Raw genomic sequence first — 72,089 nt, 5'->3', positions numbered from 1 at the left:
AGAGAAGTGAGAAAGTGAATAGGAAGAGAGAGAAAGATTGAGAAAAAATTAAGGGTATTATGTGATATAGTAGTAATGGAAAGAGTTGTTTAATAGTATAATATGTCAATTCAGTGTACAAAGACCCAAAAACCAACAAATTTAATAGGTATAAAAATAATAGAGATGGATAGAATGGTGATTTTCATATGTATAGATTTTTTTATATGGTAGATATTTATAACACTATATAATCACTAAAAGATATTATAATTAAATATTTTATAAATTATTAAATAATAATATAATTTATAATTTTTGGCTTAATTGCACTTTTGGTCCCCTAATTTGAGTTTTTTAAAGTTTTAGTCCCCCTATTTAAAAAGCCAACTTTTTTGCCCCTAAGCTTGACCTCACTTGAGATTTTGTTAGTCCCCCTCCAATTTTGCTTACGTGGCATGGATGACTAGGATAAAAAATTTATTTTTAATTTGGATAAAAAATTACACGTGTCAATCATAACGGGGATAATTTATTAATTAATCTTTTTTACTTAATAAATAATTGTTTTTATATTTATTTATTTATTTTATTGAAATTTATTTAGAAATATTTTAAGAAATTATTTAAGACAAATTTTAAAAAATCACTTGTCTCCTATAGGTTTAGACCCATTCAAGTAGATCAATCATTAAATCGCACAAATAGATAGTGGTTTTACCTAATGTGTGCTATATAAACATTTAAAATTACTTCAACCCAGGCAATGTGGGACTGTTTCCTCAATCTTGAAGCCTGCACCATCATCTTTCTCAATTTCTTTTCCTTTCTGCACCATCATCTTGAACATTGTTGTACCATCATCTTCCTCAATCTCTTTTGATACTCTGATTAGTTTCCAACTTGTTTGGCGTACGAAATTGTCTTTAGGAAAGCTAAATGATTAAACATTTTGTTAATTGATGTTAATCCTCAATCTCTAGCTAATAAAAATGGCTGAGTTTTTTTTTTGCTTTTTTGACAATGGTCTTATACCCAAATCTTCCTCATTAGTTTGATCCAACTTGGAGTTGTTTTTTATCTCCTTGAATTTTTTTGTAAATAAGCTTAAACTCTCAACTCTCATTTTCAACTCTTTACTTCTAAACAAGTTTCAATTCTGAGTACATTTCTAAACAAGCTTCAATTGTCAGTTCATTTTTAAACAACCTTCAACTTTCAGTATGCTGTCATTCTCCAGATGCATTAATTGGAAGAGACTGATATGAAATTTACAACACTTGTGGAGCCATCAATTCATTTGGAAAGGAATCAAGGTGATCATATAGTCTCACCCAATTCACCACCACCTAGTATAGATTGTTCTTTTCTTGATCCCAATTAAAAATTCTTAATGTGGACAATGAGTTCTTCTTTTGATCACAAGTAAGTATCATTACTTAAGTTAAATGTATATATTTAGTATAGACATACCATAGACAACCTTAATGTTGGTATTCTAATTCAAAAGGTAGGAACTTTGGCTCATGTGATGTTGATGCAGTATCTAAAACTTTTTCTTTGTCCCACATCGATAGTTTAGCTAATATTGTAGGTTTTTATAAGACTTTTACTACATAGCAGATTACCAATTGGGCGTGAGCTGGTGCTTCAGTGAAATTTACTTAGGCCCAAAATAATAAGTTCTAATTTTTATTTAATTAAATTAAAAAAACTCAATTAAGAATATAAAATATTAATTCTTTAAAAAGAGCATATTAATTAATAATTATTTCCACCTAATTAAAAATAATTTTTTATCCTAATCATCCATGCCTCGTAAGCAAAATTGAAAGGGGACCAACAAAATCTCGAGTGAGGTAAAGTTTAGGGGCAAAAAAGTTGACTTTTAAAATGGGAGGACTAAAACTTAAAAAAACTCAAATTAGGGGATCAAAAGTGCATTTAAGCCATAATTTTTTTTATAATAATATACTTTTTAAAGATAAACTAGTGAAATGTTTGAATCTACAACCTTACCTATGATATCCCTTGCACCTCATGGTAGATTTAAATTATATAACATATATATCCAATTCCATAGAGATTAGATTTTATTTATTTTTAATTTTATAAAATGGATTCGAATAAATAAAAAATAAGTAATTTGATTTGGTTTGATTTATGTTAGCAATATATATATATATATATATATATATATATATATATATATATATATATATATATATATATATATATATATATATATATATATATCAATTAAAACTAAATAGATGAAAAAATTTGATTTTAGTTGATTTAATAGGATTGATATTTTATAAAATTTAAGAAATATATAGTAAAAAATCGGCTTTGACTAATATGCATAAGGATTTACTTATGCACCATGCATAAGCCTACATAAGTCATTGGATCATATTTTTAATACAGTATTGAGTATTGAGTGGTGAGTATTGAGTATTGAGTGGTGAATATTGAGTATTGATTAATAACAATTGATGTCTAGAATTTGATCAAAGAGTCCATAATAATCTATGCATATTGCATAGATATTTATCTATGCACGGTAACTGCACCCTAAAAAATCTAAATAAATATTCCAGAAACAATACATATAACATAAAAGTATCACAAGAGTTAGGATAAAAATATATATAATCACTAAAAGATATTATAGTTAAATATTTGTTCAAATTACAGGAATTAAAAGTAATAATAAAATATATAAAATTTTCATGGTATAACATATTTATCCAATACGATAGAGATTGGATTTATTCATTCATATATAATTTTTTATAGTCTAGATTTTTTTTTTAATAAAATGACATCTAATTTATTTAGGTTTATTTGATTGATTTAGTTAGATTTAGTCCGAAAATAAATGATAGTTAAAAAAAACTGTTTTATGAGTTTGATTTGATTTAACAAAAAAAACAACTTTTTCTATCATTACGCGGTTCTAAGTTCTAACCTCTTATATATATATAAACTAAACCTAAACCTATGTCAAGAGAACTCATAATGGCTTCTACCACCTCCAAGTTGAGAATGAGACTTCTCATTGACACAAAAACAGAGAAAGTGATCTTTGCTGTTGCTTCAAAACAAGTTGTAGATTTTCTTTTCTATATCCTATGTTTGCCTATAGGTAGTGTAATAAAGCTTCTAGGCAACAACGGCATGGCCGGTAGTATTGAAAATGTGCATCAAAGTGCTCAAGAGCTCAATGAGGTTTACATGCATTCTAAACAATCTAAAAGTTTTCTATTAAATCCAATTGCATCTATCTCTTCATATGATTTCTGTAATCTTCTTCCTACAAATGATGAGGATGACATGCCTTCGTCTTATTCATCCGGGCTATCTGACTTTCTTCCTGAGGACAAGTCAAACGAGGATGATGAAGAAGATAAAGACTCTGACAAAGAAAAGAACAATGATAATGAAGAAGAGGAGAGTGAGGTTCACGACTATTACTACGAAGATGGTGATGACTATTACTATTATTATCACAAGGAACAGGCTAAAGACAATGAAGATGGTAACGATGGTGTCTACTATGACGAGGAAGAAGGATATGGCTACGAAGATGGTGAAAACGGTGATGAATATGATTCTGAAGAACAGGCCTATTACAATGAAGATGGTGACAATGACATCTATTATGACGAGGAAGAAGCCTATGGTTACGAAGATGGTGAAAACGGTGATGAATATGACTATGGAGAACAGTCCAACGAAGATGGTGATGATGGTGTCTATTACGACGAAGAAGAAGGATATGGCTACGAAGATGGTGAAAAGGATGATGAATATGACTATGAAGAACAAACCTATCACAATGAAGATTGTGACGACGGTGTCTATTTCGATGAGGAAGAAGGCTATGATTACGAAGATGGTGAAAACGGTGAAGATCAAGCCAATTACAATGAAGATTGTGACGATGGTGTGTATTTTGACAAGGAAGAAGGCTATGGCTCTGAAGAGAATATTTCAATTAATAATGGATTTGTGAAAGAGAAAGTAACTTTCATGGTTATGGATGATTTAGTTATTCAACCTTTTACTTTTACTTCAATGATTGAAGTTGTTAACAAGTTTAATATTAAAGAGATTAGAGAGATGATTGTTGAGTTGGGAATGAATGAGGTAAGTTTACCTAATCACTTAATATCTTGTGTTTCACAATTTTTTATCTAAACTTTAATTATAAAATTCTAACTACTGTTTAATTTGATTTTTCTAATAGGGTATCAAATTGCTTAAAGCTTCCTTGGAGTCGAAGATGGTTTTGACCAGTATTTTTGTCAACAAGGAATATTGATATGGGATCATTTGCTGTATTTTTTTATAGATTAAAAGTTTTGATGTGTTTGACATTTGTTTTGTTCAAGATGATTTGTGTTCTATTTTTAATGAATAGTTTTGATGAATTATGTTTAGTATATCATACACTTTGGGTTTACTGTGATTTTCAAATGGGATGTCACTGACCTTAGAATTTGGTAAATTATTTGTTGAATTCTTAATGGAAAGTTTTGTTTTTATTTTTTAACTTCTATCTCAATGTTTTGACTCCATTATATTGTCCCTATATTTTAGTAACGATTTAGCATTCCACTTAATTATTCAAAAATTTAAAATCGTCATTTTCCTCTCATATAGAGAAAGTTTGTTAGAAATTATTGACGTTCTTCCATTGTTAACTAATATTCCTTTAATCACTCCATAACTATCATTTCCTAGATAATTTTTTATTTAGGAGATAATTTTTTTAAAATGATTCTTAAATATGGACAAGAATGATAGTAGCATTCCATGCTAACTGTTGTGTACTCTCATTAAAAAAAAACTCAGTTTTGCGAGGTGAAAGACTTATTAAAAAATAAGAAAATTTCTCGCAATACTAAATTTTTCAAGGGGCTGCAACACTTTTATTTACCGGTATTTTCAATAAACAATGATAAATTTTAATTCATTTGCAGGATCAAACTTAAAAATATTTAAACTTAAAAATATTTAAAGGACACTTTGTAAAAAATATTTGAAAAAAATATATTAATGCTAGAAAGGTTTTATCTTTGATTTCAGAGCAATTGGATAAAAGTTTAAAGAAAGTAAATGCAGAAATACTTAGAGGTGTAAAGTAAATAAAGAACAATGGTAAAGCAATTGGATAAAAATGCTTGAATTAAAAGTGAGACACAAGTTCATACATTTCTCACAAATTTTATATTTTTGTGACTCAGATGTGTGAATTCTAAAGAAAACATAATGAAAATATGAATTCTCATTACAGAAACGAAATCTACTTATATATATATATATATATATATATATATATATATATATATATATATATATATATATATATATATATATATATATATTAGATGCATCAATAACTATCAACAATAGTTAACTTTCCGGACTTCGACACGTATCTTGCGACGTGGGTCTTTGTCTTCTGATGTGTTTTCACGGGTCTTTGGTTTTTAAACAACTTCAAATTGTTCCTGCTATGAAATGCGTCTTCAAGTTGACTAATCATATTTATCAAAAAAATATATTTGTCGAATTTATGAAAATTCACCTTGTTGTCAAAATCAAGACTTAACTATATGCACTTAGCATTTATATGTATCTCATATCTCATATTCATGTCGAAACGCCGAGCAAAAACCTCAAGTTAACAAATGCCCTCAAAAATACCATTTTTTATCATATTGGCAATATGGTAGAGAAATGACGTATTTTAGTAACTCTCTCAGCACTATTCATACCATTTTGCATATGTCATCATCATCATGACTACCTCTACCTAGCAGTCACATCTGTAATCGTGCAAGTGTCTGCCATCATGGCTTCTATTTTCAAGGTCATTGAGGACCACAGAAATTAATTATATTAAATAAAAGATAAATGATTAATTAGTAATGATTTAAATCAAAAAATCAAAATGCCGATGTTTTAATTTCAGAGGGAAAATCGAAGATCCTCTCATTTTAACAGCTATATAACTTCTTCTCTTCTTCATTCCCTTTCACAACGTCACTTTTCTATGAATCCTAAATTTTTCATTTTCTGTAACATCAGTCTCCACCTTTTATTCTCTTAAGTTCTAGAAAAACGCCTTCCTCTTGCGTTTCAGAACCATTAGTGAAGAAAAAAATCCATCATTTTGAACTTCCTAGGTATTGATTCTGTTCTCTATTACTGGTATGACTCAGGGATTTCTAGGTCCTTTACCCAAATCATCTATGAAGACTAATAAATGATAAGAATTTTTCCATTGTTTAACCATTCGTAAACTTCACGCATTTGAGGACAAAAGCTTTGAGTTGAAGTTCATGAAACAACCCTGCGCATACAAAAAATACTTAGGCCAACTTATGAGCCTGAAATTTGAGATTGGAGCTATGGCAAGGAAACTGATGTATGCCATAAATCCAGGTTGGCCTAAGCATCATCCCTACTTAGAGGTGGCATGCTAGCCGGAGTAATCTCTCGAATCCCACTCCAGAGCCTTGTTCTTCCTAGTCTACTTGATGATTACAACAACATGAAGAGACTTTTAGGACTGTTATGCAAGGAGTTATGCTTCATAAAAGCAACGACGAGGGTTATGATTTCCACCATTAATAGGGGTTTCCATGGGTCGCTTCTTGATGAGGTTAGGTAACTAGCACAGAGGTATAAGTAACAGATCCTACCTGAGGGGTAAGCAAAACATTCATTCTTGAGTTCACGCATACCACTATCGTGCAACTCAAATCCATTGAGCAATCCATATACCCACTCAGATTTTACATGGCAGTTGACACCTTACTAGATTAACTTCCCGATCCAAATCGAAAGGTAGTGGCTTAGAGGAAACGAAAAAGCGGAGGGGAGAAGGAAGAAGCCATTATGGAGGAGGTTGGAAAACTATTTAGCACATGGTTCATCCAAGAGATAAAATACCCCACTTGGTTGTCCAACATCAAGAAGAAAACGGGGAAATGAATTATGCGCGTGGATTTCATGGATCTTAACAAAGTATTGTCCTAAAGACTATTATCATTTACCACACATTGATAGACTCATCAACAGCTCGTCGGGATTCTGGTTACTCAACTTCATGGATGCATACTCAAGGTATAACAAGATACGTATGAGCCCTTTGGAAGCTCCCAAGACGGCCTTCATGAATGAGAGCTCTTAGAGGTCAAGTTTTTTCAATAGTTAGTTTTATTCAATTGATTTAAAATGTTGTGAGTTTTGTCAGTTGTATTTCCTCTTATTTTAGTGGTCTTTGATCTGGCGCTGGTGATACAGAAGGCTTGAAATCTAATTTGATTATTATTTGAGTGGAGCTCTTAGAGGCCAGTTTTTTATTCTAACCTTGTAAAACTTGTTTCATTTTGGCTCGGTAGCTTTTCCTTTATCCGTTTAACTTTTCTTAGTTTTTCTGTTGTAACTTTTAGAACATATTGTGCCAATAGCGTTTGTGAATTTATTGTCACTATGATGGTTTTAAATTGCGGACCACATCAGGTGATGCAGCCGCAATATTGCGGTTGCGGTATTGTCCACATCTGCATAACGCCGTAATTGCGGTGTGATTAAAATTAACAATAAAAATTGCATCATGACGCCTCAACGGTCACCTCATAAGACCGCAACAGGCGCACCATGTAACACCCTTCTAAAACCCCGTGGATTAATCAAATAAAGATCAGAGTAAAACATAAAAGAAAGGTATTACAACTTCCGAAATACTTAAAACCATAACAATGTCATGCATTAGGGAACATCAACACATATTATTCAGTAATTATGTTAACACAGCGGAAATTATCTCAAACAACATCGGAATTCGCATCCAAATTCACCGATTCAAACCAACCAAAACATTATTCCAACATAAGAAAAATCCATAAAATCAAGAACGAAAATAAACGTTCCCCCAGTGTTACAAGACTAGAGCATGACACCGACACAACCGAACTAACGAAGTAACTCTACGAGTTATCCTCACCCAGGACAAGCCGCTAATCCTTAATCTGAAAATTAATCAACAGTAAGGGTGAGTCTCATTCGCAATTAAACAATGTTATCAGTTCATAAACGATAAAACATCAACAGTATAATATTCACCTAACATCGACATATATTCAGGCTATACACACCTACATCAAACACACAACATTATAACATTTGACAACTTCCATTCATGTTACAATGAATCAAACACCTAATGCAATGTAACTACATGCATGTGGTACAAATCATGGGTTTAACCCATCTCATCGATCCACCACCATCAAGGATACGGCTACTTCTCTCACTAATTCCACACAATGGGAATTAGCTACCACTGATCCCTCTCCATCTGGATACAGTCAACATATGAATCAAACAAATGCACGTGTCATTTATTACATGCAAATCATCAATTTAATCATATGCACAACATTGTCATAACTCAACTCATCGCACAACATAATGACAATCACACAATCCACAATCGAGTACCAAGTACAACAACCAACACAACAACAACAAGGAGTTACGTCATCACCATATCACGTAAGCACACATCCACCACAATTCACCATCTCCACAAAATATACCGGGTTTTTAAAAATAAAATGAGTTACTGCTTTTTAAGTTATTTCAATAGATAGAAAATGAAATTATCGACTCAACGCCGAAAACGGCACCCAAAACGGATTTACGATTCAAAAGATATGAATTTTTTGAAGATAATTATTTTTCACAAAAGCTACAACGTAACGGGTTACAGAAAAAGCGTAACGGGTTACGAAAAACAATTTTTCAAAAACAGCTTCAGCCGTAACCGGTTACAAGGAAACCGCAACTGGTTACGCTTGACGTAACTCTATTCGCTATTATTTTTGCTTGACCGTAACCGGTTACGAACTCGTAACCAGCCCAAAAACCCCATTTTTCACAGCCGTAACCGGTTACAAGCCCGACCGTAACCGGTTACATCACCTGTAACAGCAAAAAAAGTACTTTTGACATCAACTTATTTCCATCCAACACAAACCAAATCGAATCATTTCGACCATACACAAAAAACAGAATCTAATTCACAATTATCCCATGTTATTTCATGCTTCAACAACACCTCCAAACATAATCAAACATCACAAACATGCATTTACAGATAATTTATCAAATTGAATCTAATGTCAAAACCCCAACCTAGAACATACTTCTCTATTGAATCAATACCATACAAATCTTAATCCTATCATCTACAACCCGATAATAGAGGTTAATCGGAAGAGTCACCCCTTACATCGAAGGTTGATTTGAGATTCTTCCTCCTTTCCTTGCTCTTCGCACTTTCACGTACTCTTCTTTCTCCCAAAATGTTCTTCCTTTTTTTCAGAATTCCTTATTTTATGAAAATGCCACATAACTTTAGTAACAAGGCCTTAGCTCTTGCACCGTCCCTCTTACTAACTACAACACTGGCCCATTACTACATATTCCAATTTTATTATTTTAATCATCGCATAATTACATAAATCCAATTAATTAAATTAAAATTCAATTAAATTAATTTACGAAATTACGGGTGTTACACCATTCACATCATAACACCGCAACAACTACATCAGCCTGCAAGAGATTATGCGATGCTCTTAAAAATTATTTGGTCTCCCTTCCTTTCTATTTATATTATAGATTTAAGGTATTTTTTTAAAGGAATTAGTGATATTCAAAATGATGGTGATTTGTTAACGATATATATATATATATATATATATATATATATATATATATATATATATATATATATATATGAAAATTTAGAGTGGAAAACGAAGAGACGTTTGAAATCTAAAATAAATAATAAAATATAAGAATTTATGTTCATAACAATTTGCTTTGCAACAACTACAAGTGCATCCGCAATTTAAAACCACGGTAACCATAAAGACAAAATTGTGCCTTAGGTGGATGTGTGTTTTTTATTTTGCAATCAAATTATGGCAAAAAAAAAAAACAAAAAGAGATGGAAAAAATAACAAATAATTGTATCACTAAATCATTTCTTGAAAGCAAGGTCGTCGTTTAGAGGCCTAAGGTAAAATTAAAATGATCTTATATATATATATATATATATATATATATATATATATATATATATATATATATATATATATATATATATATATATATATATATATATATATATATATATATATATATATATATATATATATATATTGATAAAACTTGTATTTTTTTCTTAAAATTATAATTTTTTCAATCAAACTTTTAAATAATATAAAATTAATTAATAAAGGGTTCACCTTACTCCAAGAGTAATTTTTTTTAACTTTCTCTAAATCATAGCCTTTAAAATAGATTTAATCGAATGGTTAATATTTTTTTTATAGAAAGATATATTATAGGTAGTACAAAGGGTACTCCAAACCGATTACAAAAACGTACGAGAAAAACGCACAAAACAAAAGAGAAATTACAAAACCAAATGTGTTCTATGAGAAATAAAACATAGGTCTTTTGTTGAACTCATAAAAGTTGCATTTGGGAGACGTAATTCCGCCGATAAAAGACCAACTCCACACCGTCATATCTTCCCCACAATATCCAAAATGTTCCAACCTAAGATAATACTGTTCCTTAACAACCACATATTCCATCAAACCTGCCAACCAAGTACAACCTTGTTTCCCGACCTTGACGTTCTTAAACATGCAGAATCGATACCAAAGAAGAAAATGGCTCTTGAAACAATCTCCCTTGTGATCCTTTAAACCGATCTATTCTGCAATCTCCTTTCAAGCTAAACCAGAAATGTGACCAAATAAGATGGAATGAGCTAAATTGTCAGGGTGAAGCACACAGGAAACATAACCTGCATTAGCAGGCTGCGCCATTATGCCTTTAATACGAAGTTGCTCTTTTGTCGGAACTCTATTCAAGAAGCATCTCCACCCGAACGCTTTTACTTTGAGAGGGACATTAACTTTCCACACAATACCAAAATATATATCAGACCAAAATAAAGGACCCCACATCAAATTTCCAGCAACCACAACCTCGTAAGAAGATCAAACGGTAAAGTTTCTGCTGCTGATACCACCCTTCCAAGAAATTGTTGCTTGAATAAAAAATGAAGAAGGAAAATTCTGCAGGGAACATCGGAGCTACTGCAGCTCTTCGGCCAGTAATGCTGAAGCAACAACACTGAGACCAAAATCTCCCACACCCAAGTGTTATCCCTCAATCCGCCCATGCACACAATGACAATCTTCAACGCAGAAGTAGAAAAAGCATTGAGAAACATGCTTTAAGCACCCTGTTTCCGCTCCAATTAATGTGCCAGAATGCTACCGAAAAACCAGTCCCGACGTTAAACCTACAATTTTCAATAAAAGGATCCAACTGAAACTTGTTGCACTAACATAGAAGATCAGCCCACAAAAATGATATTGATTCCTTGCAGCTCAATAAATACTTCGAAGTTGACATCTTCATTTGAATATCCTCGTATATCGCCTTAAGAACACGATACCAAAGAGCCTCTGATCCTTCGACAATTCTCCATCTCCACTTTAGAAGTAGCGCCGTATTAAAAACATCAAGATTTTTAAAACCCAACTTTCCTCTACCAAACAGAGAACACAACTCCCTCCAATCCACCCAATGAACTTTCCTGCGACTCTCCGAATCTCCCCACAGAAAACCACTCTGTAACTCGATTATTTCACTATGAATTTTCACCGGAACTTTGTAGAACGATAGCATGAAAATAGATAAGCTATAAAGGACGTATATGACAAGAGTAATCCTCCCTCAGAAGCTAAGAAAACGGCCTGTCTAATTTCTAAGTTGTTTCCTAAGTTTTGTCAGTAAAGGGAACCCAAAAGGAATCCTTCTCGAGTTAGAACCGATCTGGATGCCTAAAAGAGTGAACAATTTATCTTCCATCCTACAAATAAATTAGCAGTCTCCTCCAATCGAAAAGAACTAACGTTAATATCGATGAGCTTACTCTTATGAAAGTTGATATCGAGACCCGACACAATCTCGAGCCCTCACAACACCGATTTTACAGCCCAAATGTGCCTCCAACTAGCATTGCCCACCAAAATAGTATACTCCGTGAATTGAAGAATATCAATGCCGCAATTTTTTGTTAATGTTGATCCCTACAAAATCTCTAAACTCCATAGACCTCTTAACAAGAATAGGCAATGCTTCCGCCATAATAATGAAAAGAAAAGGAGATAACATATCTCCTTGTCTCAACCCTTTCTCAACCAAAAACTCCTTGGTAGGACTACCGTTTACCAAAATCGACATGTTGTTCCACTTCATCCATAAATCCCCGAAATCAAATTTGTGAAGCATGATTCTTAACAAATTCCAACTAAAATTGTCATAAGCCTTCTCAAAATCCACCTTAAAGAGTAAACATTCCTTCTTTTCCTTAGTTGTGAAATCCACAAGTTCTTTGGCAACTAAAACATCATCTAGAAATTGTCTACCCGACACAAACGCGCTTTAGCAAGGAGACACAATGGCGTCCAACACGACCTTCAACCTAGAAGTAAGTAATTTAGACAATGCCTTGTAAAGACACCTAACAATACAAATATGCCTATAATCCTCCAAGCCAAAAGGATTGGAAAATTTTGGGATGAGTGACAAAAATGATGAAGTGATAAATTTCGAAAGTAAAGCCCCTCCATGAAAGTCTCTAAAAAAACGCTTGAAATCTTCCTTAAGAAATGACCAAAATTTCTCAATGAACATAAAGTAGAAGCCATTCGGACCTGGACTTTTCGTACCTTCACATCCCCAAACTGCCTCCTTAATATCCGTATCCGAAAAGGGATCCTCAAGAAAATCTCTATCTAAATGAGATAGCCTACCACCAAAATTTCCTTCTAAAATAGGTCTTTACGAATCTGATTCTCTAAACTTAGATTCAAAGTGATTAAAAACCTCCTTTTTCACTTCTGCCACTGAATCCAAAATGCCCTTATTAGAATTAATCGACCCTATAAAATTACGTCTCCTTCTATCCTTCATGACAATGTGAAAAAACCCACGATTCGTATCCCCATCGTTCAGCCATTACAACCTCGATTTTTGAATAAGCATGTTCTCCTTGATTCTAAAATTCAACCAAAATCTAGCAGTATCCTCCCTTCTCTTATCCATAATACCCTCACTATCCAACAACAAATCATTCTCTAACAAAGTGTCCTCTTCGATTAAATCTAATTTAAAGGCTATAATTTGAAGTAAGTTAAAAAAACTTACTGTTGAAGTAGGTTGATCCCACTCATTATTAAAATATATTAATTATATTAATTTAATCCTTAATTAAAATTAAATTTACTAATTTTATGTACTTCTTTACTTATTATATTTGTATAATTTAAAAACTATATTAAAAAATGAGTATTATTTTAGAAATTTAATTTAAAATTATTTATTCAAAATATTTATTTTTATTCATGTATCAACAATAATAAAAAATTTATGACCAAACAAAAATAGGTAAGATATTAAAAATCTAAATTACATATAATTTTCTCAAATAAAAATATATAAAGTTAAGTCATACTTAAATTTTAAAAATATTTTAAAATTTTTATTAATTATTCTATTTTTATTAGATGATAATATAAAATTATTTTACACTATCGAACTTCCAACCTTTGGGATATTGGGACATTGCATTGACGCTAGACTAGCAAACATCATACAATCAAATTTTTCTTTTGCTGAAATATATATGTTCACCAATTTATTTTGAGGCCTGGTTTATGGAAAAAAAAAAAAGTGAGACTCAACGCAATAGCCTTGCTTGCTTTGCTCTTGGGTGTTGTGTGCTTGAAAGTTAATATGAATTACTCCTTTTTTTTTTTTATAAGTGACTTTGTATTAAATAGCACAAAGGGTGTTAATCCAATAAAAAATTTTTGATTACAAACGGTTACACCCCACTAAATCCAACGGCTTCGTAAACCAAACGTCTATGTCAACGTCTAATGACTTACAAATAAATATTAGGTCATGAGAAATGTTAAAAAACCTATTACAATATCACAATCTAATGACTAATATAGTTAAAAAACAAATAAAGAGAAACAAAAAGAGAGTATTACTCCTTTGCTCCACCTACTAAAAGAGGAACTTCCAGAAGTAGAAGGATCAATATCAGACTTAAGTAATTCACTAATTTGATACTTAATTTGTTTATCAGGACTAAACAAACCAAAATGTCTTTCAGTTGCAGCTGGCCCTTTCTGATTTTCATCAAACATGGCAAATAAATAAGTCTCTAATGGTTGATTAGGTCTAGCAGGATTCCCTTTAGACACATGCTTAATCAAATTCTCATAATAGGTTTGTGCATTCTCAACTGATGCAGCAACACCACCATCTGAAGGCCATCCACTTTCTGATACCACTACTTCCAAATTAGCACCACCAACTTTCTTAAGTGCTGCATAAATTGCCCCTAATGTTGCATCGAATAGATTTTGATACTCAATACTTCCATCTCTTAGAACAGTTTGAGAAGTGAATAAAGCGTATGATATGTCGATACTAGTTGGATCGCTTATGTAGCTGAAATAAGTGTACACATTTGCAAGAAGTGGTGCTTTGGTATCCACAAGAAATTTAACTATAGGAGTTATATAAGGAGTTGCAGATTTATCAAATGCTCCTGAAGATGGAGGATAGGAACTTCCCAGCAAGTTCAATTGTATCGCGGTTGAAACCTTGATTTTATTCTGTAGGTTTGAAGATGTGAGTGCTGTAAAAATATTCTGCATTGCAAGAAGAACGTAATTTGATGTCTCGTCGTTAATAGGATCTATCTCGTTCCCGACCACAATGTATCTGAATTTGACATCTTGAGAGTACTTTAGTATATTGATTTGAATCCATTCAGTAGCGACGGAAACGCTCTTGGCGATCGATTTAATGTCTTCGTTACGGGTACCAATGACAAGTTCTATGTTGGAGGCTCTTAGGGCTTGCAAAGTTGCATGATCAGGATCATATATTCTCATTCTTCCAATACCACTTGATTGGAAAAGATCTATTACTTCATCTGCAGGTGGTAAATTGTTAGCCACTCTTCCATAACATACTCCAATTGAATGTGCTGCCATTGATAATTAAAAATAATAACATTAGTTCATGTTTACAATTTTTAAGTCATAAAGTATTATTAAACAAGAGTTGATGGAAAACTTAATAGAAATCAAGAAGCATATACCTGTTGCGGTTGTCTCCAAACCAATAAGCATGAGAAACACAAACCAGAAAACCATGGTAAGTGTAGCCTTAAAAAGATGAAAGAAACATAATCAGGAAAAAAATACGTATTTAACCTAATAAAAATAGGACATTGTACCATCAAATTCAAAATAAAATAATAGAACCATCAAATTCAAAATAAAATAATAGAATGGAGTTTGAGTTTGAGATGAAAAAAATTGACTAGATGATATGAACAATATTTTGAGATGTATTAAGAAGAACATACCTCAATTCACTTAAAAGAAATAATATGATTTTCACCAAATTTCTCTTTCTTTTTCTAGGTTAAAAGCAATCTATTTATATATTCCAAAAAATATAGAATATTGATTACTCATTAAAAGCAATCTATTTATATATTCCAAAAAATATAGAATATATTACTCATTAAAAATATATCCAAAAAATAGAATATTGATTACTCATTCATTGGATTAATTAGATTTTAGAGTGCACTGTTTCCTTTCAACTTCTTTTCTGTTTTTGTTTTTTCAGTTTTTAAATTGAAAAAATAAACAAGCTTTTATGTTTTGAAGATGGTGGGACGAATGGTACTCAATTCTTTCTATTATTTATTTGCATTTTGGTTCTTTTTTTGTTGGGCTATAAATGTTTTTTGATACTAGTACTAGTGTCTTACCCGTGCGTTTGCACGGGTACCTGTCGTTTTCGCGCATTGTGATTGAGGAAAATAAAAAATAATAGAGAAAGTGTTATTTTGTTTAATATAGATATTATTGTAGAAGTAAATATCCTAAAAACAAATATGTAAAATATATAAATTTCTTTTCAATAGGTTGGGCCAAAGTTTGGGATATATTGATTAATAAACATTATTTTCCCCTTAATATTCAATATTTCGATCAGTAACTTCGTGTTCCCGTTAATATTTAATATATTGATCAGTAACTCACGTTCTCGTTAATATTGAATATTTTATTCAGTAACTTCATGTTCCCGTTAATAGTCAATATTTTGATCAGTAACTTAATGTTCCCGCTAATATTCATTATTTTGATCAGTAACTCCGTATTCCCGTTAATATTCCAAATTTGTTCCCGTTAATATTTAATATTTTGATCAGTAACTTCATGTTCCCGTTAATATTCATTATTTTAATCAGTAAGTCCGTGTTCCCGTTAATATTAATTATTTTGATCAATAATTTCGTGTTCCCGTTAATATTTCAAATTTATTCCCGTTAATATTCAAAAAATTTATCAGTAAAATGTATCAGTAAAAGATTAAATTTGGGTTAAAATTGAAAAAGTTATAAAAATACTAATATTAAAAAATTGAATATTGAAAATAAAAAGTAATTAAGAAAAATAAAGTTTATATGTTGTTTTATTAGTATGCAATAAAAATTGGAAAGATCAATTTTTCGACTTAAATTATTAATGTTTTACCAATAGTAGAACAAAATGTGACCTGCATAAAGAACAGACAACACAATGTCGATTGTCCAATGCAATAAACTTATTCACATTTACTTTTAACTTACTAATATTGGTTCCCATTAATATTGAATATTTTAATTAATAACTTCATGTTTCCGTTAATATTGAATATTTTAATTAATAACTCCATGTTCCCGTTAATATTCAATAGTTTGATCAATATCTTCATGTTCTGGTTAATATACAATATTTTGATCAGTAACTTCATGTTCCCGTTAATGTTGAATATTTTGATCAATAAACATCATTTTCCCGTTAATAATCAATATTTCGATAAGTAACTTTATGTTCCCGTTAATATTCAATATTTTGATCACTAATTCAGATTATCGTTAATATTCAATATTTTATTCAATAACTTCATGTTCTCCTTAATATTCAATATTTTGATCAGTAAGTTCATGTTCCCGCTAATATTCATTTGATCAGTAACTTTGTATTCCCGTTAATATTCCAAATTTGTTCTTGTTAATATTCAATATTTTGATTAGTAACTTCATGTTCCTGTTAATATTTATTAGTTTGATCAGTAACTCCGTGTTCCCGTTAATATTCATTCCTACTAATTCTCCCTTAACAACTCTTAATATGTCCATATACTTAATGACATCTTGCCACTTAGTAGCCGTTAGATCTTATTACTTATTCTCATGCTTAGAGAAATATGGATGTTACATGAATCAACAGTATAATTATTCCTATATATAAATATTTTTGTTTTGGAATTATTTATAATTTTTTTAAATCAATAGTAAACTTATTCGCATTATTATTCAATATTTAATTAAACGTTAATATCATTACCATATGCGCGTACCATATCAGTACTCGTGTGTTCGCACAAGTGATAATTTTTGTTTTGGAATTGTTTATAATAATATTTAAATCAATAGTAAACTTGTTCTAGTTATTAATTAATATTTAAATCAATAGCTTAATATTAGTATTATATCCGCGTACTATATCAATACCAGTGTATTCGCATGGGTACTGGTATGGTATGTTAAGTTCTCGTGAATTATTTACAAATTTGAAAAAATAAGGCATTATGATGAAATAAAGAAAAATTAAATAATATATTAATTATTCATAATCAAAATAGTTTATTATTTTTAAAAGAGATAATATTTGAATCAATAAAAAATTTGTTTCCATTTACAAAAAGAAAGAAAGTAAGATTCTCGTATTTGGATCACTCTTATTTTTTCACACAGATATTTATTCAATTATTATTGTAGTTGTATACATAAAATTCAATGATTAGCCTATATTTTTTTTTTTGTATTTAGCTTAAATTTTAATATTTCAATTATTTTATTTATATATAGATAAATATGTATTAATCATTGATGAGGTTGTTCCTGTTAAAATTTTAAATTTTATAAATGACAAAAAAATTGTATGATTAATAAAAAATATCATACAATTTTGATACTATTTATTCATACATTACTTATGTTTCATTCAATTAGTATTTATATTGAAGTTCATTTCATTCATTTAGATTATATGCTTATTTTGTACCCAAAAAATATGCGATTTTACTATCAACTTATAGACTGAAAACTCTGTACACTATTTTATGTATAGTAATAAACTATCTTGTTCCCGTTCATAAATATATAATTATTTGTTATGCGATTCTCATATTTAATATTTCATTGTCCTTCCATTGTGAAAATATCTTTCTTCTTGATTTAAACCAAGTCATAATCTCATATAAAATTAAAATAAAATTATAGGCTATATTAAAACTGGAAACTAATATATTTGATTAAGATTTATTGAATTATTTAAAATTATTTAAAAAAAATTATTCTATATTTATATTTTTAAATAAAAGGATATATTGTTGAAGTAATTGATTCAACTAATGACATGTATATTTTTCTGTTTTTTGTTTTTTCACAGTATCAGTAAAATGTTTTCACCCATAATATCGTAATTTTTTTTATTAATTTATAAGTCACATAAAATATTATCGTATTTAAATTGATGACTGACACACACACACACACACACACACACACATATATATATATATATATATATATATATATATATATATATATATATATATATATAAATTTTCATTAATATACATTATGACGGTATATTTTAATTTATTTGCATTAGTTATACAAAATATAGATGTTATTGCAATTAATGGTATATTTTTACAATCATTGATTTAGTTATTTGTACGACTAATATATAGTGTAGAAACTAACCTAAAGAGCATTATTTGTTAACATAATTGTAACGTAACACTAATTTTTGAAATTTAATTAAAAACTTCAAATAGAAAAATTGAATTGTTTATATTTATTTGGCTTATTCTATTTAATACTTAATTACATATAGACAATAAGAGTTATGTGATGCATGTTAAAAATAAAAAGTTACTTAACTTTATAATAAATAAATTATTAATTTTAGTATTTTTTACAAATAAAACTATTATTTTAAAATAAATATTATTTTAAATGCATCACTTATTTTTTTTTACATAATTTAAAAAAGTAAGTATCAATAAATTTATTATATTTATGTTATTTATTGATATTTTAAAATATAATTAGTTTATTAAAAATTTTATATTTTAAGAATAAATTAATAGTATTAAAAATCTAAAGTTGAGGATTTATTTATACTATTATGTCATTAAATAACATAAATTACATTTAAATTAATTTTTTAATCAATATTCATAAAGTATAAGATTTGAGTGTACTCTTCAGTCATAAATTAGCATAAATTATATTAAAAACTCTAATTAATATTAAATTTACCAAACAATATAGGTACTTCTAAAGATAAAAGAGCCAAAAGGCCACAAAAAGGAAAATGTTTTCTGTGCTTTTACTTGAGTTACAGATTAATATTAAATTTAACAAACAATATATGCATTTCTAAAGATAAAAGAGCCAAAAGGCCACAAAAAGAAAAATGATTTCTGTTTCTTCCACTGCTTCTACTTGAGTTACAATTACCATAAAGAAGAGTTAGTCTTGAAACACTTCCACTGCTTCTACTTGAGTTACAATTACCATAAAGAAGAGTTACTCCTGAAACATACACAAAGAAAAGTTTAGTAAAAACTTATCTAGTTGTTCTGCGATCAATGTATGAAACTTTAACTAATATACTAATAAGACAAAACATCAACACTGATAAAGCTATACTGATAAAAATAATTCAATTCCATTCAAACCATTCCATTCAACACAAAAAAAATTCAATCCAAACCATTTAATTCACAATAATCGAAACTTGAAAAGATGATTAAATCCTATAAGACTATCAACCTTGCACCATCTTTTGAAGGACTTCCACCTAAGAGTTTGGTCACACGTTGGGTGTGAGGATTATCAAACAAAATCGCGGCACCTATTGATGGAAAATAAACCACAACGCAACAGTAAAAGAAAAAAAAACAAACAATAACATTAAAAAAAGAAGAGATAAATCGAATGTGTCTAAAGAACAAACTTTCTTCATTTTCGAGAAACATGATGTGTCGGTGTCGTGTTTTTGGTGTCCTTAGTATGTAATTTTAAAATTGAAAATGCTACTAACCTGAAATAGCTCTGAAGCAGCATTAACATTCCCTTCTTTGAGCTTAGCCATTGCCAAATCATGATAACCATTCCTTTTCCTAAAACAACCAAATTCACACAAACATCAAAAAAATTGATTCAAATCCTAAAACTTGAAATGAAAAATTTAAAAAAACTGAAATAAAACAAATACTTGTTCCTCTCTTTCTCAGTTGCTGATTTGCAAGGAACATTACCACCATCAAAAACAACAATCGATGTTACTTTATAGTACCGAAGTAGATTCACTCTATGCATAAAGTATTCAATGTAACGCAATTCTTTTCACTTTCAGAATCAAAACAAAGTTCCATAAGGCATAAATAAGCTAAAACCAAAACAAAAACAAATAAAAAAATCAATACAATGAATGAGTGAATTTCAAAACTGGATAAAAAACATATTTTTACTCACCTCCTTTATGAAGCAATGAATATGCATCAATACCCAACTGCAGATTTTGCAATGTGAATGAGAATAAGCTATGAGAATGAAAAATTGAACACAGCCCAGATAAAATTTTGAGGAAAAATCAAAACTTTGTCAAAAAAATATTAAATCTAACAAACCATTAACCATGAAGCAGTAAAACATTTCATTCAGAGCACGGTCATCGTCGGATCGCCGGTAAAACACAACAACCATTTCGAATTCGACATCCACCACACTCATCGCTAGAAATCTGTTGTCGTTGCCACAGATCTACCACCGCAATAAAAAAAATCCAATAAAAAACAAACATCAGAACACCAAATCAATTAAAAGAGAAAACTTTCAAATTTCATAGTATGAGTTATACCATTCAACAACTATATAACATCACATATTTTGAGTAGTTTAGCAAATTTAAAAAATCAATTCAAATTAAAAGAAAATTTAAAACAGACAGTAAATCTGCTGCGGAATTATATGAATGGTTGTTACCTTTGTTTCTAGATTTCACTGGTGAAACGGCGACGGAGCATCATCAACCTTCAAACACAACAAAAAAATAATAAGCGATTCGAATTAGAAAAAATGATTCAGGAATTGGTTCAGATAAAAATTCACTGTTTTAATTGTTGGTTTGTGGTTCTTGAATCAATGGTTCTGTAATGTAATCGATTGATTTTGTTTCTGTACCCATTGTTATGGGTTTGGGGTGAATTGAGATTCTCAATGGGAAGTTAGGGATTTGGATGCATCCCTTTTAGGCACATGGTGAAATTCCAATCAGGTCATATATATATATTTTTTTTGATAAAATTTGATTTTTTTTAGAGGTGCATCTACGGAAGCATTTTAAATCAGTGAACGTTGGAAAAATTCAAATTAATTCAGTTCAGGAATTTTTTCGTAGGTACATCTACGGAACAGTTTGGTGCCAGAATATTCCGTAGATGTACTTAACCTTGGATGTTCACATGTTTTGGTAGGACTGCAACTAACCTTGGTTTTGGTGTGGTAATAGGAAGATCGAATAATGGATCGGAAAAAAGGAACGCTTTCGTAACAATATTGTGCGAAAGAAGCGGGAAATACCATACTCCTCTAAGGAAGTTTAAAAGAGACGACATGAATACTAGCAAATACAAGTGTCCATTTAAAATCCGTGGTTATATGTTGGCTAGCAAGAAGTGGAAATTCAGTGTTATTTGTGATTTGCATAAGCATGATTTATGCTCAAAGTTACAAGGTCATCCTAGTGTATGCCGTCTCAAACTGGAAGAGAAGACATGTATTAGTGACATATCCTTGAATCTTGTCCAATCGAAAAATATACTTACCACATTAAAACGGAAGGAACCCGACAACGTATCAAATATAAGTCAAGTGTATAACATTTGATACCACAATAATAAGGCGATTAGGAGAGATAGAAGTGAGATGAAACAACTGTTGAACTTGTTGGATGATTACAAATACGTGTCACGGTACAGAACTTGCGACATTGGAGTTACAACATGAGATATTTTTTGGACTCATCCTGATTCGATAAAGTTTTTCAACACGTTTCAATAGTGCTTATTCTCTATTCTTCCTACAAGACCAACAAGTATAGAATTATGTTATTTGAGATGGTCAGCGTTACATCCACCGAGAAGACATGCGCGGTTGGTTTTGCTTTTTGGGAGTGCGAAAAAGAGGATAATTTTACATGGGCATTAGATGTGTGTCAGCCACTTTTGAAGAAACAAGTTGAGATGTCTAAGGCAATTGTTACGGACCGCGATACTGCGTTGATGAATGCGGTGGCAAAGGTATTTCCTTCTTCCAATGCATTACTTTGCTGATATCACATAACATATAATGTGAGAAGTAAGGTTAAACCCGCCGTAGGGACGAAACAAGAAGAAGCCGAAGGTGGAAAATCAGTGAAGCCCGGTGTGATTGTTGAACAAATAATGGATGCATGGATTTGTATTATAAATTCTTCGACAAAAGAATTATACGCCGATTCCGTCATTTAATTTGGGAAAGTATGTGAAAAGTATCCAAATTTAGTGAAATATGTTGAAAGCACCATTCTTGATAAGGTGAAGGAGAAGTTTGTCTGTGCGTGAACTGATATTGTCTGACACCTTGGGAATACAACCACCAAAAGAGTTGAGTCGGCACATGCTAGTTTAAAAAATTGGTTGGCTAATAGCAAGGGTGACTTACACACCAGTGTTAAAATGGATGAGATTCCCGGAAATAGGACATCTTATTGCATGCGCATATGATATGGTGTGCATTGACTTGATGTGATACGGGTTTTTGGAAACCTTTTTCCCACTCTGCACCTACTATAAATCCAAATGATTGCATCATGTGTATTAGATGGCTTGCAAAATCGAATCGCTTTGTGCAAGTTTACTTGAAACCGGGATGCCCCATACCACATACGTCGCCAGAATGGAGATGCCGAGACGTGGCCAGATCTTTTTGTTGATAGGATGCACGAATTCAGAAGATTGAACACCATCGAAAAGGAAAAGTCAAAATTGGAACCAACAATAGATTTAGCCGACGACAGTTCTTTTGATGTGTTTTGTATTTTGGAAGTGTAATATATGCACTCTTTAACATTGCAATATAACTATTTTTTGTCAATTATAAATTCTAATATGGAAGGTTAAGTATGTGTTTATGTGTTTATAAATTCTCGAAATAGCACGATGCGAGAAGTGAAGTGCTCAGGGACGGACAACTGGAGGTGAACTACGGAAGATGATATCATTTTAGAAAGCGTGAATAATGAAATTAGGGGTGAAGAGTCGAATAAGAGGAAAGAGGATTCATCGGAATCATCTAATCAAACACATATATTGAAGGATTTGAATGAGATAGATGATAAATGTAAGCATCAAATTAAAGAACCCAGGCAAGGGGAATTGGAAAAGTTATAGTTCGACAATATCGGTGGCAATCAGATCCCTTCCAATGGCATAACAAGCGAATTTTCAGCACCAGCTGTGGTGGACGGGGAAATAGAAATAGAAATTCATATGAAAATGTGTTAACCAAAATGAAATATTGGGAATCTATTTTGATTATGTATGTGTTAGGGGTGATCTCACTATGAATGCAGTGAAGCAATATATGGTGAAATTCTGGACATTCATTGAGCTCCCTGATTTGTACTACAACAGTGATGGATGCTTCAACTAGCGGTTCAAATCTTTCCAAGATAGTGATATTGCGTTGAAGAAAGGTCCATGTACAATATAACATGACGATGTTTCTGCATATATGGAGACCTGATTTCTCTCTGAAACATGATATGATGAGAAAAGTGCCTATTTGGGAAAAGCTTCTAAAATTGTCGTTACATCTATGAGGAGCCAAAAGTTTAGGTAAAATTGACAGTGCTCTTAGAATGCCTCTCTTTACTGATGAATGTAATACTAATAAGTTGCCTGTATCATATGCTCGAATTCTAGTCGAGATAGACATCACTCAAAAGCTACCAGACTTTGTGAACATTAAAGATGTTGAGGAGAAAAGGCTCAAACAACCAGTGGAATATGAATGGAAACCCCTATTTTGTGAAAACTGTAAGGTGAATGGGCTTCAATGTAAGGCGAAACTAATCATAGGTCCTAAATGTTTCCGATAGGCACTTATGTGTATCAGTACCAAATTACACTATATGTAATATATATCTAGATGTATATTATGTGTGGGTGTAAGAATAGGTTTATTCAACCTTCCCCCTTCTAGACCTCTTTGTTTCCATATTCTCATGCACAAATGTAAGTATAGAGTGAAACCTAAGAGAGAGGGGGGATAAATTAGGTTTTACAAAATTGGGGTTTCCAGAATAAAGTGATAAACTAATGAATGACAGTGCATAAAAATAAAAGTGAAGAAATGTAAAAGCAACTTAGTGATTATACTAGTTCTCCTTATGAACTAGTGGTACGTCTAGTCCCTCCATATCCCGTGAAAGATTTCCACTATTTTAGATCTTTTCATATCCTCACACAAAAATCTCTTACGATCTTCTAACATAAACCAACACAAGACATCAATACCACTTTCTTTTACAACAAACACCAAAACTATGGTTGACTTTAAATATCCTAGAATCAAATAACCTTTTACAACAATCACCAACAGCTTGTGATGATCACACCAAAGCACAATGGTGAAAAACCAACACAATCTTGTATAGAATTTTGAGTAATAGTTAACTTGGTTTGAATTCCACGATAATCAATTTGATCTTTTCTTTTTCTTGATCACAATACAATCATACATATACTTAAGTGCTCAAAATAATATAATAAAACTCTTTTTCAATGACATGAAAGTCATGTACAAAGTTTCATTTTAATGGATATATGAACACTTGAAAAAACTTGCTTGAATTATATGAAAAATGATGTATGAAAAAGGTAATTAATAAACTGATGTATTTTAACTTAATTACATCTCATTATGCCTATTGATTTCATGCTATGTTTTGGAAAAGTTTTATTATCATTGGCAATGCTTTGGAATCACAATAGTTCATGTTATTCAAAATAGTATGCTGTTTCACAAAAACCTTACAAATTACGGTGGTTTCAAACTGCCACTGTTTACGAACCATGGTGATGTTTTAAGAAACATATCAATTATGGTTGTTTCAAACAACCACAATTTATGTGTCAGTGTGTTGTTTCCAATAACTGTAAAATTGCAATGGTTTCAAATCACCATAATTTACAAAAATCAGTTTTTCAAACAGAGAGCACATTAATCGATTGATGTAAAGGGTAAATCATTTGACTCCCTTAAAATTTTAAATTTTGTCTTTTAAAAGTTGTACTTAAGATAACAATCATGCATGAACGTCTAAGAAACATAAAATGGTTTAGATGAAAAGATTTCGACACTACTACAAAAAGTATATATTATCACGGTTGGGCGAAGTATTCCACCATGGATGATGAACCATAGTGATAGTAAGTGCGCTACTTTCCATCACTCAATAAAATTATTAAACATTAAATCACAACAACAACAAACACAATTACTAACTCTTGAATCTGAACAACAACAATAAAATCAACAACTAGAAAAACAAAATCAATAAAATTTGTAAACATTATATCTAAAAAATAACATTAAACATTTTACCTAATACATACTACAACAAATAACGCTTTTCATGACGAAGCTTTCACGTAATAAAAAAAACCAAATTTTTATTCTAAGGTGCGCCATATATATATATATATATATATATATATATATATATATATATATATATATATATATATATATATATATATATATATATATATATATATATATATATATATATATATATATATATATATATATATATATATATATATATATATATATATTTGGTTTCTTTGGATTACGTGAAAGCTTCGTCATGAGAAATATATATATATATATATATATATATATATATATATATATATATATATATATATATATATATATATATATATATATATATATATGCTTCGAATCCAACTAATGCACTTTATGTTTTTATTTGTTAACAACTATAAAGTAAATGAGTTATACATCCCGATCATATTATTTGATAAACTGAGGGATAAAATGATCATATTTTACTATAAAAGACTCGCTGAACAGATTTTACCCTAATACTATCTTATTTGTAGTCGCCCCACTTTCGAATACATCATTTTTTAGGATGAATTGCAAAACTGAAAAAAAAAATGTTCTTCTAGCTTGAACAAAATATTTTTCATCTTTTGCAATCCATCTCAAACAATTATCTTTATGTTGTTGTCGTTGTTGTTTAAGATTTTGAACAACTATTATTTATTCCTAAAAATATTTACTGGTGGATTGTAAGTGCTGAAAAATATTTTCCTTTTTAGGATGCACACACTTGATTAGAAGTTAGATGCATTCCAAGCATGCATCAACAATCTTGGTGAAGGCAAGTCTGACATTCAAGACGAATTTCTATCACCTTGTATGGGACCTGGACATGCTGCACTTTTCATATTCTAGATAAACAATCTTGATATTCTGCAAAGATTTGTTGCATACAATATATTTTTGATATTCTGGTTAAATAATATAACCATTTTAAAAAAAATACTCTAACCCTTCGGTTTTGGTTTAAAACCGAGGGGTTAGAAAATAATATTTTTTCTCAAAAAATGGTTACATTGCTTACCTAGAATATTGAAAATACATTCTATTTAATAAATATTGTGTGCGACCTGCTCATGCTATAATTTTAATATTATGAGTAAATAATTTGATATTTTGCGAAGATTTGTTTCATACAATGTATTTTTAATATTCTGAGTAAACAATGTAATCTTTTTTGGAAGAAAAATTTATTCTACTCTAACCCCTCGGTTTTACTGAAAACTGAGATGATAGTTAAGTGTTTCTTTCACTATTTTCATTCAACGGCCTTAAACAAATCTTTGTTGTCCATATAAAGGTTATCAATGCTCAAGAATCAACCCTTAGTGATCTGCGTGAAACCTAATGGACGTCCATTATATAAGTTCTCTTACGAGATTGAAAATCTAAATGAAACGATTGAAACATAAGGAAACTTTGAAAAGTTCTCTTCGGTGGATTGCAAGAGCATAAAATCAACTAGGTTCAAGGTTTGTTCTATTAAACTTTTATTTATACCGAAAATATTTTTGATTATTGATATTAATTATCTTACCCATTTTTCTACCAGAAACAAATTCATGCAAGATCTGTACATAATATATATCCTTTAACAAACTCTTTTGTTTTTTTTTTTTGAGAAAAGAGGTTCCGAGTATTTGATCATGCCCAGAATATAAAGGAATAAAAGATCCAACAGACGATCTTCATGGAAAATTAATATAATATTCTCTGTAAACACTATAACGAGTTATATTTAAAAAAAAACTAATGACCTCTCGGTTTTTATGATAAACGAGATAAAAAAGACGCTAATTTTTGTAAATAATAAAAGTGTAGAAACTGGGGTTCGAAATCATGCCATGATAAACTTTTACCTTAAGAGTTTTTAAAATCAAGGTGTTAAGTCATTCATTTTCATTCTGCCCGTTGTTACCTCGATTCTTTTGCCAAGATAAAATGCATTTCGTATATGACATTAGAAGCGCTCTTTATAGCAACGACAACAATAAGAATTAACATTGCTAACTCAAATTCATGTTTTCCTTGCCTTGTTCAATTTAGAGAGTAAATGATGGAGTTCCGAAACTTGTTAATGAATGAAATAATATTTTTTTTCACGGTAGATAAAAAGTTGCTTAAAATAAATAAATAAAAAGTCAAAACTATTGGTACTAAAATTTGAACCCATAATCAGACGCAATTTTTCACCATAGTTATAATTCTAACTGTGATAAAAAGTGGCTTAAAAATAAATATAAAAGGTAGGCGCAACTTTTCACCACGGTTAGAATTCTAACCATGACCTTAAAGCTAACAAAACGGGTTGTCCGTGTTGAGCTCGGGTCTTTAGTGGGCTGGGCTAAAAAGTCTGGAAATTAAACAGGCTACAATTTAGTTTGTTCAAGGCCGGCCTTTTACGGATTACAATTATTCGAGTCAATGTGAATTATATTTAATATTTATTTTTTTCACTTAGGAAATTGATTTTAAAAATAATTAATAGATAATAATCTAAAAACTAAATGAATATTTAGTAATAAAATGATAATTAACTCACTGTTATCACCAAGTAAATAACTCTCCATCAGGGTTTTAAAAAACGGTCCGCAACCGCAAAAATAGCCGCGACAAAACGGTTTTGGAAGTGCCGATACCGATACGTTATCACCGTTTTTTAAATTAAAGAACAAATTATGGTTAGCTCATACCGCGACGACCGCAATCACACCTATACCGACTGAAATTGCAAAAATCTTTACGCAACCGCGACGCGACTGTTATCGTTTTTTAAAACCCTGCTCTCCATGATCCAAGTTAACTCGTAGCAGAGGTACTTTCCAATCATAGAAGCTAAAAGGGAGGGGCTGTCACTAGTCCGCAAATGATATTAGACAAAATCAATTTTGATGTTTTCCAAAGTTAAATGTAACACAAACCAAAATACAAAGAGGGGATTAAACAATATATGATCTTTCATTTATTTAAATCATTATATAAATAGGAACATGCAAACATAATATCATGTGCACACACACTGGCATAATTTATTCAACACATTACGTATTTCTTTGAATTATTTGTTTAATTAATTGAAACTTATTTGATACTTAGGTGATTTGTCAGGGTTAAAGAGACCAAAATGTTGCTCAGTTGATGCACCATTCTTCAGATTTTCATCAAACATGGCAAACAAGTAAGTCTCAATAGCTGTACCAGGCTTCAACGGAGTCCCATTCCCACTCTTTACGTGATTAATCAAATTTTTATAATATGTAGAAGCATTGTCGACAGTTGTGGCTCCATCTCCACCAGCAGACGGCCATCCACTCTCAGACACAACTATCTGCAAACTGGATCCTCCAACTTGCCCAAGTGCAACATATACTGAATCTAACTGCGCATCAAAGAGATTTTGGTAACCAGCGTCATTGTTTCCTTGTTGGTTAAAAAGAGCATAGTCAAGATGAATGTTTTGTTCATTTCCGATATAAGCAAAGTACGGATACACATTTGCAAGAAGTGGTGATCCATTGCTCACTAGGAAGTTGATGATTGGTTGTATATATGACTTTGCTTGGTCAGTAAAAACACCATCCTTGGGAGGATAGGAATTACCGATCAAAGTCATGTCTATTGCTATTGAGACCTTGATTTGGCCTTGTAAATTGGCTGATGAAATTGCTTTTTGAATGTTTTGTAAAGCAGTGAGAACGTATTGGGCCTCATTGTAATCAGGGTGAAAAAATAATATGGTAAGCCTTATAATTACCAGACATGCTTGTTGACCAACTACAACTATTGCACCTTTTGCTATTGTTCTTGAGGATCTTACTAAAACGATTCTTCTTGATAACTTCAAGCAATGCCATCGATACACTTGTAGTTGCGGCAGTACAATCCCAAACATCACCGTTATCTTTTGACAATAGTTTGGATACTTTTGAACTGTTATATTGATCCAGAGAAATATAAATTAAAAAAACATATCTATAATATGTTAATCAAGAAATAGAATCCATAACATACATAAAAAAAGCATCAACATAAAACAAAAACAAATCACCAACACAAGACTCCAACTCCAACGGAGTATGCGTCATAATGTCATGAAAAAATGCAGTGATATAGATGCGAGCATACAGGCACGAGCAACTTCAGGAGAATGTCTACTACTCAATTTTCTGCATGATGAATAATGAGGAAGGCTAAGATCCAAAAATTTTGAAATGATAAATTGCGGTAGACACGATCATTGCCAAATATATGGTTAATATTTGAGAAAAATAATTTTAAGGAAATCAAATACTTGTATACAACCATAAGCCATGGTACCGGTGAATATGGCGAAATCACCTTAAAACAGAATCAATAACAACTATGAAGAACGAAATATGTTTGGAATCACAATGAATATGGAGAAATGACGCAAAATCATATCTAAACCAAACATTTTGCAATCATCGTCCATTTCATCTTACTTACCTACTGCAACAAAAGTCTCAGCTGTATAGAATCCTATAATTGAATAAGATATTTTAGTATGCAATAATATCATTTTAGCCATCATTATACAATGAGCATCGGGCAGAGGTTACTGTGCTTAATCGCTGGCCCATTCTGCTGATTTTTGGCCAACAAAGCCAGTAGTTCTTTCCCATGTAAATGCTGCTTTGCCTGCATACGTCGATGTCCAGAACCTCCAAAGCAACACTCACAATTACGACAACCTGCAAAAACTTACATTGTTTAACAATCAACTATATAGTACAAAATGTTACATAGTATTTATACGACACTAACACCCCTAGGCAAACCAGCATTGCTATAGCGCGGTTATGATAATATTCAAAGTGTAAATTAAACATGTTCGCGTTTTATGTATGTAGGATTATCGAAATAAAATAAAATCCAACTGTATCAACTTCAAACGATAACCATAATAAAATAAAATTCAAATCATAATAGGATTATCCAAATGACCAGTGAGAACAATCAATGTCATAAAATACCAAACCTCTAAAATAAAGCGAAATAGTCAGACCATGGAACGCAGCAACGACGACCATTGTGCCATTCATGCTTTTCATCAAACACGTGGAGGGAAAACTCAGATATGCCTTAAATCAGTATGTGGAAACACGAAAGTTATAGTCAGCTAAGATAGATCACTGTGATTGCAACAGTGTGGCCATAGATTATGCATAGATCATTATAACACGCACCAACTGTCTTACACGTTTGAGCTCTTGCTCCAGCTGTATCAACTTCAAACAACATGCTCCACCCCGTAGGACATGCTCTCTTTATCGACATTAACAGATTAATCATCAATGTCCTGCATATAAAAATCTCTAATTAATCATCAACGACATTCTCCCCTTGTTTCCGTTGATGCGTGTGCGTTTATGATGCTCCGAGTTGCTTGGGCTGTCAAAAGATATTAGGTAAAATTACAAGAAGGTAAGTTTATAACAAATTACAATTATAAAGCTGGTAAGTTTCCACATTCACAACCAAACTCTGCTAATGAACCTGTTGAAGAATCTATTATAACCTAGAAGATCAATAGAAATATCAAACATAATAACATATGGATATGGTCAATGCAATTAAATAGCTGCATTACTAACCACGCTTCATTACTAACCCGTTGTCGAACCACTTCAGAATCCTAATTTCTACATAAATACAATTAATTCTGAAACCTTTTTCCACATTTTGTACATAAATATTCTTGCACATTGTTTTTGCTCTCCAATTCATCTTTGGCCTCAACAACTCTATCTCTGTCATTGAAATAAAAAAATAGGGATTAGGGTTTATCAATTTCAGCTATATAAATTAAAAGGGAAAAAATTAAAACCATACATAAACAATCTCCTTCTCTGTCTACCCTTTTCATACAACGCTAAAGCCACAAATAGAAAGTCATTTTTTTCACCATAGAAATTTCAATCCGATTCAGTTTTCCAACATTTTCCCCCTTTCGAGTGAGCCAAGACAACCAAACTTGAAACAAAAAAACACTAAATCAGAAGAAATAAAAAAAAAATAGATGAAATCCTTAAATCACAATCCAACTTATTCGTACGCCGTAAACCGATTCACACAGCATTGTTGTTTCGGTGTATTACGAATATACCAAAAGAGGGAGAAAATGATGGTGATGATGTTGTTACAAAATGAAGGTTGAGAAAGAGGAAAAAGAAGATGAGGGAGAAGGTTGAGGGAGAGGAATAAGAATAGGACCTTCTGTAAGCACGCTTGGGAGAGAGAGAGAGAGAGAGAGAGAGAGAGAGAGAGAGAGAGAGAGAGAGAGAGAAGTGAGAAAGTGAATAGGAAGAGAGAGAAAGATTGAGAAAAAATTAAGGGTATTATGTGATATAGTAGTAATGGAAAGAGTTGTTTAATAGTATAATATGTCAATTCAGTGTACAAAGACTCAAAAACCAACAAATTTAATAGGTATAAAAATAATAGAGATGGATAGAATGGTGATTTTCATATGTATAGATTTTTTTTATATGGTAGATATTTATAACACTATATAATCACTAAAAGATATTATAATTAAATATTTTATAAATTATTAAATAATAATATAATTTATAATTTTTGGCTTAATTGCACTTTTGGTCCCCTAATTTGAGTTTTTTAAAGTTTTAGTCCCCCTATTTAAAAAGCCAACTTTTTTGCCCCTAAACTTGACCTCACTTGAGATTTTGTTAGTCCCCCTCCAATTTTGCTTACGTGGCATGGATGACTAGGATAAAAAATTTATTTTTAATTAGGTGGAAATGATGACTTAGGATAATTTATTTTTAATTTGGATAAAAAATTACACGTGTCAATCATAACGGGGATAATTTATTAATTAATCTTTTTTACTTAATAAATAATTGTTTTTATATTTATTTATTTATTTTAATTGAAATTTATTTAGAAATATTTTAAGAAATTATTTAAGACAAATTTTAAAAAATCACTTGTCTCCTATAGGTTTAGACCCATTTAAGTAGATCAATCATTAAATCGCACAAATAGATAGTGGTTTTACCTAATGTGTGCTATATAAACATTTAAAATTACTTCAACCCAGGCAATGTGGGACTGTTTCCTCAATCTTGAAGCCTGCACTATCATCTTTCTCAATTTCTTTTCCTTTTTGCACCATCATCTTGAACATTGTTGTACCATCATCTTCCTCAATCTCTTTTGATACTCTGATTAGTTTCCAACTTGTTTGGCGTACGAAATTGTCTTTAGGAAAGCTAAATGATTAAACATTTTGTTAATTGATGTTAATCCTCAATCTCTAATAAAAATGGCTGATTTTTTTTTTTTTTTGCTTTTTTGACAATGGTCTTATACCCAAATCTTCCTCATTAGTTTGAGGAAATTTCTTTGGCCACCTCCCAACCTTCTAGCTCACCTCTGGTGAAAAACCCAGAATACCCCTGACTTCAGAAATGAACTTCCGAAATGGTGGAAAAAGGTGTTTTCGGAGATGCATCTCCGAAAGCGCCTTTTTTTTTAAAAAAATTGACTTATTTCGGAAATGCACTTCCGAAAACACCATTTCGGAAGTTCATTTCCGAAATACTGCGCGTTTTGCAGATTAAGCAAAACAGCCCCCTCCCCCTAATCATTTACCCTAATCTTCTTCCAAACTCACACCCCAAGAGATTTTTGTGCAAACCAGTTCCAAGCTACCTCAAAGGCTCCAACTACTTGCTCTATTACATTCAAAAGTCCTCAAATCCATTCAATCGGTAAGCATTTTGATTTTAAGATCTATGATTAAAATGTATATTAGGGTGTTTACAAATAGCAAAAAATGTATTAGGTTAGGTTTATACTGATATTTAGGATGTTTAGAATGTGATGACATAGGTTTGATGTTTGGTTTTGGGGTCTGCCATGGGAGTTGCAGAAAACTCCATCGCAGGGGTGTTTCGGAAGTTCATTTCCGAAAACACCTCCATCCCAGTTTTCGGAAATGAACTTCCGAACTGTATCAGAATTTCAATTATTTTTGTTTCTTCTTTTGTCTCGCATATTAATCGATTTCAATTGTTTACAGGAACATGTCAGGCAACCAACCAGCACGCATCAGACAGGGGAGAGAGTCTCAAACTGCGTCGGCTAGAAGCGAGCGGGCGGCGGCGCAGCAGGCGTCGACCCAGAGACGGGGGCAGGGCCGGGGACGCCGTGTGCGAGTTCCCGTGGACGTGGGAGAGGGTACATCTGCTTCAGGATCTAGGAGTCGGCTGGCTCGGGTATCTTCTTCCCGCCAGCGAGAGGAGGACGAGGAGGAGGAGGAGGTGCCAGTGCCATACTACGAGCCGGAGGGTGTACCGGATGTTGACCCTCCAGCCGGGGAGGAGGATGAGCAGGAGGATGGCTATCCGGGAGGGCCCTTTGACACTTCCGTGCTGATTCACTACCACGATCACGTCGCTCGGCGGATCTGGGAGGGAGAGGTATTTTTTTAATTTAACCGTTTATTTGTCACCATTTTTTATAATCTAACCGTTTATTTGTCGCTTATTTAATATATGTCCGCTTATTTAATATATGTCGCTTATTTGTTTTTTTTGTAACAGGAGAGAGAGCCGCTGAAAATGGTTAACCACGCCCGCAAGATTTTCGGTCTGTTTAAACCAGCAGCTGAGTGGTTTAACGACCATGTGCGAGGTTCAGGGCTCAGCGGGCTCTGCATGACGGGGTACACCACGATCAGCACCGGCATGCAGGGGGCATTTGTGGAGCGCTGGCACAAGGAGACGTCCTCTTTCCACTTGCCGGTTAGGGAGATGACGATCACCTTGCACGACGTGCAGTGTCTTCTCCACTTGCCGATTAGGGGGCCGCTGTTGACCCACTCCAAGATCCAGAGGGTGGAGGCCATTGAGTGGATGATGCTCTACTTGGGCATGGAGCACGAGGTTGCTCACTATGAGTGCGCCACGACTTCTGGGCCTCATGTCCGGTTCACCACACTGAGCACTTATTTTGAGCATCATCTGGACGCGGCTGCCGAGGCTGAGGGCGCGGGTAACGAGCTGTTCACAGAGTATCACCGCGGCTGCGCTCTCCGGTGCTGGTACATGCATGTGGTAGGCGTTGCATGCTTTGTGGACAAGAGTGCCAGGTACGTCGATGTGACCTACCTCCGCTACTTCATGGACCTGGATACCGTTCACCAGTGGAACTGGGGGGCAGCTACTCTGGCATACCTCTACCAGAAGCTGAATGAGGCCTCCAACTGGAGGACGAGGCAGTTGGTCGGATCCTGCACACTGATTACGGTACGTTTTATTTTAATACATTATCGTATTTATTTATTTATTTATGTTTCGTATTTATTTTTAATACATTATCGTGTTTCTGTTTCAGAGCTGGATCATCTCCTACTTCTCCCGCATCCACGGCTTTCACATCGATCCTGTGTACGTGGACGCCATGCCCAGGGCCACCAGATACGCTCTCCAGAGGGGGAACGATGCGGTGGGACCATACCGTCTGTACTTGGACCGCACGATGCACGACGACGTCACCTGGAGGCCGTTCGTCGGCTACGCTCAGATTGTCCCCTTTAACGGCATTGCTCTATATTCAGGCTGGTTGGCATGCGGGACCGACATCATGGTCCGGTATCTCCCAGAGCGGTGCATGCGTCAGTTTGGATTCGTGCAGCGGATACCCAGGTCACCGTTTGAGGCTGCTCCCGACACAGTGACCCGAGTGCAGCTCACTGCCATATGGGCGGAGTGGCAGCAGCATGTGGTACCGCAAGAGTACCGTTTCACTCGGGTCACACAGGACTGGCACAGTGAGGAGGGGTACGTCACATGGTTCTACCGGGTGTCCCATCCTCTACTGAGACCCGACGTTCCCGACGCTCCTAGGCCAGCACATGAGGAGATCCTGGAGAACCAGCAGGCCGAGGATGACCACGCCATTGATCTCCTGCCGATCTGCCAGCGGATAGAGATGCTTGGGCGGGACGCCTTAGATCGGGGTGTCGTTCTTCAGGGCGGTCCAGACGCAGTCGCCGTGATGGAGGCGATCGTCACTGATGCGGGCCGTGCGGCGGGGTACAGGCGGCAGAGGAGGGCTCAGGGTGAGAGGGTTAGGCACACCCAGTAGTGGTCGGGTTTATTTTTTTTTGTTTTCGGATTGTATATTGCGCACACTATTACTATTTGGTTCGGCTTGTATATATTATTTGGATTTTATTTATCGTATTAGTATTTTCAGTTTATCTGTTGCTAATTTTATTTGGCGTTTGCGTTTAATTAAAATGCGAGACTGTTTAAGAAAAAACATAAAAAAAAACACACAGTTTCTGCATAATTCGGAAATAAACTTCCGAATTCACCCATGAGGTGTTTTCGGAAGTTCATCTCCGAAGACACCCCCCATGAGGTGTTTTCGGAGATGAACTTCCGAATTATGAATTTTTTTTTTTAAAAAAAAGCGCTTCGGAAGTTCATTTCCGAAGCAGGGGTATTTTGAGATTTTCGCTGGGGGTGACCTCCATAGGGAGGTGGCTAAAGAAATTTTCTTAGTTTGATCCAACTTGGAGTTGTTTTTTATCTCCTTGAATTTTTTGTAAATAAGCTTAAACTCTCAACTCTCATTTTCAACTCTTTACTTCTAAACAAGTTTCAATTCTGAGTACATTTCTAAACAAGCTTCAATTGTCAGTTCATTTTTAAACAACCTTCAACTTTCAGTATGCTGTCATTCTCCAGATGCATTAATTGGAAGAGACTGATATGAAATTTACAACACTTGTGGAGCCATCAATTCATTTGGAAAGGAATCAAGGTGATCATATAGTCTCACCCAATTCACCACCACCTAGTATAGATTGTTCTTTTCTTGATCCCAATTAAAAATTCTTAATGTGGACAATGAGTTCTTCTTTTGATCACAAGTAAGTATCATTACTTAAGTTAAATGTATATATTTAGTATAGACATACCATAGACAACCTTAATGTTGGTATTCTAATTCAAAAGGTAGGAACTTTGGCTCATGTGATGTTGATGCAGTATCTAAAACTTTTTCTTTGTCCCACATCGATAGTTTAGCTAATATTGTAGGTTTTTATAAGACTTTTACTACATAGCAGATTACCAATTGGGCGTGAGCTGGTGCTTCAGTGAAATTTACTTAGGCCCAAAATAATAAGTTCTAATTTTTATTTAATTAAATTAAAAAAACTCAATTAAGAATATAAAATATTAATTCTTTAAAAAGAGCATATTAATTAATAATTATTTCCACCTAATTAAAAATAATTTTTTATCCTAATCATCCATGCCTCGTAAGCAAAATTGAAAGGGGACCAACAAAATCTCGAGTGAGGTAAAGTTTAGGGGCAAAAAAGTTGACTTTTAAAATGGGAGGACTAAAACTTAAAAAAACTCAAATTAGGGGATCAAAAGTGCATTTAAGCCATAATTTTTTTTATAATAATATACTTTTTAAAGATAAACTAGTGAAATGTTTGAATCTACAACCTTACCTATGATATCCCTTGCACCTCATGGTAGATTTAAATTATATAACATATATATCCAATTCCATAGAGATTAGATTTTATTTATTTTTAATTTTATAAAATGGATTCGAATAAATAAAAAATAAGTAATTTGATTTGGTTTGATTTATGTTAGCAATATATATATATATATATATATATATATATATATATATATATATATATATATATATATATATATATATCAATTAAAACTAAATAGATGAAAAAATTTGATTTTAGTTGATTTAATAGGATTGATATTTTATAAAATTTAAGAAATATATAGTAAAAAATCGGCTTTGACTAATATGCATAAGGATTTACTTATGCACCATGCATAAGCCTACATAAGTCATTGGATCATATTTTTAATACAGTATTGAGTATTGAGTGGTGAGTATTGAGTATTGAGTGGTGAATATTGAGTATTGATTAATAACAATTGATGTCTAGAATTTGATCAAAGAGTCCATAATAATCTATGCATGTTGCATAGATATTTATCTATGCACGGTAACTGCACCCTAAAAAATCTAAATAAATATTCCAGAAACAATACATATAACATAAAAGTATCACAAGAGTTAGGATAAAAATATATATAATCACTAAAAGATATTATAGTTAAATATTTGTTCAAATTACAGGAATTAAAAGTAATAATAAAATATATAAAATTTTCATGGTATAACATATTTATCCAATACGATAGAGATTGGATTTATTCATTCATATATAATTTTTTATAATCTAGATTTTTTTTTTTAATAAAATGACATCTAATTTATTTAGGTTTATTTGATTGATTTAGTTAGATTTAGTCCGAAAATAAATGATAGTTAAAAAAAACTGTTTTATGAGTTTGATTTGATTTAACAAAAAAAACAACTTTTTCTATCATTACGCGGTTCTAAGTTCTAACCTCTTATATATATATAAACTAAACCTAAACCTATGTCAAGAGAACTCATAATGGCTTCTACCACCTCCAAGTTGAGAATGAGACTTCTCATTGACACAAAAACAGAGAAAGTGATCTTTGCTGTTGCTTCAAAACAAGTTGTAGATTTTCTTTTCTATATCCTATGTTTGCCTATAGGTAGTGTAATAAAGCTTCTAGGCAACAACGGCATGGCCGGTAGTATTGAAAATGTGCATCAAAGTGCTCAAGAGCTCAATGAGGTTTACATGCATTCTAAACAATCTAAAAGTTTTCTATTAAATCCAATTGCATCTATCTCTTCATATGATTTCTGTAATCTTCTTCCTACAAATGATGAGGATGACATGCCTTCGTCTTATTCATCCGGGCTATCTGACTTTCTTCCTGAGGACAAGTCAAACGAGGATGATGAAGAAGATAAAGACTCTGACAAAGAAAAGAACAATGATAATGAAGAAGAGGAGAGTGAGGTTCACGACTATTACTACGAAGATGGTGATGACTATTACTATTATTATCACAAGGAACAGGCTAAAGACAATGAAGATGGTAACGATGGTGTCTACTATGACGAGGAAGAAGGATATGGCTACGAAGATGGTGAAAACGGTGATGAATATGATTCTGAAGAACAGGCCTATTACAATGAAGATGGTGACAATGACATCTATTATGACGAGGAAGAAGCCTATGGTTACGAAGATGGTGAAAACGGTGATGAATATGACTATGGAGAACAGTCCAACGAAGATGGTGATGATGGTGTCTATTACGACGAAGAAGAAGGATATGGCTACGAAGATGGTGAAAAGGATGATGAATATGACTATGAAGAACAAACCTATCACAATGAAGATTGTGACGACGGTGTCTATTTCGATGAGGAAGAAGGCTATGATTACGAAGATGGTGAAAACGGTGAAGATCAAGCCAATTACAATGAAGATTGTGACGATGGTGTGTATTTTGACAAGGAAGAAGGCTATGGCTCTGAAGAGAATATTTCAATTAATAATGGATTTGTGAAAGAGAAAGTAACTTTCATGGTTATGGATGATTTAGTTATTCAACCTTTTACTTTTACTTCAATGATTGAAGTTGTTAACAAGTTTAATATTAAAGAGATTAGAGAGATGATTGTTGAGTTGGGAATGAATGAGGTAAGTTTACCTAATCACTTAATATCTTGTGTTTCACAATTTTTTATCTAAACTTTAATTATAAAATTCTAACTACTGTTTAATTTGATTTTTCTAATAGGGTATCAAATTGCTTAAAGCTTCCTTGGAGTCGAAGATGGTTTTGACCAGTATTTTTGTCAACAAGGAATATTGATATGGGATCATTTGCTGTATTTTTTTATAGATTAAAAGTTTTGATGTGTTTGACATTTGTTTTGTTCAAGATGATTTGTGTTCTATTTTTAATGAATAGTTTTGATGAATTATGTTTAGTATATCATACACTTTGGGTTTACTGTGATTTTTTTTTTTTTTTAAATAAGCAAATTGGAATTAATGGAGCAAAAGGGATGCTCCTACCCAAAACAAAGCGGAAAGCTCCTACCTCTCAAAACAATCAAGAGGTCGAATATTCCAAAAGTAAAAGTTACAAAGATTAACCGGCTTATGATAAATCGAAGTCCACCTCCAAGAAAAAAGAACTATTTCCGACATACACTCGGTAAAGCTGAACGACTCCTCCTTGAAAATCACCGCATTGCGCTTAGACCAAATTGACCAAACCGTGGCTAGCCAAATTATCCCCACCAAACTTCTCTTCTTTAAACAGGAAACTTTTTCACAATTGTAGAAGAAATCCCCAAACTCTTCGATAGACAAAACATCGGATATTTCAATCCACATATACACCCTTCTCCAAATTCGGATAATAGGATCACAAGAGGAAAAAAGATGAGACTTACTCTCCTCCACCACCCCACAAAAAGAGCATAAAGAGTCCACACCTTCCGATAAAATTCTCCTTTTCACCAAATTATCCCTCGTAGCCAAACGATTGAGAATAAATCTCCAACCAAAAACAAGAATTTTTGAAGGAACTTTACACTTCCAAAGGAAGTTCAAAGCCTTGATGTTGCTGCTGTCCAAAGAATTGCCAGAGAGAGAAGCCATAAAGAATTCATAACAAGACTTTACGGAAAAACAACCATTAGAATTCAAAGCCCACGAGAATTTATCCTCATTATTCTCCTTCAACGGTATACGATTGAGATCATCAGATAACAGCCGCATAAAAGCTGCTAGATGCTGCCCGGACAGCGTGGCATCGCTGGAGTCAGAAGCAGACCCAGCCGGAGCTGCGCTCTCGCTGCCAGCAGCAATAGAAAGCTGGCTGATGCGCTGCACACCAGTAGAGCCAAAGGAATCAGCAACTCTGGCTGCCGCTGACCCTTCCACGTACCAGTCAGCAAAATTCCATCTCCAAACACCTTCTACAAAAGATCCTGCATTATAAATGGAATCCAGATAATTTACAGACAAGGAAAAAAGTTCGGGATGAGATTCCATCAAAGATTTTTGCCCCGTCCAACTCGCATACCACAAGGAGGTGTTAGCTCCGTTACCAACATGACACCTAATTGCGCTCGTGAAGTGGTTGAAAAGGAGTCTCTCATAATTATCCGATAACATTAAATCTCTCCACCAATGAGAATCCTTTTTATTCAAGATCGAAACATCTCCTATCAACACTTTTAATTTCGTATTACCATATCTAGCTTCTAACAAATCGTGCCACACCGCCTCCTTATCCGAAAGAATTCGCCACTTCCACTTGCTTAATAATGCTACATTCAAAACCTCCACATTTTTCACTCCCAATCCACCTTCCTTTCTTGCTTTGCAAACCATATCCCATCCAACCCAATGAACGGTCTTGTTGCTATCAACTCCACCCCAAATGAACTTGCTTTGGATGGTTCTAATTTCTTGCAATACCTTCTTAGGAGCTTTGTAAAAGGATAAAGAGTAAATAGGCATAGCATTTAGAACCGAATTGACCAACTCCACCCTCCCCGCCATATTAAGGAATCTACCTCTCCACGCATTCAAACGCTTCCTAAGAGCCTCTAAGAGGTCCTTCCACATCGAGAGTTTTCTCGGACTATCTCCAACTCTAACTCCAAGGAATTTGAAAGGAAGACAACCAACCTTACAAGAAAGAAAAGACGAGGCCGCTTCCAAATACCAATCACCGACGTTAACACCAAAAATATTGCTCTTGTGGAAATTTATCCTCAACCCCGACATCAATTCAAAACCTCTTAGAATTACTTTCAAACTCCATAGATTCGCGGTATCCCCTTCGGCTAAAACTATGGTATCATCCGCAAATTGAAGCAAATCCACCTCTTTATCCTCTTTATAATTAAAACCCCGAAAATCCCCTAATTCCTTGGATTTCTTCATTAGAGCCGTGAGGACCTCCATGACCAAAACGAACACAAACGGAGACAATGGATCACCTTGCCTAAGGCCTTTCTCCACTCTAAAGTCTTTGGTCGCGCTCCCATTGACAAGAACCGACAAAGAATTTGTAAATATACAACACTCCATCCATCTCATCCATCTCACACCAAACCCCATTCTTTTGAAAATATAGCGAACAAAATCCCAACTAACCCTATCGTAGGCCTTCTCAAAATCAACTTTCAACACCATGCAACTTCTCTTTTCTCTTTTAGCCAAATCCAACAACTCATTCACAACAAGAATACCATCCGCTATATTTCTTCCTTCAATGAACGCCGATTGATTATTAGACACAAGTTTCCCAATGACTTTCTTGAGCCTATTAGCTAACAATTTCGCCAATATCTTATATAAGCTACCTACTAAACAAATAGGACGGTATTCATGCAAAGCTTGAGGATTGTTGACTTTAGGAACTAGCGTTATGAAAGAAGAAGTACAAGCTTTTGTTAGCTTAGCCTTCTCGTAAAAGTCCCTCACAAATAAGAAAACATCCTCCTTTAATAACTCCCAATTCTTTTTAAAAAAATCAAGAGTAAAGCCATCCGGTCCGGGACTTTTATTCCCATCACACGACCAAACCGCTTCTTTAATTTCTTCTTCCGTAAACCTTCTTTCCAACCAAGACACCTCCTCTTCCTCAAGGGTGTTGAAAACAAGACCTTCCGGAATTGGTCTCTCCCTATCATCCTCCTTGTAAAAGTCACAAAAATATCTTCTAATCTCCTCCTTAATGTTTTCTACACCATCCACATACCCACTTGAAACTTTCAAAGAGGTAATCGCTTTTCGTCTATTTCTCTCCTTCAAAGAGTTGTGAAAGAATTTTGTATTCTTATCCCCATCCCTCAACCAAAGGTTTCGAGATTTTAAACGGAGCATACTTTCTTTAAGATTCAAATGGGACCAAAATTCTTCAATAGCCTTCCTTCTATCCTCAACCTCCTCCTCTAAACCATCCCCCATATTCTCCTCGATCTCCTTATCTAGATCATTAATCCTTGCCACCGCATCATCCACTCTCAAGTCTATCCAACCAAACACCTCCCTATTCCACTCCCGGAGACGCTCCTTTAATTGTTTTAACTTCTCATAAAGCACAAAATCCCCTCTTCCTCTAAACACCAACTTCTTCCACTCCTCCGCAACAAAAGTATTAAAATTCTCATGCTTGAACCAAGAATTATTAAAGCAAAAGGGCTTTGGACCCCAATCTAGCTTTCCCACGTATAAACGAATAGGGGCATGGTCCGATATATCTCTTTTCTCGATTCTTTGATCAACCACCTCCCACTTCTCTATCAGATTTTTTGAAAGTAAGAACCTATCTAATCTGCTCATCGATTTCCCATTATCTTTGAACCAAGTAAACTTCCCTCCTACACAATTAATATCAATCAAATCCATCTCTTCAACAAAACAACGGAAGTCCTCCATACCCCCCCAATTTCGGTAAACTCCCTCCCCTATCCGCTCCTCTTTTCTCAAGACTTCGTTAAAATCACCCGCCGCACACCATTCCTCGTTAGACCTACTGTTTTTTAGTCTAATCAAGGATTCCCAGGTATCCTGCCTCACTGCTCTACTGCAAGATGCATAAACATTAACCAGATTATACACATTTCCTTTCCATGTCACATTGATGCCCACATAACCCTTGTCAACAAAACTATGATTAACCACCATACAACCTTTTCTCCATAATATTACTAACCCACCCGACGCTCCTAATGAATGGCTAGCAGTCCATTCTACGTTAGAGTTCCCCCAAAAAGAAACAGCCATAGCTTCATTAAAAGACTCAAGTTTAGTCTCCTGGACAAAACAAACATCAGTATTGTTGGACTGAATTAAGAAACTCACTCTTTTCCTTTTAGAAATAGAACCACCCCCCCTTATATTATAAGACAACAGATTCATCAGACCCCTTTCTTCAACTCCCTCATACTTCTCAATCCCTCCTTGTCTCTCATCTCCATGGCAGTAATTAGCCCCTCATTCACAGTATCCTTCCTCTCACTCTCAACACCCAAGTTAATGATGGACTTCCACACCTGCATTCCCACTTCCGATTTCTCACTGATTCGCTTATTACATCTAATAATGTCAGAATCAGCAATGGAGGAAACAGAGTAGGACTCACCGTTAGAAATGGAATCAGAAGAAGAGGCGGTGCAATGACTCTTTCCTTCATTGACGTCGCAACCCTTACTGCTCTTTCTACTAACGCCTTCGATCCCAACCGTGACCGATCTGGGGGCGATGCAAGCATAATAAGAATTTGCTATAGGAACTTTGCTCCCCAGGTCCACGACGGCATTCTTCTTCCTGGGCTTTTTAATTTTCTTATTCACCGAGACACAAAGAGGCTTCGTAGCCGGTTCCCCTTGGATCACTTGTCTACACGCCTCATCAAAGGATAATGGGCCATCCATGCTGTCCATACTGTCCTTATGAGTAACAGGCCCAAGTATTTGGTTCAACTCAAGAACCGGCCCAAAAGAGTATTTGCCTTTTCTAACTGATGCTGAGTCAGCACTTTCTGCAGCATCCGTTAGCCCTTTTGTTTCACCCACCCAACTCTTGGAACAGTCTCCCACACGTGCATTTAATGCTCCCTTCTCTTTTGCCTCGATTTGCTCCTTCTCCCTAGAAGTAGAAACGTCAAGAAACACCTTTCCATCATTACTCTGACTTTTCTCATCTTTATGTGTTATTTGCAGCCTATTCATATTAGACTCCTCCTTAGCCGCACTCCTATCATCCGTCCCATCACCCTCCTTCTGACCCGAGACTACCTCCTCCATGAGCTTCCCTTCTTCTCCTCCCTCTTCAACATTCCGGCCAAACTCCGATGATGATGAGTCTCTGGAATCAGAATCATCCCAATCGCAACTCGATTTTGGTAAAAAGGAAAACCCATCAGTGCACTCAACCATCCTTATAACATATATATGGCCTTCTAAGGATAAATTCACAGAAATATCTATCCACTCCTTTGCCCTAGAAATAATACATATTCTTGCCTCATCCATCTTAAGTTTCAGCGAAGTGCACTCATCACTTCTAACAAACAAACCTTTCTCTTTAGCTAATAAGGTGAAGAAATTCTCTCCCCAAGCATGGCATGGTACTCCCGTAACCCTTAACCAGACGTATCTTTCAGCATCTACATCCTGAGGTTTCCATGGGTTTCCATGGTTTTATCAAATTGCTTAAAGCTTCCTTGGAGTCGAAGATGGTTTTGACCAGTATTTTTGTCAACAAGGAATATTGATATGGGATCATTTGCTGTATTTTTTTATAGATTAAAAGTTTTGATGTGTTTGACATTTGTTTTGTTCAAGATGATTTGTGTTCTATTTTTAATGAATAGTTTTGATGAATTATGTTTAGTATATCATACACTTTGGGTTTACTGTGATTTTCAAATGGGATGTCACTGACCTTAGAATTTGGTAAATTATTTGTTGAATTCTTAATGGAAAGTTTTGTTTTTATTTTTTAACTTCTATCTCAATGTTTTGACTCCATTATATTGTCCCTATATTTTAGTAACGATTTAGCATTCCACTTAATTATTCAAAAATTTAAAATCGTCATTTTCCTCTCATATAGAGAAAGTTTGTTAGAAATTATTGACGTTCTTCCATTGTTAACTAATATTCCTTTAATCACTCCATAACTATCATTTCCTAGATAATTTTTTATTTAGGAGATAATTTTTTTAAAATGATTCTTAAATATGGACAAGAATGATAGTAGCATTCCATGCTAACTGTTGTGTACTCTCATTAAAAAAAAACTCAGTTTTGCGAGGTGAAAGACTTATTAAAAAATAAGAAAATTTCTCGCAATACTAAATTTTTCAAGGGGCTGCAACACTTTTATTTACCGGTATTTTCAATAAACAATGATAAATTTTAATTCATTTGCAGGATCAAACTTAAAAATATTTAAAGGACACTTTGTAAAAAATATTTGAAAAAAATATATTAATGCTAGAAAGGTTTTATCTTTGATTTCAGAGCAATTGGATAAAAGTTTAAAGAAAGTAAATGCAGAAATACTTAGAGGTGTAAAGTAAATAAAGAACAATGGTAAAGCAATTGGATAAAAATGCTTGAATTAAAAGTGAGACACAAGTTCATACATTTCTCACAAATTTTATATTTTTGTGACTCAGATGTGTGAATTCTAAAGAAAACATAATGAAAATATGAATTCTCATTACAAAAACGAAATCTACTTATATATATATATATATATATATATATATATATATATATATATATATATCAATAACTATCAACAATAGTTAACTTTCCGGACTTCGACACGTATCTTGCGACGTGGGTCTTTGTCTTCTGATGTGTTTTCACGGGTCTTTGGTTTTTAAACAACTTCAAATTGTTCCTGCTATGAAATGCGTCTTCAAGTTGACTAATCATATTTATCAAAAAAATATATTTGTCGAATTTATGAAAATTCACCTTGTTGTCGAAATCAAGACTTAACTATATGGACTTAGCATTTATATGTATCTCATATCTCATATTCATGTCGAAACGCCGAGCAAAAACCTCAAGTTAACAAATGCCCTCAAAAATACCATTTTTTATCATATTGGCAATATGGTAGAGAAATGACGTATTTTAGTAACTCTCTCAGCACTATTCATACCATTTTGCATATGTCATCATCATCATGACTACCTCTACCTAGCAGTCACATCTGTAATCGTGCAAGTGTCTGCCATCATGGCTTCTATTTTCAAGGTCATTGAGGACCACAGAAATTAATTATATTAAATAAAAGATAAATGATTAATTAGTAATGATTTAAATCAAAAAATCAAAATGCCGATGTTTTAATTTCAGAGGGAAAATCGAAGATTCTCTCATTTTAACAGCTATATAACTTCTTCTCTTCTTCATTCCCTTTCACAACGTCACTTTTCTATGAATCCTAAATTTTTCATTTTCTGCAACATCAGTCTCCACCTTTTATTCTCTTAAGTTCTAGAAAAACGCCTTCCTCTTGCGTTTCAGAACCATTAGTGAAGAAAAAAATCCATCATTTTGAACTTCCTAGGTATTGATTCTGTTCTCTATTACTGGTATGACTCAGGGATTTCTAGGTCCTTTACCCAAATCATCTATGAAGACTAATAAATGATAAGAATTTTTCCATTGTTTAACCATTCGTAAACTTCACGCATTTGAGGACAAAAGCTTTGAGTTGAAGTTCATGAAACAACCCTGCGCATACAAAAAATACTTAGGCCAACTTATGAGCCTGAAATTTGAGATTGGAGCTATGGCAAGGAAACTGATGTATGCCATAAATCCAGGTTGGCCTAAGCATCATCCCTACTCAGAGGTGGCATGCTAGCCGGAGTAATCTCTCGAGTCCCACTCCAGAGCCTTGTTCTTCCTAGTCTGCTTGATGATTACAACAACATGAAGAGACTTTTAGGACTGTTATGCAAGGAGTTATGCTTCATAAAAGCAACGACGAGGGTTATGATTTCCACCATTAATAGGGGTTTCCATGGGTCGCTTCTTGATGAGGTTAGGTAACTAGCACAGAGGTATAAGTAACAGATCCTACCTGAGGGGTAAGCAAAACATTCATTCTTGAGTTCACGCATACCACTATCGTGCAACTCAAATCCATTGAGCAATCCATATACCCACTCAGATTTTACATGGCAGTTGACACCTTACTAGATTAACTTCCCGATCTAAATCGAAAGGTAGTGGCTTAGAGGAAACGAAAAAGCGGAGGGGAGAAGGAAGAAGCCATTATGGAGGAGGTTGGAAAACTATTTAGCACATGGTTCATCCAAGAGATAAAATACCCCACTTGGTTGTCCAACATCAAGAAGAAAACGGGGAAATGAATTATGCGCGTGGATTTCATGGATCTTAACAAAGTATTGTCCTAAAGACTATTATCATTTACCACACATTGATAGACTCATCAACAGCTCGTCGGGATTCTGGTTACTCAACTTCATGGATGCATACTCAAGGTATAACAAGATACGTATGAGCCCTTTGGAAGCTCCCAAGACGGCCTTCATGAATGAGAGCTCTTAGAGGTCAAGTTTTTTCAATAGTTAGTTTTATTCAATTGATTTAAAATGTTGTGAGTTTTGTCAGTTGTATTTCCTCTTATTTTAGTGGTCTTTGATCTGGCGCTGGTGATACAAAAGGCTTGAAATCTAATTTGATTATTATTTGAGTGGAGCTCTTAGAGGCCAGTTTTTTATTCTAACCTTGTAAAACTTGTTTCATTTTGGCTCGGTAGCTTTTCCTTTATCCGTTTAACTTTTCTTAGTTTTTCTGTTGTAACTTTTAGAACATATTGTGCCAATAGCGTTTGTGAATTTATTGTCACTATGATGGTTTTAAATTGCGGACCACATCAGGTGATGCAGCCGCAATATTGCGGTTGCGGTATTGTCCACATCTGCATAACGCCGTAATTGCGGTGTGATTAAAATTAACAATAAAAATTGCATCATGACGCCTCAACGGTCACCTCATAAGACCGCAACAGGCGCACCATGTAACACCCTTCTAAAACCCCGTGGATTAATCAAATAAAGATCAGAGTAAAACATAAAAGAAAGGTATTACAACTTCCGAAATACTTAAAACCATAACAATGTCATGCATTAGGGAACATCAACACATATTATTCAGTAATTATGTTAACACAGCGGAAATTATCTCAAACAACATCGGAATTCGCATCCAAATTCACCGATTCAAACCAACCAAAACATTATTCCAACATAAGAAAAATCCATAAAATCAAGAACGAAAATAAACGTTCCCCCAGTGTTACAAGACTAGAGCATGACACCGACACAACCGAACTAACGAAGTAACTCTACGAGTTATCCTCACCCAGGACAAGCCGCTAATCCTTAATCTGAAAATTAATCAACAGTAAGGGTGAGTCTCATTCGCAATTAAACAATGTTATCAGTTCATAAACGATAAAACATCAACAGTATAATATTCACCTAACATCGACATATATTCAGGCTATACACACCTACATCAAACACACAACATTATAACATTTGACAACTTCCATTCATGTTACAATGAATCAAACACCTAATGCAATGTAACTACATGCATGTGGTACAAATCATGGGTTTAACCCATCTCATCGATCCACCACCATCAAGGATACGGCTACTTCTCTCACTAATTCCACACAATGGGAATTAGCTACCACTGATCCCTCTCCATCTGGATACAGTCAACATATGAATCAAACAAATGCACGTGTCATTTATTACATGCAAATCATCAATTTAATCATATGCACAACATTGTCATAACTCAACTCATCGCACAACATAATGACAATCACACAATCCACAGTCGAGTACCAAGTACAACAACCAACACAACAACAACAAGGAGTTACGTCATCACCATATCACGTAAGCACACATCCACCACAATTCACCATCTCCACAAAATATACCGGGTTTTTAAAAATAAAATGAGTTACTGCTTTTTAAGTTATTTCAATAGATAGAAAATGAAATTATCGACTCAACGCCGAAAACGGCACCCAAAACGGATTTACGATTCAAAAGATATGAATTTTTTGAAGATAATTATTTTTCACAAAAGCTACAGCGTAACGGGTTACAGAAAAAGCGTAACGGGTTACGAAAAACAATTTTTCAAAAACAGCTTCAGCCGTAACTGGTTACAAGGAAACCGTAACTGGTTACGCTTGACTTAACTCTATTCGCTATTATTTTTGCTTGACCGTAACCGGTTACGAACAACACTGTAATCGGTTACGAACTCGTAACCAGCCCAAAAACCCCATTTTTCACAGCCGTAACCGGTTACAAGCCCGACCGTAACCGGTTACATCACCTGTAACAGCAAAAAAAGTACTTTTGACATCAACTTATTTCCATCCAACACAAACCAAATCGAATCATTTCGACCATACACAAAAAACAGAATCTAATTCACAATTATCCCATGTTATTTCATGCTTCAACAACACCTCCAAACATAATCAAACATCACAAACATGCATTTACACATAATTTATCAAATTGAACCTAATGTCAAAACCCCAACCTAGAACATACTTCTCTGTTGAATCAATACCATACAAATCTTAATCCTATCATCTACAACCCGATAATAGAGGTTAATCGGAAGAGTCACCCCTTACATCGAAGGTTGATTTGAGATTCTTCCTCCTTTCCTTGCTCTTCGCACTTTCACGTACTCTTCTTTCTCCCAAAATGTTCTTCCTTTTTTTCAGAATTCCTTATTTTATGAAAATGCCACATAACTTTAGTAACAAGGCCTTAGCTCTTGCACCGTCCCTCTTACTAACTACAACACTGGCCCATTACTACATATTCCAATTTTATTATTTTAATCATCGCATAATTACATAAATCCAATTAATTAAATTAAAGTTCAATTAAATTAATTTACGAAATTACGGGTGTTACACCATTCACATCATAACTCGCAACAACTGCATTAGCCTGCAAGAGATTATGCGATGCTCTTAAAAATTATTTGGTCTCCCTTCCTTTCTATTTATATTATAGATTTAAGGTTTTTTTTTAAAGGAATTAGTGATATTCAAAATGATGGCGATTTGTTAACGATATATATATATATATATATATATATATATATATATATATATATATATATATATATATATATATATATATATATATATATATGTGAAAATTTAGAGTGGAAAACGAAGAGACGTTTGAAATCTAAAATAAATAATAAAATATAAGAATTTATGTTCATAACAATTTGCTTTGCAACAACTGCAAGTGCATCCGCAATTTAAAATCACGGTAACCATAAAGACAAAATTGTGCCTTAGGTGGATGTGTGTTTTTTATTTTGCAATCAAATTATGGCAAAAAAAAAACAAAAAGAGATGGAAAAAATAACAAATAATTGCATCACTAAATCATTTCTTGAAAGCAAGGTCGTCGTTTAGAGGCCTAAGATAAAATTAAAATGATCTTAAATATATATATATATATATATATATATATATATATATATATATATATATATATATATATATTGATAAAACTTGTATTTTTTTCTTAAAATTATAATTTTTTCAATCAAACTTTTAAATAATATAAAATTAATTAATAAAGGGTTCACCTTACTCCAAGAGTAATTTTTTTTAACTTTCTCTAAATCATAGCCTTTAAAATAGATTTAATCGAATGGTTAATATTTTTTGATAGAAAGATATATTATAGGTAGTACAAAGGGTACTCCAAACCGATTACAAAAACGTACAAGAAAAACGCACAAAACAAAAGAGAAATTACAAAACCAAATGTGTTCTATGAGAAATAAAACATAGGTCTTTTGTTGAACTCATAAAAGTTGCATTTGGGAGACGTAATTCCGCCGATAAAAGACCAACTCCACACCGTCATATCTTCCCCACAATATCCAAAATGTTCCAACCTAAGATAATACTGTTCCTTAACAACCACATATTCCATCAAACCGCCAACCAAGTACAACCTTGTTTCCCGACCTTGACGTTCTTAAACATGCAGAATCGATACCAAAGAAGAAAATGGCTCTTGAAACAATCTCCCTTGTGATCCTTTAAACCGATCTATTCTGCAATCTCCTTTCAAGCTAAACAAGAAATGTGACCAAATAAGATGGAATGAGCTAAATTGTCAGGGTGAAGCACCCAGGAAACATAACCTGCATTAGCAGGCTGCGCCATTATGCCTTTAATACGAAGTTGCTCTTTTGTCGGAACTCTATTCAAGAAGCATCTCCACCCGAACGCTTTTACTTTGAGAGGGACATTAACTTTCCACACAATACCAAAATATATATCAGACCAAAATAAAGGACCCCACATCAAATTTCCAGCAGCCACAACCTCGTAAGAAGATCAAACGGTAAAGGTTCTGCTGCTGATACCACCCTTCCAAGAAATTGTTGCTTGAATAAAAAATGAAGAAGGAAAATTCTGCAGGGAACATCGGAGTTGCTGCAGCTCTTCTGCCAGTAATGCTGAAGCAACAACACTGAGACCAAAATCTCCCACACCCAAGTGTTATCCCTCAATCCGCCCATGCACACAATGACAATCTTCAACGCAGAAGTAGAAAAAGCATTGAGAAACATGCTTTAAGCACCCTGTTTCCGCTCCAATTAATGTGCCAGAATGCTACCGAAAAACCAGTCCCGACGTTAAACCTACAATTTTCAATAAAAGGATCCAACTGAAACTTGTTGCACTAACATAGAAGATCAGCCCACAAAAATGATATTGATTCCTTGCAGCTCAATAAATACTTCGAAGTTGACATCTTCATTTGAATATCCTCGTATATCGCCTTAAGAACACGATACCAAAGAGCCTCTGATCCTTCGACAATTCTCCATCTCCACTTTAGAAGTAGCGCCGTATTAAAAACATCAAGATTTTTAAAACCCAACTTTCCTCTACCAAACAGAGAACACAACTCCCTCCAATCCACCCAATGAACTTTCCTGCGACTCTCCGAATCTCCCCACAGAAAACCACTCTGTAACTCGATTATTTCACTATGAATATTCACCGGAACTTTGTAGAACGATAGCATGAAAATAGATAAGCTATAAAGGACGTATATGACAAGAGTAATCCTCCCTCAGAAGCTAAGAAAACGGCCTGTCTAATTTCTAAGTTGTTTCCTAAGTTTTGTCAGTAAAGGGAACCCAAAAGGAATCCTTCTCGAGTTAGAACCGATCTGGATGCCTAAAAGAGTGAACAATTTATCTTCCATCCTACAAGACAATAAGTTAGCAGTCTCCTCCAATCGAAAAGAACTAACGTTAATATCGATGAGCTTACTCTTATGAAAGTTGATATCGAGACCCGACACAATCTCGAGCCCTCACAACACCGATTTTACAGCCCAAATGTGCCTCCAACTAGCATTGCCCACCAAAATAGTATACTCCGTGAATTGAAGAATATCAATGCCGCAATTTTTTGTTAATGTTGATCCCTACAAAATCTCCAAACTCCATAGACCTCTTAACAAAAATAGGCAATGCTTCCGCCATAATAATGAAAAGAAAAGGAGATAACATATCTCCTTGTCTCAACCCTTTCTCAACCAAAAACTCCTTGGTAGGACTACCGTTTACCAAAATCGACATGTTGCTCCACTTCATCCATAAATCCCCGAAATCAAATTTGTGAAGCATGATTCTTAACAAATTCCAACTAAAATTGTCATAAGCCTTCTCAAAATCCACCTTAAAGAGTAAACATTCCTTCTTTTCCTTAGTTGTGAAATCCACAAGTTCTTTGGCAACTAAAACATCATCTAGAAATTGTCTACCCGTCACAAACGCGCTTTAGCAAGGAGACACAGTGGCGTCCAACACGACCTTCAACCTAGAAGTAAGTAATTTAGACAATGCCTTGTAAAGACACCTAACAATACAAATATGCCTATAATCCTCCAAGCCAAAAGGATTGGAAAATTTTGGGATGAGTGACAAAAATGATGAAGTGATAAATTTCGAAAGTAAAGCCCCTCCATGAAAGTTTCTAAGAAAACGCCTGAAATCTTCCTTAAGAAATGACCAAAATTTCTCAATGAACATAAAGTAGAAGCCATTCGGACCTGGACTTTTCGTACCTTCACATCCCCAAACTGCCTCCTTAATATCCGTATCCGAAAAGGGATCCTCAAGAAAATCTCTATCTAAATGAGATAGCCTACCACCAAAATTTCCTTCTAAAATAGGTCTTTACGAATCTGATTCTCTAAACTTAGATTCAAAGTGATTAAAAACCTCCTTTTTCACTTCTGCCACTGAATCCAAAATGCCCTTATTAGAATTAATCGACCCTATAAAATTACGTCTCCTTCTATCCTTCATGACAATGTGAAAAAACCCACGATTCGTATCCCCATCGTTCAGCCATTACAACCTCGATTTTTGAATAAGCATGTTCTCCTTGATTCTAAAATTCAACCAAAATCTAGCAGTATCCTCCCTTCTCTTATCCATAATACCCTCACTATCCAACAACAAATCATTCTCTAACAAAGTGTCCTCTTCGATTAAATCTAATTTAAAGGCTATAATTTGAAGTAAGTTAAAAAAACTTACTGTTGAAGTAGGTTGATCCCACTCATTATTAAAATATATTAATTATATTAATTTAATCCTTAATTAAAATTAAATTTACTAATTTTATGTACTTCTTTACTTATTATATTTGTATAATTTAAAAACTATATTAAAAAATGAGTATTATTTTAGAAATTTAATTTAAAATTATTTATTCAAAATATTTATTTTTATTCATGTATAAACAATAATAAAAAATTTATGACCAAACAAAAATAGATAAGATATTAAAAATCTAAATTACATATAATTTTCTCAAATAAAAATATATAAAGTTAAGTCATACTTAAATTTTAAAAATATTTTAAAATTTTTATTAATTACTCTATTTTTATTAGATGATAATAGAAAATTATTTTACACTATCGAACTTCCAACCTTTGGGATATTGGGACATTGCATTGACGCTAGACTAGCAAACATCATACAATCAAACTTTTCTTTTGCTGAAATATATATGTTCACCAATTTATTTTGAGGCCTGGTTTATGGAAAAAAAAAAAAAGTGAGACTCAACGCAATAGCCTTGCTTGCTTTGCTCTTGGGTGTTGTGTGCTTGAAAGTTAATATGAATTACTCTTTTTTTTTTTTTTATAAGTGACTTTGTATTAAATAGCACAAAGGGTGTTAATCCAATAAAAAAATTTTGATTAGAAGAACCGATCAACAACCAACAAACGGTTACACCCCACTAAATCCAACGGCTTCGTAAACCAAACGTCTATGTCAACGTCTAATGACTTACAAATAAATATTAGGTCATGAGAAATGTTAAAAAAACCTATTACAATATCACAATCTAATGACTAATATAGTTAAAAAACAAATAAAGAGAAACAAAAAGAGAGTATTACTCCTTTGCTCCACCTACTAAAAGAGGAACTTCCAGAAGTAGAAGGATCAATATCAGACTTAAGTAATTCACTAATTTGATACTTAATTTGTTTATCAGGACTAAACAAACCAAAATGTCTTTCCGTTGCAGCTGGCCCTTTCTGATTTTCATCAAACATGGCAAACAAATAAGTCTCTAATGGTTGATTAGGTCTAGCAGGATTCCCTTTAGACACATGCTTAATCAAATTCTCATAATAGGTTTGTGCATTCTCAACTGATGCAGCAACACCACCATCTGAAGGCCATCCACTTTCTGATACCACTACTTCCAAATTAGCACCACCAACTTTCTTAAGTGCTGCATAAATTGCCCCTAATGTTGCATCGAATAGATTTTGATACTCAATACTTCCATCTCTTAGAACAGTTTGAGAAGTGAATAAAGCGTATGATATGTCGATACTAGTTGGATCGCTTATGTAGCTGAAATAAGTGTACACATTTGCAAGAAGTGGTGCTTTGGTATCCACAAGAAATTTAACTATAGGAGTTATATAAGGAGTTGCAGATTTATCAAATGCTCCTGAAGATGGAGGATAGGAACTTCCCAGCAAGTTCAATTGTATCGCGGTTGAAACCTTGATTTTATTCTGTAGGTTTGAAGATGTGAGTGCTGTAAAAATATTCTGCATTGCAAGAAGAACGTAATTCGATGTCTCGTCGTTAATAGGATCTATCTCGTTCCCGACCACAATGTATCTGAATTTGACATCTTGAGAGTACTTTAGTATATTGATTTGAATCCATTCAGTAGCGACGGAAACGCTCTTGGCGATCGATTTAATGTCTTCGTTACGGGTCTCGATGACAAGTTCTATGTTGGAGCCTCTTAGGGTTTGCAAAGTTGCATGATCAGGATCATATATTCTCATTCTTCCAATACCACTTGATTGGAAAAGGTCTATTACTTCATCCGCAGGTGGTAAATTGTCAGCCACTCTTCCATAACATACTCCAATTGAATGTGCTGCTATTGATAAAAATAATAACATTAGTTCATGCTTACAATTTTTAAGTCATAAGCTGTTAAATCAAGAAGCATACCTGTTGCGGTTGTCTCCAACCCAATAAGCATGAGAAACACAAACCAGAAAACCATGGTAAGTGTAGCCTTTAAAAGATGAAAGAAACAGTCAGGAAAAAAATAGGTATTTAGAACCTAATAATGAAAAAAATTGATGATATGAATAATATTTGAGATGTATTAAGAAGAACTTACCTCCAAGGGTTCGCTAGCGGTGGAACTTTGTTCTGACTTTAAACGGGCCTTCGCTAGGGGACGGTGAAATTGATCCCTCTTAAATTAATCGGTCACAATATCGGATACAAAAAAACTTTACCTCAATTCCTATGAAAGAAATAATATGATTTTCACCAAATTTCTCTTTCTTGTTCAAGGTTATAAGCAATCTATTTATATTTTCCAAAAAATATAGAATATTGATTACTCATTAAAAGCAATCTATTTATATATTCCAAAAAATATAGAATATTGATTACTCGTTAATTGGATTAATTAGATTTTAGACTGCACTATCTCCTTTCAACTTCTTTTCTGTTTTTGTTTTTTCAGTTTTTAAATTGAAAAAATAAACAACCTTTTATGTTTTGAAGATGGTGGGACGAATATGGTACTCAGATCTTTCTATTATTTATTTGAGTTTTGGTTTTTTTGGCTATAAATGTTTTTAAATGTTGGGTTTGATATTTGAGGTTGTCTTTTTTTTTTTTTATTGGGAATAAAATTGAATAAAAGTATTTCATTTGATTATAATTTTTTTGTAGAACTAAAACCTAGTACAATAAAAATGAGTCCATATAATATTATTCAGTAACAATATCCTCATCAAAATAAAATAAAAGGTTTAAAAAACTCTCCAAATAAAATAAAATATTGAAAAATAGAGTACATTATTCATTCATTAATAATACAATCAAAGGGTTAAAAAACTCTCCAAAAATCCTCATCAAAATTTGCTTACCTGATAGCAGCAGTAGAGCTTTTCTAACGAATCATTTATTAAAATTACCTATTTTAAATGTTTAAATAAACAATATAAAAATTCAAATAATCAATTAAGATCTATATAATATACCCTTGCGAGGTACGGCTTAAAATTTATTTAAATAAATAAAATATTTTATTATAATTATTTATAATTTATAAATAAAATTATAATAACAACTTGAGAGGGTTGACCCAGCGGAAGAGAGTTCGGGTTGCAAGGTTTGCTCCCCTTGAGGTCTCGAGAAACAGCCCTTTATGTGGATTAGTCGATCTGACTGGTTGGATATCATATATATTAAAAAAAAACAAATTTATATAACTTATTTTTTATGGTTTCGAAGGAGAAGAACTTGGATTTGGTCTAAAATGAACACGATGGTGAATGAACAGTTTGTGTTATTTTATGTAGAAGAGCATTATGGACATTCCAAGAGGCCATAAACACATGTGGCATATTTTCTGAATTAAAAATAATTAAAAAAATGCCACATCATCATTTTAAATGATGTGGTTTGACTAAGGGTCAAAGACAAATATTTTTCGAAATGACAATAGAAAATTAATCCATCACTTTAGGACTCGATAAAAACAATGATTATAGTTATATTTTAAGAAGAAAAATATTTCATTTTGTTTCTTTCAAAAATAATAATAATCATCGAACCAAATTAATTTTATAGATATTTTTTTATTTAGTAATTCATAAATATTTATGTATTATCGTACTAAAAAAATTAAATATTAATTCAAAAAAATCACTGTTAGAGGGGAACTACAAAAGATGATATCATTTTAGAAAGCGTGAATAATGAAATTAGGGGTGAAGAATCGAATAAGCGGAAAGAGGATTCATCAGAATCATCTAATCGAACACATATATTGAAGGATTTGAACGAGATAGATGATAAAGGTGAGCATCAAATTAAAGAACCTAAGCAAGGGGAATTGGAAAATTTATGGTTCAAGAGTATCGGTGGCAATCAGATCCCTTCTAATGGCATGACAATCGAATTTTTAGCCCCGACTGTGGTGGACGGAGAAATAGAAAAGAAATTGATGATGAAGATGCGTTAACCAAGATGAAATATTGAGAATGTGCTTTGATTATGTATGTGTTGGGGGGTAATCTCACTATGAATATAGTGAAACAATATATGGTGAAATTTTGGACATTCATTAAGTTACCTGAATTATACTACAACAACGATGGATGCTTCATCCAACAGTTCAAATCTTTCCAAGATAGTGCTATTGCATTGAAGAAAGGTCCATGTACGACATATAACATGATGATGTTTCTGCTTATATGGAAACACCACTACACCAAAATTGATTCTAAACAGTGTAACACCCCTCATTTTCCATTATTTAATTTAATTAGAATTTAAATTAAATTATTTGGATTATTCGGCTTTTTATTGGATTAATTGGAGAAATTGTGAAATAATGGTATTGGGCTGATGTAGTGATTAGTAGAGGGGAGGCGTTAATTGTTAAGTCTTTTACTAAAGTTGGGGGTTCTATTCTCATAAAACAAGAAAATAAGGAAAAAGAGGAAATTAGAAGCAAAAGAGGAAAAGAGGAGAAGAGCAAAGAACGTGAAAGGGCAAAGGGAAGAAGAGAAGAACATTCAAGGGCATTTGGCTAAGGTAAGGAGTGACAATTCTTTTAGCCTATATTATCAGATTAGATATGATAGGATTGATTATGTGTATTGTTTATTGCAATTAAATATATGTTAGGTTTTGAAGTTTTGGGGTTTTGGAACCTATAGGGTAAATTGGATGTGTTTATGATGACATAAAGGATGTATGATTTTCTATACAATTGATAGAAATGATGTGTGTATTTGAATAATTACATAATGCTGGTATTGAACTTGAAGAATTAGGACTTGTGATGATTTTCGGGTGTGTAAAAGATGGGTTTTTGAGGTTTGAAGGAAAAAATCTCGTAGCAGAAGAAAAATACAGATTTTGACACTTCTTCAGTGATGTAACCGGTTACATGGTTGAGGTAACCGGTTACCTGTGTGAAAAATGATGAAAAACACAACTTTTTGGAAAATTTTGGGTGATGTAACCGGTTATATTGAAGAAAAATGGGGTATTTTCTCTATTGGATCTGATGTAACCGGTTACATGAATGATGTAACTCGTTACATCACTGTGTTGGCAGATTTTTCCAAAACTTTGAAAATTTATATCTTTTGACCCGTAAGTCCGATTGACGTGCCGTTTGGACTGTTGGAAAGCTAAAAATATTATCTTTAACATGATCATAATTTTGGGTTTTTAAATTAATAGTTTTATGCTGTTAATTTATATTTCGCATGTCAGTGTTGTGTATAATGCGATGATTTTAGTCATAATTGATGAGGATGTTGTCAGGATGATGATCCTATAAATTTTAGACTATATTACAATGATGTTATTGTTATTGTTGACCTGAAATGACAGGAATTATTGTGAGGGCTTATGCCTTGTTGTTTTATTATGATGTCAATTGTGACTGATACATGTTATGTGAATGTTATTGATGAGTGTGACAATGTGGTGATGTTGTGATAACATGATTGTAATGTTGATGTGATATTGGGTGTGATTATGTATAATTTGATTGTTAAATGCTGCTCAAACATGTACATACTTTATTGGTGATGATAATGGTGAGTTATGATGAGACAATGTAGTGCATCAAATTGGTGATGTTGTAAGTATGTTATATGTGTGCATTCATTCATAAATCATTTGGTGGCTGAATCTAGGTGATGTGTTGGATCAGTGGAGGGCATAATTTCCATTGTGTGGAATTTGTGCCGACAGGGCCGTATCTTGGTGATGTTTGGATCGATCAGATGGGTTAATCCCATGTTGGTACCACATGCATAATGTTAGTACATTACATTTGCATATGTGTTGTTATAACATGATTGGAATATTTCCAGTGTTATTTCATGGTGATGTGATTGATTGTATTTTTTGTTGTTGGAGAATATTTTATGAAAATCTAAATATATTACACTTGGGTGAATAATATGCTTATGATGTTTTGTCGTTATGAACTTATAATATAGTTTAATTGTGATAAGTCTCACCCTTACTGTTGACCATTTTCAGATTAAGAAGTAGCGGCGTTACGCTTGGTGAGGATAGTGTAACTCGGTTTTTCGCGAACTGACTCCTTGCTCTTTTTTGTTTTTGATATTTTTTTTCTGCAAGAGTCGCCACCGACTTTTATTTTATCCAAATAGGAAAGGCATAAAAGAACAGGAAAGGCCTTTTGACAGATTTTGGGTTCGGGGGGTTGGTTATACAAAGGGAAGGTTTTAAGCACCCTTTGTATCCATGGTTATCCATGGGCTCTTAATTTTGCTTAGATCACTTTTTGCTTAAATGCTTTATTGATTTGAAAATAGAAGAAGTGAAAATGGACAATAGGTCACATATGTCTCTGAAGAGTTTCACCGGGAATAATGCCCTTCAAATACCAGATGAAAGTTTTTGGAAATAGATGAGAAGTTTTGAAAACACGTTGTTTGTAAATGAAAGGTGTTTGAGCAAGCAATTAGGAGTTACCTACTCTCAATTTATAAGATCTTTCCTATGCATTTAATACTTTTCTTAAATGATGGTATGATTAAAAAAAAAGTAATAAGAGGGAAAACCATAGAGGTGCAAGTGTGCAAAGTATTTTTTTTTTTAAAGTTTTATCTTGATTATTAATGTTTTAGCTCAAAGGTAAAAATATGGTCCAAGTGGACAAAAGGAAGATGACGGAAACATAAACAATGCGTCCAAATGGACAAAGAAAAAATAGCGGAAGCATAAATAATATGTCCAAATGGACAAAGAGAAAATAGCGGAAACATAAATAATATGTCCAAATGGACAAAGAAAAAATAGCGGAAACATAAATAATATATCCAAATGGACAAAGAGAAAATGACATAAACATAAATAATACGTCCAAATGGACAAAGAGAAAATAACAGAAACATAAATAATACGTCCAAATGGACAAAAAGAAAATAACAGAAACATAAATAATACGTCCAAATGGACAAAGAGAAAATAACAGAAACATAAATAATACGTCCAAATGGACAAAGAGAAAATAACATAAACATAAATAATACGAATAATAAAATAAAGCATAAAACAAGAAATATAAAGAACAATATAATAAAATGCGGAAATTAAAGTCAATTGTTAGTATGTTAGCACGCGAATCATCTTGAAGCTAGTCAAGTATATCCACGATGTTAGTGAAGATCGATGGTGAGTGAATGATGATCTCAGATTTAAAGTTAATGAAAATTTATCAAAAGCTTGATAGAATCATAGCGACTACACGATAAATTTCTTAAAGTCTTAAATCAACTGCATACAATCTCTGCCATATTTGATCTTTTATTCCAATTCGGGACAAAGAAAAAGATAAGAAATAATATCAAATAATATACAAAAATAAACCTGAAATTGTGAAAAATTACACAATAATAAGAGAGATATTTTGAAAGTATAATTAGGTTAAGAGAAAATAAAATGACAAAATCTTAAATCTAAAACAAATTAAACCTAATTCATTTTTTTTTTGTTTTTTTTTTATGTTTTTAAGTTAATTAAAAGCTAATTAAACAAATAATTATACAAATAATTAAACTTAACAAGAAAAATGAATCTAGTTATGTATAAAATTAGTATATAATATATAAACCTAATTTAACAAAATAAAATATTTTTTTTTTTGAATTTTTTTATAGGTTAGAAATAATTAAAAAAAAAGCAAATATATACATAATTACTAATTAATTAAGCAAAATAAATTAACTATGAATAAAAATAAAATATTTTTATGTCAAATATTAGATTATAAAAATATAAACCTAAATCTAAAAGGAAAATACTTTTGGAGTTTTTTGATTGGTTGAAAATAATTAAAAAAGCAATATTTACATAATTACTAATTAATTAAGCAAAATAAATTAATTATGAAAAGAAATAAAATATTTTTATGTTAAAAATTAAATAAACATTTTATCAACTTAAAACTAAAATTAAAATATTATTTTTGAGAAATTGAAAATATGCATAAATATGGAGTTTTTAATTCATGAACTCCTAACACTACTACATATTAAAAATTACATTGTACTTACTCTATGATGTCCCAAGAGTGGAATAGAGTGATTGAAATTGATTGAAGGTGGCTATTTGAATGAGCCTTGATTTTTGAAAAATATAAAATGCTTAAACTATGGCTTTGGTGTTTGTTGTTGTTCTTTCCCTTTGGCTCCTCCTTTTTTTTCTCCCCTGAATGAAGAAAATGAAGCTCTATTTATAGGCAAATGATTTAATATGGAACCCTTGCAAGTGGAAATTGTCATGATTGATTTTGTGGAAAAAGAATGAAATATTCTTTTATGCTAGGTTAAAAACTTAACCATGGTTTAATTACTCAAGTATTATTCTCTCCAATCTTGCAATATTATCTTTAAGCATCTTGAATGGTCATTGCTTGCATCACATGAAGCTTCCTTGCATTATCCTTGAATTATCTTTGAATTATCTCACTTTAATTGAATTTTAAATAAATAAAATTCAATAAAGAATGAAATAAAAATGTCATGAATCATGGATATATTTTGAATTCCCTTAGCCATATTATAATCAAGATTGAATCACAAAAGAATTGGCCTTTTTGAAAAAAAAAATCAAGTTTTGGTCATTACTTGTTTCATGCATTTTTCCAAAAAAGGTGAACTTCATCAAGGCATATCTCCCTCAATTTTGATCCTATGAAAGTGTTCTTGTACTTTTTGGAAAGCCCGAGATGTCCTCTACAAGCCACTTTGGAAGCTTTTTTGCATTTGGAGAAGTTATCTTAATGATATGGGCTTTGACAAAAAACAGCTTTTTGTTGACTTTCAAAATGACCTGTAATGTTTTGGCTTATATCTCTTATGCGGAAGTATTTCATGACCTCGGGCCCAACATCAAAGTTGTAGAGAATTTAATTTCCTTGAGAATGAGCTTTGGTTGGAATTTTTCTGATAAATTATGAGAGAGTTATGGTCGGTCAAAGTTTAGTTGACTTTTAGGTAAAAAACTCTAATTTTGCAATTTTGAGTTTTGTTGATTTCTGAACTTTTCTTGATGAATTATAATCAACCATTGGTCACATGATGAATCTTTTGACAAAATATGGATGTTGAAAAAAAATTGCATTTTTGACTGTCTGTTGACTTTTTGGTCAAACTGGTCGTCTGTTGACTGTTTGAGCTGTTGACTGTGCGTCCGAGCGAATCGAAGTTTGAAAATTTGTCTGGTGGTACTTTGAGACATATGGAGATCCATGAAATCCATTTGGGATCTCAAAAACTCGTTCTCCTGAAAAAAAACAAAAACCCTAGTTAGGGACTGTTTGTGTAGGAGACAGTTAGGCGTACTTGATTTTTGTGCAGTGTTGAGTCTCTGTTGATCACGTGATTATCAGAAGACTTCTAGAACAAAAATCTTGGAAATTTGAAGTGCGAAAGATTGATTTGACTGATGGTACAAACACGGAGAATTGCGCTGATAGCGGGTTTGACTGGTAACTGGCTGTCCGGGTATTAACGTAACAGTTAAAGTGAAAACTTAACAGTTAAAGTTAATTTTTCTCTTTGTTTTTGTTGTGTTAATGGTGAAAAATTATTTACATGGTTTGTTAGAAAAACAAAAACATAAAAATATATACTGTACGCGAATGAAATTATCGATAATAACATTGAAAAGGATTTAATGCATAGAAATAAAAATTTAACTAGCAATAAACACGCATAATATCATCTCAATAATTAAACGACGGCACAACAGATAATACAATATTTAATACTGACAGTACAAATATTACATAACAAAAAATATAACAAACAGTACGACAAATATTATGAACGGTACATTATTTGACAGCGACAGATACGACAAACTTTAAGATATGACGATTAAAGATCCATGCTATAAACAACAGTATATAGATGTACGGGAGTGTAAACATCCCAGGTCCGTATTTTTCAGGACTATGCAGACAGAAAAAGGACATGATCACCACAAAAACAGTGATGACCACAAGAAGAAACGTATCCACCCACTTTGCCATTTTTTGCCGGGGAAGAAGAGAAAATGATTAGGAGATAGTATGATAGAAATTTGGGAGATGAGCGAAATTTGATGTGAGCAATTATGAAAAAAATGAGGAGTATCTATAGAGTGAAAAGAGAGAGATAGAGACGTTAGTGAATGGAGTGGTACCGTAAAAAGGGAAAATTTGAATAGTAGTAGGATTTTAAAAAAAGTATGGTAGGTTTTGAAAAGAAAGGGGTATAGAATAAAGCTAGGATTTGATTTGAAAGAAAGAGATTTGAAAAGAAAGGAAGATATTTGAAAAGAAAGAAAGAGATTTTGAAAAAATAATATAGTATAAAAATAAAAATTAATGGGAAATAAAACCAATAATAATTTAATTGTTACCAGTATAATCTGAAACCCGGACTCCGCACCTGCAAATTTTAATTCTGTACCAACTGCGTCAGCATTATTTATCTGAAAATAAATCTCAAATAAACAGTGTATGAAGTGATAAACAGTATTTGGCGTTTATGTAAGAATAAATTTAACAGCGAACCAAAATACTGTATAAAAAATTCTAAAAATTGAGTATTCATGAAATAAGGATATTTATGAAATAAAAATCCAAGATTGTATAAAACTCCAAATTTTTAGACAGAAGTCTGTTGACTTCTCTTTAAAAAAAAAAGGACGCGGGCAAATTTTGGGGTATAACAATAATGATCATAACACTTAGGAAATGATGGGATCTCAGAGGTCAAAAATTGGGGTGCAACAGATAGCTCGTAAAGCTAATCCGTTTAGTTTTTAGTCGTGTCGGTGTCATGCTCTGATTTGTAACACTGGGGAACGCTAGACTTAGAGTTTAATTATTGTATTTTATTTGTTGGTTTCTTTTGGATTATGTTTAATTGGTTTACGCATTGGTGATGTTTATGCTATTTCGTTCGAATAAAATTCTGTTGTGTTGGACATGAGTTTTGTTCTTGGTGAATCGTTCCTAATAAAGCATGACAGATGACTTATAATTTGGTTTTATTTTAAATTGTGGCACCCTTGTTTCATGTTTACTATGATTATTATAATAATTGTCGCGGGGTTTAGAAGGGTGTTACAGATAGCACTACATAGGCATCGCTTTTTTCCCAAAATGGTGCTATAAGTTCTTAAAAAAATATTAAAACTTAAGAAAAAGCGCTGGTAAAAGCTTACTTTAGAACGCGCTGCTATAAGTTCAAAAAAAAATAATTTTTTTATAGAAAAAGCGTTGCTAAAGGAATTATTTAGAAAGCACTGCTAAAGGAAATTATTTAGAAAGCGCTGCTAAAGGCAAAAATGATGCCTTAGGTAATTAAGTTCTTAAAACTTACAAAATTCCTAAAATAAATAGAAAGCACGCATACGAACAAATTTCCTTCCGTCCAAATCCCTAAACTTTCAATTCTTCTTCTCAAACTCTTAAACCCTAAAGGCTAAATCGTCCACTCTCGTCTCCCAAACAAACTTCCGCTGCCCCTCCATCCATTTATTTCATCTTCTCAATCTCAAAAATCGAAGAAAATCCCTAAAATCCCAAATCGAGCTTCTTCGACTTTAGACGTTACCTGCTCGTGCTGATATCATCATTTCCTGCTCGTGCTGCCATTATCATCTTTAGAAGTTACTGCCTCTCTGTCATCCTCCGCGCAATTTCGTCTCCCTCCGTGCTACTGCTACTCCGTCATCTCCTGCTCGTACTACTGCCTCCACAGGTCACTTCGCTTGCAGAGGAAACTAAGCCATTTGTAAGTTTTATCTTCTTCGTCTTCTTCCTATAATAGTGTTCTACTGGTTTGTATTGGAAATGCGTGTAACCGGTGTTTGTTAAAATGCCTGAATGAAATTTAGGTTTTCTCATTTCTCGATTAGACCAATGTTTGCAAAACTTCCAGAGTCTATAAACAGTGGCTAGTTGCTAGTACTCGTGAATTTTATTGGAAGAATTTGAATTTTGAAAATGTGAACATATCTAAACAACATTGTGAGCTTGATTGTACGTTGTATTATTTATGAAATCAATGCTTGCTGATGGATTTACTAGTTTAAAAATATGTTCAAATGGGTACATGTTCAAATGCACATCATTTTCATTCATAGTTTAACAATATGTCGAAAATATATAAGGGATATGGATACACACTTTCTTATTCAGTCCTAAAGGCATGACCCATCATATTTAAGAGAAATGGTTTCTTAGAGTAGTAGAGCATTGTGTGTTTTGATTTCAAGTTGTTTCTCTGGTATTTTTTATGTCATTGCTATTTTGAAATTATAATAGTTCCATCCATACAATGTCCATTTGAACTACTCTCTGGGCTGTTTATTTCTATTTGGAATCGTATCAAATGCAAATAAAGATTTAGGACACATGAAATGTTTTGGTAAAAAAAGTGTGGCAAGGTACTGCTAATTTCTATTAGGACATAAGAATTTACATTATAGATTTAGGGAGTTGTAAATATGATACAGTTATGACAAACTAAACTTTAAAATATTGGGCAATACATGTTGAATTGGAATGAATTGAATAAAAGGATAGTGTTTCATGTGTATGGACCATTTGGAAAGCTAGAAATGAAAAGTTGTTCCCAAACAAAGAAATAAATCTAGGAAAATTGGTGGAATAGGTGAAGATGTTTTCTTGGAAATGGTTACACATCAAGTCCGGATCGATTGAAAATAATATGGCGCAATGGTCCTCGCATCCAAAATAGTGTTTGGGGTTCACGGTGGATTGAGAGTTTAAATCTGGTGTGGGTGGTTGTTTCTAGTTAATTGTAGCAATGTTGTCGTGTGTTCCCGTGGCCTTGTAGGTGGTCCATTGCAGCTTTTGGTGGGTTCTATTAGCGCGATTTTACAAGTAAAGGAGTTGTGTGGCTGGTGCAGACGGGCGTTCTCTCTGAAACAGGAAATGATGAGAAAATGCCTATTTGAGTGAAGCTTCCAAAATTGTTGTTACATCTATGAGGAGCCAGGAGTTTAGATAAAATTGGCAGTGCTCTGAGAAAGCCTCTCTTTACTGATGAATGTAATAGTAATAAGCTGCCTGTATCATATGCTCGAATTCTAATCGAGATAGACATCAATCAAAAGGTACCAGACTTTGTGAACATTAAAGATGTTGATGAGAAAAGGCTCAAACAACCAGTGAAATATGAATGGAAACCCCTATTTTGTGATAACTGTAAGGTGAATGAGCATCAATGTAAGGAGAAAGTAATCACATGTCCTAAACTAGTTCCGAGAGGCACTAATGTGTATCAATACTAAATTACACTATATGTAATATATTTCTAGATGTATATTATGTGTGGGTGTACGAATAGGTCTATTTAATCTTCCCCCTTTTAGACCTCTTTGTGTCCATATTCTCATGCAACAAATGTAAGTATAGAGTAAAACCTAAGAGAGAGGGGAGGGGGTAAATTAGGTTTACGATTTTTTCTCATTATTTTGCAGATGTTCTTATTCTTTTATTTTCCATAATAAAGTGATAAAATTATGAATGACAGTGTAGAAAAAATAAAAGTGAAGAAATGTAAAAGCGACTTAGTGAATATAATAGTTCTCCTTATTAATTAGGGGTACGCCTAGTCCCTTTATATCCTGTGAAAGATTTCTAGTATTTTAGATCTTTTTACATCCTCACACAAAACTCTCATACAATCTTCTAACATAAACCAACACAAGAAAACAACACCACTTTCTTTTAAAACAAACACCAAAACTATGATGGACTTTAAATCTCCTAGAATCAAATAACCTTTTACAACAATCTCCAAAAACTTGTAATGATCACACCAAAGCACAATGGTGAAAAACTAATACAACCTTGTATAGAATTTTGAGTAATATTTGACTTGACTTGAATTCCATGATAATGAATTTGATCTTCTCTTTTTTTATCACAATGCAATCATATATTTACTTAGTGCTCAAAATAATATAATAAAACTCTTTTTCAATGACATGAAAGTTATATACAAAGTTTCATTATAATTAATAAACTGGTGTATTTTGACTTAAATACATCTCATTATGACTCTTTGATTTGATGATATGTTTTGGAAAAGTTTCATGATCATTGACAATGCTTTCGAATCACAATGGTTCATGTTATTCAAAATAGTATGATGTTTCAAAAAAACCTTATAAATTACGATGGTTTCAAACTGCAATTGTTTAGGAACCATGGTGATGTTTAAAAAACATATCAATTATGGCGGTTTCAAACTGCCACAATTTATGAGTCAGAGTGTTGTTTCCAAAAACTATAAAATTGCAACGGTTTCAAATTACCATAATTTACGAAAATCATTTTTTCAAACAGAGAGCACGTTTATCGATTGATGTAAAGGGTAAATCATTTGACTCATTTAAAAAAGTTAAATGATGTCTTTTAAAAATTGTACTTATGATGATAATCATGCATGAATGTTTAAGAAACATATAATGGTTTTGATGAAAAGATGTTGACACTACTACAAAAGGTATATATCAACACGTTTGGGAGAAGTTTTTCACCACGGGTGATGAACCGTTGTGGTAGTAAGTGCATTACTTTCCATCACGGACTAAGGTGCTTTCACCATGGTTGAAACTTCCAACCGCGGTAAAATGTTAGTCAGCCTATTTTTTTGCCACGGTTGGAAGTTCCAACCGTAGTGAAAAGTAAGTTAGTCCAAATTTTTATTTTTGCCGCATGCTTTGGCTGACTACATTAAAAATTTCCATTATAATATAGAACTACAAATATTTCTAACACAACAACAACAACAACAAAAACAAGAATAAGAACAAGAACAAGAACAAGAAAACTAACAAGAAGAACAAGACAACAACAAAACAAAATCAGTAGAATCATTAAACATTAAATCTCAACAACAACAACAACAAAAAACACAATCGTTAACTCTTAAATCTCAACAGCAAAAACAACAACAATAATAAAATCAACAACAAGAAATATAAAATCAATAAAATTGTTAAATATTGAATCTAAAGAAACGACAACATTAAACATTTTACCTAACACAACAATAACCACTAATATTGCTAACTCGAATTCATGTTTTCCTTGTCTCGTCCAAGTTAGAGAATAGATGATGGAGTTCCGAAACTTGCTATTGAAAAAAATGATGTTTTTTTTTATCTTCCTTTATGGAAGAAATTGTATTTTCGATAGTTTGGTTTAGTGGAAAAATAGAGTTTCGTAAATGAAATATGAAGTTTGGAGGTTGAAGATGAAGTTTGTCTAGCTAAAAGTGATTGAACATGGAGTATTATATATTTTGGAAATGTAATTTATTTTTAATTAAAAAAAGGAAAACTTCATTTTTCATCACGGTTGAAATTCCAACTGTGGTGAAAAGTGACTTTAAAATAAATAAAAAAGAAAAGAAAATTTCTTTAGCCACCTCCCTATGGGGGTCACCCCCAGCGAAAAACCCAAATTACCCCTGCTTCGGAAATGAACTTCCGAAGCTTTGATTTTTTTAAAAAAATTTCCACAATTCGGAAGTGCATCTCCGAAAACACCTCATGGGGGGTGTCTTCGGAGATGTACTTCCGAAAACACCTCATGGGGGGTGTCTTCGGAGATGAACTTCCGAAAACACCTTTGTTCAGATTTTGGGGGGTTTCGGAAATGCACTTCCGAATTATGCAGAAACAGAGATTTTTTTTTATGTTTTTCTTAACAGTTTCGTATTTTTAATTAAAGGAAACCGGGAAATAAAATAAGCGACATATAAAGGTGAAAATACTAATATGATAAAAAAAAAGTAATATATACAACCGATCTGAATCCAAATAATAATAATAATGTGCTAAAGATACAATCCGAAAACAAAAAATAAATAAACCCGACCACTACTGGGTGTGCCTAACCCTCTCTCCCTGGGACCTCCTCTGCCGCCTGTATACCGCCGCACGGCCCGCATCAGTGACGATCATCTCCATCATGGCCACTGCCTCTGGACCGCCCTGCTGAACGACACCTCGATCCAACGCGTCCCGCCCAAGCATCTCTATCCGCTGGCAGATCGGCATGAGATCATTGGCGTGGTCATCCTCGGCCTGCTGGTTCTCCAGGATCTCCTTGTGTGCTGGCCTAGGAGCGCCGGGAACGTCGGGTCTCAGCAGAGGATGTGACACCCGATAGAACCATGTGACGTATCCCTCCTCACTGTGCCAGTCCTATGTGACCCGAGTGAGACGGTACTCCTACGGTACCACATGATGCTGCCAGTCCTCCCATATGGCAGTGAGCTGCACTCGGGTCACTGTGTCGGGAGCAGCCTCAAAGGGTGACCTGGGTATCCGCTGCACGAATCCGAACTGACGCATGCACCGCTCAGGGAGATACCGGACCATGATGGTAGTCCCGCATGCCAGCCAGCCAGAATATAGAGCAATGCCGTCAAAGGGGACAATCTGAGCGTAGTCGCTGAACGGCCTCCAGGTGACGTTGTCGTGCATCGTGCGGTCCAGGTATCCACGGTATGGTCCCATCGCATCGTTCCCCCTCTTGAGAACGTATCTGGCGGCCCTGGGCATGGCGTCCACGTACGCAGGATCAATGTGAAAGCCGTGGATGCGGGAGAAGTAGGAGATGATCCAGCTCTGAAACAGAAACACGATAATGTATTAAAAATAAATACGACACATAAATAAATAAATAAATACGATAATGTATTAAAATAAAACGTACCGTAAGTAGTGTGCAGGATCCGACCAACTGCCTCGTCCTCCAGTTGGAGGCCTCATTCAGCTTCTGGTAGAGGTATGCTAGAGTAGCTGCCCCCCAGTTCCACTAGTGAACGGTATCCAAGTCCATGAAGTAGCGGAGGTAGGTCACGTCGACGTACCTTGCACTCTTGTCCACAAAGCATGCAGCGCCTACCACATGCATGTACCAACACCGGAGAGTGCAGCCGCGGTGATAGTGTGTGAATAGCTCGTCACCCGCCTCCTCAGCCTCGGCCGCCGCGTCCAGGTGGTGCTCAAAATAGCAGCTCAGTGTGGTGAACCGGACATGAGGCCCAGATGTCGTGACGCACTCAAAGTAAGCAACCTCGTGCTCCATGCCCAAATAGAGCGTCATCCACTCAATGGCCTCGACCCTCTGGATCAGGGAGTGGTGCAACAGTGGCCCCCTAATCGGCAGGTGGAGAAGACACTGCACGTCATGCAAGGTGATCGTCATCTCCCCAACCGGCAAGTGGAAAGAGGACGTCTCCTTGTGCCAGCGCTCCACAAATGCCCCCTGCATGCCCGTGCTGATGGTGGTGTACCCCGTCATGCAGAGCCCGCTAAGCCCTTAACCTCGCACATGGTCGTTAAACCACTCAGCTGCTGGTTTAAACAGACTGAAGATCTTCCGGGTGTGGTTCACCATTTTCAACGGCTCTCTCTCCTGTTACAAAAAAAACAAATAAGCGACATATATTAAATAAGCGACAAATAAACGGTTAAATTATAAAAAATGGTGACAAATAAACGGTTAAATTATAAAAAATACCTCTCCCTCCCAGATACGCCGAGCGACGTGATCATGGTAGTGAATCAACACGGAAGTGTCAAAGGGCCCTCCCGGATAGCTGTCCTCCTGCTCATCCTCCTCCCCGGCTGGAGGGTCAACATCCGGTACCCCCTCTGGCTCGTGGTAGGGAACTTCCGCCACCTCCTCCTCATCCTCCTCCTCCTCCTCTCGCTGGCGGGAAGAAGATACCCGAGCCAGCCGACTCCTAGATTCTGAAGCAGATGTACCCTCTCCCTCGCCCACGGGAACTCGCACAAGTCGTCCCCGGCCCTGCCCCCGTCCCTGTGTCGA

At 33.5% G+C, this 72,089-nt stretch overlaps 3 protein-coding genes across 3 annotated transcripts; all 3 read right to left on the bottom strand.

Annotated features, from left to right (window-relative positions):
* Positions 1 to 12,153: 12,153 nt before the first annotated feature.
* Positions 12,154 to 15,335, bottom strand: LOC131605298 (glucan endo-1,3-beta-glucosidase-like). The gene is made up of 5 exons (XM_058877672.1): positions 15,281 to 15,335; positions 14,174 to 15,166; positions 13,124 to 13,274; positions 12,620 to 12,907; positions 12,154 to 12,520 (listed from the first exon to the last, which is right to left on the bottom strand). Exons 1-5 carry the CDS (start codon positions 15,333 to 15,335, stop codon positions 12,154 to 12,156), a joined length of 1,854 nt encoding a protein of 617 aa, XP_058733655.1.
* Positions 15,336 to 29,030: 13,695 nt separating this feature from the next.
* LOC131605297 (glucan endo-1,3-beta-glucosidase-like) lies at positions 29,031 to 31,297 on the bottom strand. Its single transcript, XM_058877671.1, has 4 exons — positions 31,219 to 31,297; positions 30,580 to 30,711; positions 30,467 to 30,499; positions 29,031 to 29,929 (listed from the first exon to the last, which is right to left on the bottom strand). The coding sequence occupies exons 1-4, from the start codon at positions 31,295 to 31,297 to the stop codon at positions 29,070 to 29,072; spliced, it is 1,104 nt and encodes a 367-aa protein (XP_058733654.1). The 3' UTR covers positions 29,031 to 29,069.
* A 21,729-nt stretch (positions 31,298 to 53,026) lies between these two features.
* On the bottom strand, positions 53,027 to 56,195 carry LOC131605296 (glucan endo-1,3-beta-glucosidase-like). The gene is made up of 5 exons (XM_058877670.1): positions 56,141 to 56,195; positions 55,071 to 56,063; positions 53,997 to 54,147; positions 53,493 to 53,780; positions 53,027 to 53,393 (listed from the first exon to the last, which is right to left on the bottom strand). Exons 1-5 carry the CDS (start codon positions 56,193 to 56,195, stop codon positions 53,027 to 53,029), a joined length of 1,854 nt encoding a protein of 617 aa, XP_058733653.1.
* Positions 56,196 to 72,089: the final 15,894 nt, after the last annotated feature.

The sequence above is a fragment of the Vicia villosa genome, linkage group LG5 (genome assembly GCF_029867415.1).
Source record: "Vicia villosa cultivar HV-30 ecotype Madison, WI linkage group LG5, Vvil1.0, whole genome shotgun sequence".
Classification (NCBI taxonomy): domain Eukaryota; kingdom Viridiplantae; phylum Streptophyta; class Magnoliopsida; order Fabales; family Fabaceae; genus Vicia; species Vicia villosa.
Note: the sequence above shows the minus strand (reverse complement) of the source record. Positions and strands in the feature narration are given on the sequence as shown.

What these genes read in the sequence shown, in the direction of transcription:
- LOC131605298 (XM_058877672.1), bottom strand. Translation starts at nt 15,335, where the DNA reads ATGGTTTTCTGGTTTGTGTTTCTCATGCTTATTGGTTTGGAGACAACC. An exon ending in TTCTGGAAGTTCCTCTTTTA is followed by an intron (nt 13,275 to 14,173) that starts GTAGGTGGAGCA and finishes TTCAAATTATAG; the next exon opens with CCTTTAAATTAGATTTAATC. An exon ending in AGGCATATTTGTATTGTTAG is followed by an intron (nt 12,521 to 12,619) that starts GTGTCTTTACAA and finishes TGTGTCGGGTAG; the next exon opens with ACAATTTCTAGATGATGTTT.
- LOC131605297 (XM_058877671.1), bottom strand. Translation starts at nt 31,297, where the DNA reads ATGTCGATAAAGAGAGCATGTCCTACGGGGTGGAGCATGTTGTTTGAA. An exon ending in TGGGCCAGCGATTAAGCACA is followed by an intron (nt 30,500 to 30,579) that starts GTAACCTCTGCC and finishes ATTCAATTATAG; the next exon opens with GATTCTATACAGCTGAGACT. An exon ending in TGAGACTTTTGTTGCAGTAG is followed by an intron (nt 29,930 to 30,466) that starts GTAAGTAAGATG and finishes TCAATATAACAG; the next exon opens with TTCAAAAGTATCCAAACTAT.
- LOC131605296 (XM_058877670.1), bottom strand. Translation starts at nt 56,195, where the DNA reads ATGGTTTTCTGGTTTGTGTTTCTCATGCTTATTGGGTTGGAGACAACC. An exon ending in GTTGGAGACAACCGCAACAG is followed by an intron (nt 56,064 to 56,140) that starts GTATGCTTCTTG and finishes TATCAATAGCAG; the next exon opens with CACATTCAATTGGAGTATGT. An exon ending in AGGCATATTTGTATTGTTAG is followed by an intron (nt 53,394 to 53,492) that starts GTGTCTTTACAA and finishes TGTGACGGGTAG; the next exon opens with ACAATTTCTAGATGATGTTT.